Source organism: Canis lupus, chromosome 15 (assembly GCF_048164855.1).
Source record: "Canis lupus baileyi chromosome 15, mCanLup2.hap1, whole genome shotgun sequence".
In the NCBI taxonomy this organism is placed as follows: Eukaryota; Metazoa; Chordata; class Mammalia; order Carnivora; family Canidae; genus Canis; species Canis lupus.
The window spans coordinates 6,557,311-6,625,930 of record NC_132852.1 but is presented as its reverse complement, the minus strand read 5'-3'; the positions used below and the strand labels follow the sequence as shown (position 1 = coordinate 6,625,930).

Sequence of the window (68,620 nt, the reverse complement as noted above, 5' to 3'; positions counted from 1 at the left end):
ACCACATCTTCTTTATCCATTCATCTTTCGTTGGACACCGAGGCTCCTTCCACAGTTTGGCTATCGTGGCCATTGCTGCTAGAAACATCGGGGTGCAGGTGTCCCGGCGTTTCATTGCATTTGTATCTTTGGGGTAAATCCCCAACAGTGCAATTGCTGGGTCGTAGGGCAGGTCTATTTTTAACTGTTTGAGGAACCTCCACACAGTTTTCCAGAGTGGCTGCACCAGTTCACATTCCCACCAACAGTGTAAGAGGGTTCCCTTTTCTCCGCATCCTCTCCAACATTTGTTGTTTCCTGCCTTGTTAATTTTCCCCATTCTCACTGGTGTGAGGTGGTATCTCATTGTAGTTTTCATTTGTATTTCCCTGATGGCAAGTGATGCAGAGCATTTTCTCATATGCATGTTGGCCATGTCTATGTCTTCCTCTGTGAGATTTCTGTTCATGTCTTTTGCCCATTTCATGATTGGATTGTTTGTTTCTTTGGTGTTGAGTTTAATAAGTTCTTTATAGATCTTGGAAACTAGCCCTTTATCTGATATGTCATTTGCAAATATCTTCTCCCATTCTGTAGGTTGTCTTTGAGTTTTGTTGACTGTATCCTTTGCTGTGCAAAAGCTTCTTATCTTGATGAAGTCCCAATAGTTCATTTTTGCTTTTGTTTCTTTTGCCTTTGTGGATGTATCTTGCAAGAAGTTACTATGGCCGAGTTCAAAAAGGGTGTTGCCTGTGTTCTTCTCTAGGATTTTGATGGAATCTTGTCTCACATTTAGATCTTTCATCCATTTTGAGTTTATCTTTGTGTATGGTGAAAGAGAGTGGTCTAGTTTCATTCTTCTGCATGTGGATGTCCAATTTTCCCAGCACCATTTATTGAAGAGACTGTCTTTCTTCCAATGGATAGTCTTTCCTCCTTTATCGAATATTAGTTGCCCATAAAGTTCAGGGTCCACTTCTGGATTCTCTATTCTGTTCCACTGATCTATGTGTCTGTTTTTGTGCCAGTACCACACTGTCTTGATGACCACAGCTTTGTAGTACAACCTGAAATCTGGCATTGTGATGCCCCCAGATATGGTTTTCTTTTTTAAAATTCCCCTGGCTATTCGGGGTCTTTTCTGATTCCACACAAATCTTAAAATAATTTGTTCTAACTCTCTGAAGAAAGTCCATGGTATTTTGATAGGGATTGCATTAAACGTGTATATTGCCCTGGGTAACATTGACATTTTCACAATATTAATTCTGCCAATCCATGAGCATGGAATATTTTTCCATCTCTTTGTGTCTTCCTCAATTTCTTTCAGAAGTGTTCTATAGTTTTGAGGGTATAGATCCTTTACCTCTTTGGTGAGGTTTATTCCTAGGTATCTTATGCTTTTGGGTGCAATTGTAAATGGGATTGACTCCTTAATTTCTCTTTCTTCAGTCTCATTGTTAGTGTATAGAAATGCCACTGACTTCTGGGCATTGATTTTGTATCCTGCCACGCTACCGAATTGCTGTATGAGTTCTAGCAATCTTGGGGTGGAGACTTTTGGGTTTTCTATGTAGAGTATCATGTCATCGGCGAAGAGGGAGAGTTTGACTTCTTCTTTGCCAATTTGAATGCCTTTAATGTCTTTTTGTTGTCTGATTGCTGAGGCTAGGACTTCCAGTACTATGTTGAATAGCAGTGGTGAGAGTGGACATCCCTGTCTTGTTCCTGATCTTAGGGGAAAGGCTCCCAGTGCTTCCCCATTGAGAATGATATTTGCTGTGGGCTTTTCGTAGATGGCTTTTAAGATGTCGAGGAATGTTCCCTCTATCCCTACACTCTGAAGAGTTTTGATCAGGAATGGATGCTGTATTTTGTCAAATGCTTTCTCTGCATCCAATGAGAGGATCATATGGTTCTTGGTTTTTCTCTTGCTGATATGATGAATCACATTGATTGTTTTACGGGTGTTGAACCAGCCTTGTGTCCCAGGGATAAATCCTACTTGGTCATGGTGAATAATTTTCTTAATGTACTGTTGGATCCTATTGGCCAGTATCTTGTTGAGAATTTTTGCATCCATGTTCATCAGGGATATTGGTCTGTAATTCTCCTTTTTGGCGGGGTCTTTGTCTGGCTTTGGAATTAAGGTGATGCTGGCTTCATAGAACGAATTTGGAAGTACTCCATCTCTTTCTATCTTTCCAAACAGCTTTAGGAGGATAGGTATGATTTCTTCTTTAAACGTTTGATAAAATTCTCCTGGGAAGCCATCTGGCCCTGGACTCTTGTGTCTTGGGAGGTTTTTGATGACTGCTTCAATTTCCTCCCTGGTTATTGGCCTGTTCAGGTTTTCTATTTCTTCCTGTTCCAGTTTTGGTAGTTTGTGGCTTTCCAGGAATGCGTCCATTTCTTCTAGATTGCTTAATTTATTGGCGTATAGCTGTTCATAATATGTTTTTAAAATCGTTTGTATTTCCTTGGTGTTGGTAGTGATCTCTCCTTTCTCATTCATGATTTTATTAATTTGAGTCTTCTCTCTCTTCTTTTTAATAAGGCTGGCTAATGGTTTATCTATCTTATTAATTCTTTCAAAGAACCAACTCCTGGTTCTGTTGATCTGTTCCACAGTTCTTCTGGTCTCGATTTCATTGAGTTCTGCTCGAATCTTTATTAACTCCCTTCTTCTCTTGGGTGTAGGATCTATTTGCTGTTTTTTCTCTAGCTCCTTTATGTGTAAGGTTAGCTTTTGTATTTGAGTTCTTTCCAGTTTTTGAATGGATGCTTGTATTGCGATGTATTTCCCCCTTAGGACTGCTTTTGCTGCATCCCAAAGATTTTGAACGGTTGTATCTTCATTCTCATTAGTTTCCATGAATCTTTTTAATTCTTCCTTAATTTCCTGGTTGACCCTTTTATCTTTTAGCAGGATGGTCCTTAACCTCCATGTGTTTGAGGTCCTTCCAAACTTCTTGTTGTGATTTAGTTCTAATTTCAAGGCATTATGGTCCGAGAATATGCAGGGGACAATCCCAATCTTTTGGTATCGGTTCAGACCCGATTTGTGACCCAATATGTGGTCTATTCTGGAGAAAGTTCCATGTGCGCTTGAGAAGAATGTGTATTCGGTTGAGTTTGGATGTAAAGTTCTGTAGATATCTGTGAAATCCATCTGGTCCAGTGTATCATTTAAAGCTCTCGTTTCTTTGGAGATGTTTTGCTTAGAAGACCTATCGAGTATAGAAAGAGCTAGATTGAAGTCACCAAGTATAAGTGTATTATTATCTAAGTATTTCTTCACTTTGGTTAATAATTGATTTATATATTTGGCAGCTCCCACATTCGGAGCATATATATTGAGGATTGTTAAGTCCTCTTGTTGAATAGATCCTTTAAGTATGATATAGTGTCCCTCTTCATCTCTCACTACAGTCTTTGGGGTAAATTTTAGTTTATCTGATATAAGGATGGCTACCCCTGCTTTCTTTTGAGGACCATTCGAATGGTAAATGGTTCTCCAACCTTTTATTTTCAGGCTGTAGGTGTCCTTCTGTCTAAAATGAGTCTCTTGTAGACAGCAAATAGATGGGTCCTGCTTTTTTATCCAGTCAGACACCCTGCGCCTTTTGATGGGGTCATTAAGCCCGTTCACATTCAGAGTTACTATTGAGAGATATGAGTTTAGTGTCATCATGATATCTATTCAGTCTTTGTTTTTGTGGACTGTTCCACTGAACTTCTTCTTAAAGGGGAATTTTAAGAGGCCCCCTTAAAATTTCTTGCAGAGCTGGTTTGGAGGTCACATATTCTTTTAGTTGCTGCCTGTCTTGGAAGCTCTTTATCTCTCCTTCCATTTTGAATGAGAGCCTTGCTGGATAAAGTATTCTTGGTTGCATGTTCTTCTCATTTAGGACCCTGAATATATCCTGCCAGCCCTTTCTGGCCTGCCAGGTCTCTGTGGAGAGGTCTGCTGTTACCCTAATACTCCTCCCCATAAAAGTCAGGGATTTCTTGTCTCTTGCTGCTTTAAGGATCTTCTCCTTATCTTTGGAATTTGCAAGCTTCACAATTAAATGTCGAGGTGTTGAACGGTTTTTATTGATTTTAGGGGGGGATCTCTCTATTTCCTGGATCTGAATGCCTGTTTCCCTTCCCAGATTAGGAAAGTTTTCAGCTAGAATTTGTTCAAATACATATTCTGGCCCTCTGTCCCTTTCGGCGCCCTCGGGAACCCCAATTAAACGTAGGTTTTTCTTCCTCAGGCTGTCGTTTATTTCCCTTAATCTATCTTCATGGTCTTTTAATTGTTTGTCTCTTTTTTCCTCAGTTTCCCTCTTTGCTATCAACTTGTCTTCTAGGTCACTCACTCGTTCTTCCACCTCGTTAACCCTCGTCGTTAGGACTTCTAGTTTGGATTGCATCTCATTCAATTGATTTTTAATTTCTGCCTGATTAGCTCTAAATTCTGCAGTCATGAAGTCTCTTGAGTCCTTTATACTTTTTTCTAGAGCCACCAGTAGCTGTATAATAGTGCTTCTGAATTGGCTTTCTGACATTGAATTGTAATCCAGATTTTGTAACTCTGTGGGAGAGAGGACTGTTTCTGATTCTTTCTTTTGAGGTGAGGTTTTCCTTCTAGTCATTTTGCTCAGTGCAGAGTGGCCAAAAGCAAATTGTATTGGGAAAAAGAGAAAAAGAGAGGAGAGAAAGAAGGAAAGAAAAGAGAAAGAGAAAAAAAAAGGGAAGAAAAGAAAAAAAAACGAGAGAAAAAAAAAAAAGAAGAAAAAGAGAAAAAGAAAGGAGAAAAAAAAGGGGGTGGGGGAAGGAAACAAATCAAAAAGCAAAACAAAACAAAAACAAAAACAAAAAAAAAAAACAAAACAAAACAAAAAAAAGAACCACAGGGGAGTATCTTCTGATTCTGTGTACTTTAAGTCCCTTGGCTTCTCCTGGAAGTTGTCCGTCTAGCTGATCTTCTGGGGGAGGGGCCTGTTGTGCTGATTTTCAGGTGTTAGCAGTTGGGGGAGCTGCTGTGCCCCTGCCTGGTGCAGGGCTCAGTGGGGGTTGTTTACCCCGTGAGGCCGCAGGAGGAACAGCCCCAGTGGCTGGGCAGCTCTGGAAACCTGGATTCAGCTCCGGCAGGAACTCCGTCTGCAGGGCCTGGAGGCTCCGGGGCGGGGCCGCTGATGTGCTCAGCTGGGGCAGGAGCGTCCTCGCTGTCCTGGGCCCTCCCGGCCTCTGCCTGTCCCGGGGGAGGCGGGATCCTGGGCTGTGTCCCGGCGCCCTGTGCTCCGGAGCCTGCGCTGGTGGATTCGCGCTCCCGGGCCGCGCAACCCCCTCCGCGGAGCCGCCGCCCGAGCCCCTCCGAGCTGCTCCTGGAACCGCGCAGCCCCCTCCGCACGGAGCCTCTTCCTCTGCCCGAGCCCCTCCGAGCTGCTCCCGGGGCCGCGCAGCCCCCTCCGCGGAGCCGCCGCCCGAGCCCCTCCTGGCTGCTCCGGTCCCGCCGGGTCCCGCCGTGCGCTGCAGCCCTTAGGGAGCTCGGCGCACTCTCCTGGGCGCGCAGTTGCTGTTAGTGTCCCCGGGAGCCCGAGGGCATCCCCGCCCTCCTGGGTCCTGCTCCAACTCCCCGCGAGCCCCTTTCCCCCGGGAAGGTCGGTGCAGCTCCTGCTCCTCCGGGACGGGGCTCTCCTGTCCTGGGGACACTCGCCCCGGCCTCAGCCCGGCTCCTCGCGGGCCCCTCCCCCTTGGAGGCCTTTGTTTCTTTATTTCTTTTTCCCCGTCTTCCTACCTTGATAGAAGCGCGAACTCTTCTCACTGTAGCATTCCAGCTGGTCTCTCTTTAAATCTCAGGCCGAATTCATAGATTTTCAGGATAATTTGAAGGTTTTCTAGGTAGTTTGGTGGAGACAGGTGATTTGGGGACCCTACTCTTCCGCCATCTTGCTCCTCCCCCCGCTGTGTCTAATTTTGTAACCGGCACTTGACAAGGCAATGAGTCTTCCTTCCAGCCTGCTGTTAAAATATTACTTTTGCATGAAATTCCCATTGGAATGATATGCCAAGAAATATGTTTCTAAATTCTTTTTTCTGTGATGGAAAAATTACATAGTTTCAAAATATTTAGCTACTCGGAAGATGAGAAATTAATTTTTAAAGAATCCACATGATATCGAAAAACCAGAATACCATCAATGTCTTGGTGCAAGATGCTCACAGATTTTCGTATCATTGTGGTTTTGCAGACTTCTCATGCAAAATCAGATTATAAACTGTGAGGGGTGTGTGAGTGGTTTTTTTTTTTTTAATTTTCGCTTCTTAGACATGCTCTTGGGAAAACAGAAAATGTTCTAATACATGACTGATTGGCATAATCATGCCTTGGACGCTTGTGGCAAAGGCACTGCTATGACAGGGAATGAAGCTATAGCCAGATGGAAATTTAAGGATCTCCAAATTATAACAGAAGTAATTTTAATAAGATGTATTTTAAATAACAAGAGCTAGTTTGGGAGTAGAAAAGCGATAGGCATTTTTTTTCTAAGGGGGCGAAGTAACCAGCTTTCCTGGGAAACAAAAGGACATTTGTTTATCCATTCCACCCCTGTTTGTTTAAGGGCAATTTATGTATGATCTGTAGATTTTAGAGATCCCATCACTCCTGACTAATATAACTAGGAGGACTGCAGGTATAAAAGGACGAAAGTAGAACAAGTAAAATAATGCTCTTCAGGCTGCTCTCTGGATTACCTAAATCATTCATATCTGAGGCCCCTTATTACAAATGCAGAATCTTGGCCTGAACACAGATCTATAGAATGTGAATATTTCTAGGTAGGAATCCATAAAATATTCATTCTTTACGATTCTTGTGTATTATACCCGTGTACAGGGCTTGATGAAGAGTGTTGCCCCTCCCTATCTGAGGGGTGCATTTTAGTTTCATACAATAGTTACTGAGCGAATGATTTTACATAATATAATATTAATGTAATCTCTCCATGTGGCAGGAATGACTGCAAGATACAGTTCTATGTGAAGAAAAATAAATGTTGCTGGTCAAAGGAAGAGTTAGAGCATATCAGAGTTTATTTGGTGCCAGCACTGCCCTTTTAACGTTACCTGTATTGACTAAACTCTCAAAACTACTAGAAAAGACTCCTCGTTTTTCAGATGAGGAAACTGAGGCAGGGAGAGAATAAAAAAATACTTGCTCACAGTCATAAAAAAGCAGGTGGCAGAGGCAGGCTTTAAACTGAGATGGTCTGTCTGCAGACTAATCCTGAGCACCGCACTATGTTATAAAAAAAGTATGAAAAAAAAAAAGGATGGCACTTACCTTAAGGGTCTCGGACTGTGGTTTATGAGCTTTGTTGTGTCACAAAGCCCCTGAGACTCTAACACAGGCTTGGACACCCTCCCCAGAGAAGCGCGGAGACGCAAAGGTACGCACAATTTTGCCTGCAATTTTAAGTGGCTCAGACCCTTTAGAGCCCATCCAGAGATCAAGTTCATAGATCTCAGCTTAGAAATGTGTGCCCTTGGGAGCAAAGTACCTGTTTTGGTACCAGCCTTATAACACATACAATCTGTCTTATTTCTTCCTTTCTAAATTTCAGATTTGGGGCTATATTTACCAACCATTCCAAACTGATACACCGACATATATCAGGGAAATTACAGATTTCCCAAAATATTCTCTCCACAGAGTGGAAGGAACCAATTTGAAGTAAACAGGAGACAAAGGGATTTGGTTTTTTTCAAAGTCAGAAAACCACAGGTAGACCTATTCCTCCTCCTCACCTCTCTCTAAATTCTGTTGTTTCATTCTCTTCCATCTCCATCACTGTCTCAATTGCATTGCCCCTGTCTTGGCTCAGCTCTTCATTTTGTCCAGTCTGGAGACCTGCCCACTATCAGCTCTCTTTTTCGTTGGCAACAAACCCTCCCACTCATGTTCCACTCTGGCTGCTGAGCTTTATAAATGATCAAAGCACACTCCCTGCTTGTTTTTGGAAAGTTCTCCTTGGCAGTGCAGGACAGTAGGCCCTGTGGTGGCCACCACAGCCAAGAGTGTCTGGGGCCAAATTCCAGGATTGCTGTTTTGTAACCGTGTGACCTTGGACAGTTCCCTAACTCTCTGGGCATTGGTCTCCTCAGCTTTAAAATGGGTATAATTACAATACTTTCCACTTACAGATGTTGAGACGATTAAATAAATAATATTTTTAAGTACTTAAAATAGTTTCTAGTGCCTAGAAAGCATGAAATCATGGTAGCTTCTTTACAGAATATGTGCAGTCCTTAAATAAATGACCATACAGGACAAGAAACCGCAAGTGGTCCTCTCCACACACGTAGGATGCTAAAGATTGGGGAATACAAAATTTATACTAATAATTTGAGGAAAACATGCCCATGTGTTATCCAGGTCTACATACAGGACTATATTTTAAAAACAGGGCTGTCCTGGTAGTTGAAGAGAATTTAGAATTGGAAAATCTTTTTAATCCTAGGGAGAAAGCAGAGTGACACCAATTTTATCTTGCGTGTATCTCAGAATATATAAATCAAAGTACACATTTGTTAAAAACATCATGAAAATGGTTTACTTAATAACCTAACATGTATTTCAAATATGTATACTACAATTTTGTTTTCTAAGTATATAAGTGATATTTCAAACAATCAAGAATAGGGAAAGCCCTAATAGTGATGCTAACTTTAAAATTTATGGAAAATATAGGATGAAAGTAGGAAGATTCTAATATCACTATAAGTTGCAAAACAATCTTAATTTAATAATTTGAATGGTAGTTACCAGTTAATAATTAAGCTCCCAATATCCAACTTCCTTAAACATTACAATGACTTTTCTTCCCCTAATGGGGTCTACTGCAGGTGAGAACTTTGAGTAATGGAAGGCAGATGAGTCATTTCTACTGCATTCTTCCCTTCCTTCCTTCCTTCCTTCCTTCCTTCCTTCCTTCCTTCCGTCCTTCCTCCCTCCCTCCCTCCCTCCTCTTTCTCTCTCTTTCTTTCTCTCTTTCTTTCCTAAGCACAGTGTCTAATCTCTTCAATCTTGAGTAGAGTGACAAGAGGCAAGTCAAATGGAAGAAGAAATACATTAGCTTTGTATTCTCTAGGCTGGGAACATCTGATTGCAGATACAATGAGGAGTGATTTTCTTATTCTCCATGCAAATGAAAGATTGTAAGAGTGAGGAAATTGATTTTCAGAAATGTTGTTTGAAAATTTGCATCTTGGTCTATAAGAATGTCTTTCCTATTATATCTTACTGCCTCAGTCAAGGTTTCCAAGTTAATATCTTATAATATCTGTACAGCTTATCTTTAAAATCTTAATAGAACTGTTCTCTCTCATCAATTTAAGGATGATCATATTTTGTTTTTTACCTGTGTCCTAAATTCCCTATATTTTATGTGGTCTTCTTTTTTAGGGAAAATCAAAACATAACTGGAATAGAAACTTTTCCTTATGTAGACTTATGGTGGTCTATAAATGACAAATTTCAAAAACATCTCTTTACCCATTGCTACTCCATGGAGATCAAAGATCTAGCCTTTCTTATCTCATTTTCAGGGGGAAATAACACTTGGTCTTAAACTGAGCTTGATCATTTAGGAGTAGAAGTGACAATCATGGTATATTATGTTCCTCATTCCAGTTAATGGCATTTCAATATCATGATATGTGCAAATATTTCCATGACATTTTAATATTTTTTCAGATTATCCAATATGTGTATTTTGATCTAATTCTAAGCATCATTTCAAAGTTTCTTTCCTGAGAATATTACTGATTTTTAAGGGAAGACCTAAATAAAATATACAATCTCTAATGGCGTCTGGGTGGCCCAGTTGGTTAATCATCCAACTCTTGATGTCTGCTCAGGTCATGATCTTGGGGCCATGAGATCAAGCCCTGCATCAACTCCATAAATGCTGGGCCTGGAGCCTGCATAAGATTCTCTCTGTTCCCCCACCACCTTGCATGCGGATGCTCTAACATGTTCCCTCTCTCTTTCTCTCTCTCTCAAAAAAAAAAATGCACAATCTTTTTAAAGATAATAAAAATAGAATAGAACATCTCAAGTTATACTAACTATAATTTTTACTTGCTTTTATATTTTTCCTTAGTTACTCTGGAAAAATGAAAACAAAAATTAAACAAAGTCTAATAAGCAAAATGCTTCATTTCCTTAATTTTTTATATGTATCATTTTACATATACCACTGAGAAAGAAAAATCTTGCCAATTAGAGTATGACATGCCATCCATTATAAGACTCAACTTAATGTCACAGAAGTTAAAAATGTAAAAACATGTGCAGTTGATAAATTGATAGAATATTGCATTTTTAAACAATTATTAACTAATGACAGTTCCCAGATCATTTTCATGAGTTGTCTTAATGGAAATCTTGGCATTGCAAAAATACATTAAATATATTTTTAAATGTTGGAAAATAAACACATATCTATCCTATTAAATCTTATTGAATTACTTGATCTTTTTATAAATAATATACAAATAATATTGTTTAATGTCTTATAGTCACCCTCCAGTGTTATAGATAGTAATTTCACTGCCCCAAGAAAATATGCCATCCTTTGCTTATTCAATCTGTCCATCTTCCTGAACTGGGAACCACTGATTTATTTACCATAACTATAGTATTAACATTTGCAGAATGTCAGATTATTGGAATTATAGAGTTTTTTTTTTTCAGGCAGGATCCTTTCACTTAGCAGTAAGCATTTTTAATTTACCCATGTGTTTTTGTACCTTAAAGTTCTTTTTAAAATTTTTATCAAGTAATAGTCTGTTGTATAGGTATACCTCTGTTTATTCATCCATTCACCTTTGAAGGACATCTTAGTTTCTTCTAGTGTTTGGCCATTATGAATAAAGCTTCCATAAACGTTTGCAGTCAGGTTTATGTATGTGCAGAATTACTCAAGCAATTTCAAATTACTCAACCAATTTCCTAAGAGTAGTATTGCTGTATATATAGTGAGGCTATGCTTACTTAACTTTGTAAAGCTGCTAAACTGTCTTCCAAAGTGGCTGTTTCATTTTGCATTCCTACCAGCAGGAAATGAGAGTTTATGTTGCTCCACATCCTCATAAGCATTTGGTATTGTCTTTTTTTTCCTAATTTAGCCATTCAAATGTTTTAGCATATCAGTGAGGTTTTAATTTGTAATTTCCTAATTGAAAAAACTTTGAATATCTTTTCATATTACTGTTTTCCACTCATATATCTTCCTTAATGTATAATTTTAGAACATTTACTATTTATTTATTTATTTATTTATTTATTTATTTATTTATTTATTATTAGTGTTCAATTTACTAACATACAGAATAACCCCCAGTGCCCGTCACGCATTCACTCCCACCTCCCGCCCTCCTCCCCTTCTACCACCCCTAGTTCGTTTCCCAGAGTTAGCAGTCTTTACGTTCTGTCTCCCTTTTAAAAAAAAATGGCTCTTTATTTCCTTATTCCTGAGTTTGAGGAGTTCTCGATAAATTTTAGATAGAAATTTTTTTATTAGATGTGTCTTTTGCAAATCTTTTCTTCCAGCCTATGACTTACTATCTCATACTTTTGCTAGTATCATTTGAAGATCCATATTTGCAGTTTTTTATTAATCCAGTGTTTAAAATTTTTGCTTATTAATTATGCTACTATTACATCAGAAAACTCACAAAGCCAAGGTTATGAAGACTTTCTTCATTAAGTTTCACATTTTCATCAGGAAATTTTATGCTTGTGTAGTTTTTGCTGCATTCAGAACTAGTTTTTGTGTAAGTTCAGTTTCTGTGTGCATTCTTTTCCATATGGACATCTAAGTATTTCAGCCATTAATGAAAAGCCTATCATTGCTTCATTGAATTACCCTTACTACTTTAGTTGGTATTTATTTAGTTGACTGATTTTATGTTTTATTTTGGTGCTTTCTAATCTGTTCAATTATTATTTTCTTTTCCAGTGTCAAACTATCTTAATAGCTGTAGCTTATAGTAATTCTTAAATATTACGAGCCTTTCAACTTTGTCCTTGTTCAGTATTGTGTTGGCTCTACTAGATCTGTTGGCATTGGGATTGAGTTGAATCTAAAGTCCAAGTTAAGAGAATTGACACCTTAATAATAACAAGTCTTCCAAAACAAAACTATGTAATAAATCTCCATTTATTTAAATCTTCTTTGTGTTTTTTCATCAATATTTTATAGTTTCCACATACAATTCCTATGTACATTTTGTTAAATTCATTCTTGTTAAGGATTTCAGTGTTGGAATACTGTGGTAAATGGTATTTTTAGAATTTTTATTTATTTTAGGTATAGTTAATATATAGTGTTATAATATTAATTTCAGGTGTACAAGATAGTGCTTCAAAATTTTTATGTATTACTCAGTGCTCATCAAGATAAGTGTCTTTTAATCCCTTTCACCTATTTCACCCATCCTTCTGCTTATCTCCCCTCTGGTATCCATCAGTTTATTCCCTATAGCCAATGATCTGTTTTTTGGTTTGTATCCCTTTGTCTGGTCTTCATTCATCTGTTTTGTTTCTTAAATTTCATATATGAGTAAAATCATATGTATTTGTCTTTCTCTGACTACTTATTTCACTTAGCATTATACTCTCTAGCTCCGTCCATGTTGTTACAAATGGCTATTGTAGATAATGCTGTAATGAACATAGGGGTGCAGATATCTTTTTGATTTAGTGTCTTAGTACTTTTTAGGTAAATATTCAATGATGCCATTATTAGATCTGTATGGTAGTTCTATTTTAAATTTTTTGAGGAATCTCCATACTGTTTTCCAGAGTGAAAGTACTAGTTTCCATTCTCATCTACAGTTTCTCCACATCCTCACCAACATTTGTTTCTTGTGTTGTTGATTTTAACCATTCTAACAGGCATGAGGTGATATCTCACTGTAATTCGGATTTGCATTTCCCCCATGATGAGTGATATTCAGCATCTTTTCATGGGTCTGTTGTCTGTCTGTATGTCTTTGGTAAAATGTCAGTTCATGTCCTAAATATCAAATTCTAATTGCTTTTATTGGAAAGAAAATAGAATCACTCTTTGTATATTTATCCTTTATCCTTCTTCCTCTACTCACTTATGATTTTTATGAGTTCTTAATTCTTTGGGATTTAAAAAAATCAATCAAATTATTTGTGACTAGAGATAGTTTATATCTTCCTTCTCAATCTGCAAATAATCAATTTCCTTTTGTTTGTTTATTTTCTTGCACTAACTAGGATTCTTTATATATCATTGAATGGGACTATAGAGAAAACATCCTCCCTTGTTCCCAGTCTTAGTTGGAAAGGGTCCAGTTTCTCACCATTAAACATGAAGTCAGTTTTGCTTCTGTAGATTTTTTTAAATAAAGTTGGAGATATCCTCCTTTATTCTTGCTTCGCTGAGAGGTTTACATAATTAAGATTTTTACACCTTGTGAAATGTTTTTTTCCTGCATGAATTGCTATGGTCATACTATTTTTTTCTTTAGTCTTTGATGGTTTAAAGATTACATTAATAGTGTAGTACATTGATGGATTTTCACATCTTGAACTGGCTCTGTGTATCTGGAATAAATCTCCCTTGGTCATGGTGTATAATTTTTTATACATTATTAGATCTGATATGTTAATATTTAATTGAACGAATTAATTCACTTTTCTTCTATGTTCATGAGATATGTTAATGTTCCTAAAAAGGTCTTAATCTATAGTTTTTATTCCTTATAGGTATTTATCTTGTTTTGTTGTTAGGATATCACTGGCCTTGTAGAATAAGTTAGGAAGTGCTTTTACTAATCCTATTGACTTAAGTGATTGTTGATAATTGCTTTCATTTTTTTTCCTTAAATGGTTAGTTGAGTTGAACTGACTTTCTTAATAGATAAAACACTCTCAAGTTTATCTGTCTTTCTGAGACTTGTGGTAATTTGTATATTTCACAAAGTATTCCATTTACCTGAATTACCAGACTTATGGGCACAAAATTATTATTTAATGTATTCCTATGTTATTTATTTTATTTTATTTTATTATTTTATTTTATTTTATTATTTTATTTTATTTTATTTTATTATTTTATTTTATTATTTTATTTTATATTTGAGAGAGAGACAGAGTGAGAGCACATGAGAATAAGGGGGAGGCAGAAAAGAAGGAAAGAGAGAATCTTAAGCAGGCTCCACGTCCAGCATAGAGCCTGACTACAGGCTGGGTCTCACCACCTCGAGATCCTAAAATCAGAGTTGGCTCACCACCCTGCGCCAAAATCAATAGTTGGATGCTTAAGGGACTAAGTCACCCAAGTGCCGCCCTTTCTTATCTTTTTTAATCCCATGGTAGATGTAGTATTGGCTTTTATTTATGACATTTGTAATTTGCTTCTACCTACCTTCTTTCCTTCCTTCCTTCCTTCCTTCCTTCCTTCCTTCCTTCCTTCCTTCCTTCCTCCCTCCCTTCCTTCCTTCCATCTTTCCTCCCTCTCCCTCTCCTCTTCCTCCTCCTTCTCCTTCTCCTCCTCCTTCTCCTCTTTCTTTTTCCTCTCTCTTCTCTTCTCTTCTTCTCTTCTCTTCTCTTCTCTTTCTCTTCTCTTTTCTCTTCTCTTCTTTCTCTTCTCTTCTCTTCTCTTCTCCTCTCCTCTCCTCTCGTCTCCTCTCCTCTCCTCTCCTCTCCTCTCCTCTCCTCTCCTCTTCTCGTCTCTTTTTTTCTTTTTTAGCCTACCTAGAAGATTATCAATTTCATTGATCTTTTCAAAGAAGGAGGTGTTATTTTGGTTGATTTTTCCCTATTTTTTTCTTAATTTGAGTTTTATTTCTGTTCATTTCAAAATTATTGTTTCTTTTCTTCTGCTTGCTTACATTAGTCTTCTTTCTCTGGTTTCCCAAACTGACAGTTTTAGTTATTCCTGTATCTTAACATATGTGTTTTATGCTATAAATTTCTCTCTAAGCACTACTTTTTTCCTGCATTTGGCACATTTTTAATGAGTTCTATTTTCATTTAGTTAATAATTTTTTGAAATTTTTTAACATTTCTGTGACCTGTGTACTGTTAAGAATTGTGTTTTTAGAAATATTTGAGGATTTTCCAGGTGGGCTTCTATTACTAATTTCTAGTTTGACTTCATTGTTATCTAAGATATTTATTGTTTGATTTATACATTTTAAGATGTGCTAAGGTGTGGTTTATGGCCCTATGTAATCTATTTTAGTGAATATTTCATGTAAGTTTGAGAAGAAATTATATTCTACTCCTTGTGGATGGAATATTTTTAGGATATTCAATTAGGTAGGTGGATTGATATATTGTTTAGGCCAATTATATCTCTTCTGATTTTCTGCATCTTTGATTTATGAATTATAATATATTATCACTGTTTGCCCCAGATATTTTGATGCTTTGTCCTTAGATGCATATATATTTAGGATTGTTAGTTCTTGGAGAATAAACTTCTTTACTATTTCATAGTACTTCTCTTTATCACTGATAACTGATAATTTTCCTTGTTCTGATGTCTGTTTTGTCTGAAATGCATATAACTATCTGACTTTGTTTTGATTAGTTCTACCATAAATATATCTTCATCCATCATTTTACGTCTTATCAACTTCTTTATATTTAGAGGATGTTTTCTAGGTAATATATAGTTGTGTCTTTTTTATTATTTTGACTAGTTCTGTCTTTAACCACTGTATTTAGATCTTTCACATTTAAACTGATTATTAACATATTTTGATTTGTATCAACCATATTTGTATCTGTTTTCTATTCCTTCTTTTCACTTCTTTTACTGCCTTCTTATCTTCTAGTTATTTTATTATTCCATTTATGTCCTTTGTTATTATTTCGATTTACTTCCTTTAAAAACTATGCATAGTTCCCTAGAGTTTAGCTAATCTGTGTTAACCTACTAATAATATTGCTCCACTTCATGTGCAGGTAACTTATGATGGATCATTTCCAATTCTTCCCTTTTGTCCTTTATAGATACGCTGTCATTCATTTCACTTATCCCTATACTATAATCACCCAATAATACTTTAAACAGTTATATTTTAGATTGATTAAAAATAAACAAATTTTATTTTACCTTAATATTTCTTCTTTGACATTCTTTCTTATTAATATAGATCCAGGCTACTGAACTAAATAATTTTCCTTCTATCAAAATTTAAAAATTAAAAAAAAAAGATCAGCTAGTGATGAGTTCTCTGTTTTTGTTTGTCTTAAAATACCTTATATTTCTTCTTCTCTTTGAAGGATAATTCCACTGGAAATAGAATTCTAGTTTTTTTAAAGCACTTTAAATATTTCACTTTTTATTGCTTATATGGTTTTGGATAATAGTCCATTGTGATTCTTACTCCTTTTCTCTGTAGGTGAGGTATTTATCTTCTATATCTTGCTTTGAGATTTTCTCTTTCATTTAGTTTTTTATAATTTGAATAATATATACCCAAGTATAGTGTATTTTTGTTTGTTTTAACTTGCTTGATGTTCTCTGAGCTTCTAGTGTCTGTGATTTGGCGTGTATTAGAGTATCCTCAGACATTACTCATTCAAATATTTCTTCTCCATTCTTTCTTTCTTATTCTTCTGGTCTCTTAATTAAGCATATGTTACATCTTTTAAAACCATCCTATGGTTCTTAGATGATCTTTTCTGTTTTTTGTTGTTTGTTTTCTTTTTTTAATTTAGTTAATATTTTCTTTGCACTTTAGTTTGATATGTTCTTTACCTATCTCAAACTCAGAAATTCTGTACTCAGCAGTGCATATCTACTTGTAAAATCATGAAAGTCATTTTTCATTTTTGTCTATGTGTTTTTAATTTCTGACTTTTTTACTCTTTTCATAGGGTTTTTATCCCTGTTTCTATTATTTTCTACTCTAAGAATTTTAAACATATTAATCCTAGTCACTTTAAATTTTCTACCATGTAATTCCAACATCGGTGTTTTATATGAATCTGATTCTAATACTTGCTTTGTATCTTCACACTGTGTTTTTTCTTGTCTTTTTTGTATTCTTTGTAATTTTTTTTGTTGAAAGCTGAACATGTAGTTTTGGGTAATAGTAGGTGAGGTAAGTAGGACTCTCCTGTGAGGATTTTGTGTATATGATTAGGAGCCTGGCTTTGTTTGATGATTACTGTAGCTATAAATGCCAGAAACTTTGGGCTTTCCCATGTATTTTTTTCAGAGTCTCATGTCTTGCAAACTTTCACCTATAATCCACTATTATTGTATTGGGGTCTTGGAAGGGAAACCCTCTAAAATCTTATGACTAAATCTCATTTTGTGGACCTGTTTCTTTACCTTCTGAACTTCACATATGTTTCTTCTTATATAGTATTCTCTCCTTCTCCCTTTAGTAAGACAAGAAAACTATAGGAAACTGGAATTAGAGGGATACCTTTTACCCAGCTTCAATAATGCTCTGGTAAAGTCTTTTTCCTTGGATGGGAGGTCTTTGTTAATGGAGACAGCTCTGGTCATATTCACAAGGATTACTCTCCCCTTTCACTTGCCAAAGTCGTGAGAAGATCTTGCTCAAATCTTCGCTGTGGGGATCCCTGGGTGGCGCAGTGGTTTGGCGCCTGCCTTTGGCCCGGGGCGCGATCTTGGAGACTCGGGATCGAATCCCACATCGGGCTCCTGGTGCATGGAGCCTGCTTCTCCCTCTGCCTGTGTCTCTGCCTCTCTCTCTCTCTCTCTCTCTGTGTGTGTGACTATCATAAATAAATAAAAATTAAAAAAAATCATCGCTGTAATAAATAGGTGGGGATCCTCAAGATAAAACTCATGAAAGTTTGGGGGCCTTCAGGAGTATATTGCCCAGAGATTACTCCTGCTCACACAAGACCATGTTCAGCCTCCAGGAATTAAGCAAGTTACTGCATAAATGTTCTTACTAGATTGTGGGTCTGACAATTACTTCTCCAGGTAAACAGATCTTGGCTATAATTCTCTGAATTTTCTTCTCTATCTCTGGATTTAAGATTGTGCTTTTCCCTACAAGCCCAGTTTTCAGATAGGGCCAAGAGAAGTCAAGAGCTTTCAGTTTGTCCTGATTTTTCTTGTTGCAAAGACAGGAGTGACAATGTCTAAGCTCTTTACACATCAGAACTAAAACCAAAAGTTCTGAGCTTTGGGTTTTTAGTGCTAAAAAGAATAAAAAGGCATGAACATTTATCCTATATATACACAGCACATGCCAGAAGCTGGTTATATTTTGACCTTTAGTGTTTTTTCACATGCAAAAATAAAATATCTGCTTGTATGGCCAAGTAAAAATAGTGTATGCATTAGTGTGATTTGATTGACAAATACTGCCAGAAAACTGTTGCAATTTTTTAGCCATGTCTGTCAATAACTTTGAAGATATATATCAAGCGTCTTTTATTTTTAAGTGAGATCTATGATCCACATGCTCAAGGAGTTTCTTTTTTTTTAATTTTTATTTATTTATGATAGTCACACAGAGAGAGAGAGAGAGGCAGAGACACAGGCAGAGGGAGAAGCAGGCTCCATGCACCGGGATCCCGATGTGGGATTCAATCCCGGGTCTCCAGGATCGCGCCCTGGGCCAAAGGCAGGCGCCAAACCGCTGCGCCACCCAGGGATCCCCTATATCAAACGTCTTTATAGTATTATGTATTCTGTTAGGACTAGGAATAATATATAACCAATGTAAAAACAAATCTCCCACTTTTATTTTATTTTTTTTAAGATTTTATTTATTTATTCATGAGAGACAGAGAGAGAGAGAGGCAGAGACACAGGCAGAGGGAGAAGCAGGCTCCATGCAGGGAGCCCGACGTGGGACTCGATCCCGGGTCTCCAGGATCACGCCCCAGGCTACAGGTGGTGCCAAACCGCTGTGCCCCTGGGGCTGCCCAAATCTCCCACTTTTAAAGGTGTTACTGACTCATTTGAATTTTTTCTTATGCGTAATTGTGTAAAACAAGTTTCACATATTCATTTGTTAGCAAATATAGATTCATCTACTCTTTGAATACTTATGTTCATTATGTGAATTTATGGCATTAATCTCAGTTGCATTTGTTACTATTTCTTGTACCATTTTCCAATTTGGTAAATTAAATTTTCAAACGATTGAAGCATTTATGTGTTTGAGACACAAAGTACAATGCAATAGTTACAAATGTAAGAAATGTAAATAATAGCATGACAAACATGGGAAAATGAAGTAGCAGTATTATTTGATTGTAAATATATATTTTCTGAGTGCTATTTTCGGAGTATTATGATTAACTTACCTCTTCAGATTAGTGGCATGAACACATTCTTCTATAGTATTAATTTTCCTTTGTAATGACAGCACACCTGAAGAAAACCTAATGGACAACTAAGAATAATCAGGAAAAAAAAGTGTACTTTATTTACTTTTATTGGAATTAAGCAATGTTTTCCTACAAGTTCATATAACTAAGAATAAAATTCCAAAAGGAATATTAAACAGATGTGTTGGAAATATTTGAACTTTTATTTCTAAGGCAGCATAGCACAATAATAAGTCATATATTTAGATAGATAGGTAATAGATGTACCTGCACTCTCATACACATACACACAGAACAAATACAAATTGGTGGGATCCCTGAGTGGCGCAGCGGTTTGGCGCCTGCCTTTGGCCTAGGGCGCGATCCTGGAGACCCAGGATCAAATCCCACATCGGGCTCCCGGTGCATGGAACCTGCTTCTCCCTCTGCCTGTGTCTCTGCCTCTCTCTCTCTCTCTCTCTCTCTCTCTCTCTGTGACTATCATAAATAAATAAAAATTAAAAAAAAAATACAAATTGGTCTACAAATTAAAACCTCTATTTACCACAGTTTAGAAGAATAATTGCGCTAAAATTGTTTAATTCTTTACCCAGGGAATGATATTAAGTTGAAACACTAAGACATAACCACTTTTTTAGTAAGTAACTGCTTATTTAGTCATATATATTAATAAAAATTCATATTACCACACATTTTAGTGACAGACAACAATGTACAATTTGGTTCAATAATGATTTTGCAGGTAAATATGCAGACTTTTAAGCAGAAACTTGTTCTTAGCTAATTTTTAGTAATTTATTGGTTGGAAAATTTGATTTTCAAAAATCTTGACCTTGTTGGTAATAGATACTGAGAAGATTTGAGGTCATGTAGTTAGTTTTGAATATATTACACACCCATCTGCTTCTCCATCTGGCAGCAGACACAGAAGTGTTATGTACATTCTTCTCACCAACACCCCAATTGTTAGCTTCCTGCTGATAGCCTTAGTGTAAGCCTCATTGGGTAATTATTTCAGGCAGAAAACAACCAACCCACATGTTCAAGAATAATCACTAGTTCAATTAACTAACCAGAAGCAGCTGATATTTTAGTGTCCACGAGTAGAAATGATTTCAATTTCAGCAGCACTTCAATGAAAATATTTAGATAGCAGATGTGCTATTTAGTACCTTCAGTATGTGGAAAATAAAAATAAACATGACATATATAACAAAATAAGTTGATAGTAGATGACTAGGTTTTTAAAAACTTATTATTTCTCTTTAGTACTTAATTTTAAAGTAATGTAAAAGCACAAAACATATGATGTGCTAATCAACAATGTTTTTAAAATCTGCATTAAAAAGTTTCTTTATCAAGTCACTAATCTGACTAGTATCAACATACATAACTTACTTTAAATATTGTCTGTAGTTTATTAAAAATCTAAAAACATCACACATATTTATATTAGTGGGTTTAAATATAGAATTATTTTTACAAACATGGTCTAATATATGTATTTGAGTATTTCACTCTTAAAGTATTTTATGAAATATGATTTTTTGAAAATCTGAATTGGTTTGCCATTGAAATATGCATTTCTAAATAGAAAATTAAGCTGTTAATGTTGCTGAGCTTTTTGTTTTAAAAAGAAGATGTTCTTTCCCCCTATATAATTTTCTCAGGAACTCAAATAGTAGACATCTGTTCTTTTTTTTTAAGTTTTTATTTAAACTCCAGTTAGTTAATATACAGTGTAATAGTAGCTTCAGTTTACAAGATAGGGATTCAACACTTCCATACAATACCTGGTGCTCATCACAAGGACACTCTTTAATTCCCATCATCTATTTAACCTGTCTGCCCATTTTTAACCATCAGTTTGTTCTCCATAGTTAAGAAGTCAGTTTCTTGGTTTGCCTCTCTCTTTTTTTTTCTCTTTGCTCATTTCTTTTGTTTTTTAAATTCTACATATGAGTGAAATCATATAGTATTTGTCTTTCACTGACTGACATATTTTGCTTAACATAATACTCTAGCTCCATCCTCGTCCTTGCAGATGGTAAGATTTGGTTCTTTTTATATGGCTTTTTTAATGGCTGAGTAATATTCTAATACATATATATATATATGTATGTATATACACACACACGCTCTATGTATCTATATCTATATATCTATATATACCATATCTTTTATTTAAGATTTTTATTTATTTATTCATGAAAGACACAGAGAGAGAGAGTGAGAGGCAGAGACACAGGCAGAGGGAGAAGCAGGCTCCATGCAGGGAGCCTGACATGGGACTCCATCCCGGTACTCCAGGATCATGCCCTGGACCAAAGGCAGGCGCTAAACCACCAAGCCACCCAGGGATCCCCATATCTTTATTTTTAAAGATTTTATGTATTTATTCATGAGAGACACAGAGAGACAGGCAGAGACATAGGCAGAGAGAGAAGCAGCTCCATGCAGGGAGCCGGATGTGGGACTTGATCCCAGGACTCCAGGACCATGCCCTGGGCCGAAGGCAGGCGCTAAACTGCTGAGCCATCCAGGGATCCCCCACATCTTCTTTTTCCCTTATCAGTTGATGGACTCTTGGACTGCTTCCATAATTTGGCTGTTGTAGATAATGCTGCTATAAACATCAGGGTGCATGCGTATTTTGGAACTAGTATTTTTGTATTCTTTAATACCTAATAGTGCCATTGCTAGTTCATAGTCATTCTGTTTTTAAGTTTTTGAGGACACTTCCATAATATATCCATTTTTGAAGCTATTACAATTAATTAAAAATGTTTAAAAACCAATTTTGAAAAATAATTATACTGACTGGACAGTGTTATAGTAAAGTACTGAAAGTTGAGTCATCTTAATGCCTCAAAAATATTTATTTATTATTACATATATACAAAGACACATAATTGCAAATGCATCCTTTCTATCGCTCATTACATTCCCCACTGGTGACTACATAAAATATTTAATAATTAATATTTAATTAATTTCATTTAATTTACACAAACCATAATATACAAAAAAACTGGTAGTGGTGTTATATTATATAAGTTTGTATTGTTGTCTTCCATATAAGATGAGAGAACAAATAAAGTCTACAGTTAACAATGTACAAGTGTACAGTGAACTTTGAGTGCTCATCAATATGTATCCAGAATAAATTCAGAGAATGAAGAAAAATTAACCAATAAAATTAATTCCAAGTTATTGTTACAATAATTTAATTATAAGTTTTAGGTGATAGAAGTGATTTATACATATCATAAAAAACCTGGAAAATCTTGAAAAAAAGAGAATAATAACAGTCACCTCAAAATGCTATCTTTCATCTCTCTGCAATATACATATTCTGTTTCAGTTTTTAACCCCTTATTTCATTTAACATTAACTTTGGAGTATTTTCATGTTAATGAATTTCACTAATAAAAGATTTTCGGGAACTCCTTATAATCTCTAACGGTGTTATTTTATCCTGTATTTTTATTTTTGTTCATTTAAGTTTTTATTTTAATTCTTGTTAGTTAAGGCATAGTGTAATGTTGTTTTCAAGGGTAGAATTTAATGCTTTATCACACATATAACACATAATTATTTTTAAATGCCTTTGTTTTAAATATGTAATTCCAGCTGTTATATTACTGATCTAAATAATACTAAATATACATTCTGAATATCTTTAATGGTTTCTTTAAGATAGATTTCTAAATGTAGTCACCGTTCAAATGGTTTCTCATTTTTCATTTAACTCTTGCTGCACTGTGCCAAGTATCTCTGAAGAAGCACTGTGACGACACCATCTCTAGCACTGTATACAGGTGTCTTTTTCACAAAATATTCTGTGGAGTTCTTTTTTGGATTTATATGCCAATTTAAATATCTTTAAGTTTCTTAAAAAAATAGTGAGAAAGTAGAACTAATAAATGAATTGATTGAATATTGTGGGATATGCAGTACAGTGCAGTGCAATCCTTTATGAAAGGAGACTGGTGATTTCTACTAGTATTCCATCCAAAGAGGGATAGTGTTGCATCCCCTGCACAGAGACAATATAGAATCTAGAATATGAAGTGAAAGATGCCACCCTTCCTGTAGAAGAAATATGATTGATATGAGCCTAATGGTAACTGGAAGTTGAAACAATTGTCTTGCCAGCCGCAGGTCTGCAAAGAGGATTCTACTACTGTGCAGTCAAACAAAGCGTATTACCAAGTATCATCATCAGCTATGGTTATTGACATCCATCAGATGGGAACTGACCTTGCCCTAAAAATGAAAAATAATGGCAAAAAAGAGAATAGTACACATTCATTCACTTAGAAAAATTTTGCTAAAGCTTTTTAACATAGAGATAGTAGGGGCACCTGGATGGCTCAGTTAGTTAAGCGTTCTACTCTTGATTTGGCTCAAGTCATGATCTCAGGGTCATGAGATGGAGTCCCACATCACACTGGGTGTGGATCCTGCTTACAATTCTCTCTTTCTCTCTCCCTCTGCCTCTCCCTCTCAACTCCTGTGGTTGCTCTTTCTCTCTCTCTCTAAAACTAAATAAATAGAATAGAATAGAAATAATAAAAATAATGTAAACTTTTCCCAGAAATTCAGAAAAAATAATTATTTAAAACATCTTATAATAATAATAACTGAAATAAAATAATGGATAAAATTAAAAAGTAGAGTAAATCCATTGTTAAGTATATTTATTTAAAATGTTTCTAAATATAAAATATTAATAAAATAAAATTATTAATTTCTAAATGAAATCTTAATCCACCAAATCTCATCAATCTTAATCCACCAAAAAGGAAGGAGGACAGAAATTTGAATGAAGATTTATTATAATGAGAAAGGATGTAGATCTATAAACCTACATATGTAGGAGATTATGAAAATATAAGAATAGAACTTTGTTAATTATTCTGATCATTTAGAAAAAGCAAATATTTCTAGAAAAATTACAATTTATAAATTCAGATTCCTTCTAGTTGAAAAACTCTGAATAGAGCAAAACATTAATATAATACTTAGTTTACAGCTCTAAAAGTCATCTTTGGACTTATGGACTTAATAAAAGTTTGAGATGAAATCCTAGTTCTACGTCCTGCTCTTTGTAAAACTCTGATGAGGTACCTTTTCCTCAATTTCCTCATCTATAAAATGGGCACCATGATACCTATTTTATAGGATTGTCCTGAGGAACAACTGCATTGAGTATCTATGAAGCGGCACTGTTCTGTACGGTGTGGTACATATAGGAGTCTATTTCACGGTATGGTTAGATGCTTTGGTAATGAATACAATGAAAATTGAAAATGTGTTGGGTATCTTGTCAAGTAATTATCAGCAATTTCTGATCTTCCTTGGAGAAATGTCTATTTATATCCTTTGCCCATTTTTTTTAAATTGAGCTTTTTGTACTTATATTATTGACTTATTAGTGTTTTTCATATATTCAGGAAATAAGTTTCTCATTAGGTATATGATTTACAAACATTTTATCTCATTATATGGATTGCTTTTTTATTTTCATTATTATGTCCTTTGAAGAACAAGAGCATTTAACACTGAAGTCCAGTGCTTTTTGTGCCATATTGAAGTATTCTATGCTAAACTCAAGGTCAAAAGATTATCTGCATGTTTTCTTCTAAGAAGTTTTAGTTTATGTCCTGTATTTAGATTTAATCCATTTTGAGTTAGTTTTTGTATTTGGTGTAAGGTGAAGATGCAACTTCATTCTTTTGCATGTGGCCATCCAGTGTTCCAAGATCATTTGTTGAAATGACTGTTTTTTACCCTATTGGATAGTCATGGCACGGATACTTAAATTCAGCTGATCATGGATGTATGGTGTACTTCTGGATCCTGAAACCTATTTCATTGATTAATATATCTATCCTTACGCCAGTACCACACTGTTCTCACACTGTCTTGTTTCCTATTCTTTTTCAGAAAGTTTCGAAATTGAGAATTCCATCTACTTTGTTCTTTTTCAGGATACTAGGCACCCATGCAATTCCATCTGAGTGTGAGAATGTTTATCTACTTATTGGAAGGTAATAGAATCTGGAGATAATTTGGACCAGGGGTGCTATGAAACAATGTTAGATTTTTCAGTGCATAAATATATGATTTTTTCCAAATATTTAGATCTTCAATTTCCTTAAATAGTGTTTGTAGTTTTCAGAAATTGGGTTATAAGCTTCTTTTGTAAAGTTTATTCCTCAGAATTTTATTTATATATTTTTGATGCTCTTGTAAATGGGTTTATTTTTTCAAATTTTATTTTTGGATTGTTCATTGAAAGTATGTAGATATACAGTTGATTTTTGGAGATTGATCTTTTATGTGCAATGCTTACTGAACTCTTCCACCATTTCTAATAGTTTTTAGTCAGTTATTTAAGATTTTTTAGGAGGCGGGGCAAGATGGCGGAAGAGTAGGGTCCCCAGGTCACCTGTCCCCACCCACTTACCTAGATAACTTTCAAATCATCCTGAAAACCTATGAATTCGGCCTGAGATTTAAAGAGAGAACAGCTGGAATACTACAGTGAGAAGTGTTCGCGCTTCTATTAAGGTAAGAAGATGGAAAAAAAAGAAAGAGAAATAAAGTCTCCGAGAGACCTCCATCTTCATAGAAGCATTCTTTATCATAGCCAAGGGGTGGGAGCAACTCAAATGTCCATCAAAGATAAATGGATAAAGAAAATGTGGTATATACTGATTTTTATTTATTTATGAGAGACACAGAGAGAGAGAGGCAGAGACTCAGGCAGAGGGAGAAGCAGGCTCCATGCAGGGAGGCCGACGTGGGACTCGATCCCGGGACTCCAGGATCAGGCCCTGGGCCGAAGGCAGCACTAAACCGCTGAGCCACCCAGGCTGCCCTCTCTTTCTTAGTAAACAGAAATTTTACCACATTACAAACAGTATTCACAATCACTTGAACATTTTAAGTAGCTTAGTCTAGACCCCTCAAGTGACTCAGGGGTTGAGCATCCACCTTCGGATGGATAAAGAAATAAATAAATCCACCTTCTTGGATAAAGAAATAAAAATCTTTAACTAAAAACAAACAACACAAAATAATCCGCTTAGGCCTTTGCTGGAAGGTGCTGCTTGTTGCTCGACTTGTGTTCCGTGGAGTCCGTGAGGCACGATCATCCTCACATTCGAGGCTTGCCGCTTTGTGTCACCGATGTGCTCCTGCCTCTTTATCCCTCTTTCTGCTTTTTGGTTTGATCAATTATTTTTTCATGATTCTATTTTAATTGCTCCATTTTCTCCATTCGAGATTCAGCTTTCTTTCTTTTTTTATTTAATGATCTTCAATGATGTTGCTTCTCCTCTGCCAACTTCCTGGTTCTGCACATGTGTCTGCGTGTGTGTCCGTGTCTCTGTTTCTCGGTCAGTGTGCGTGGACACACCACATGATTTCAGTTCAGTCGGGGTCAGGCTGGAGAGTCAGGGCCTCCTGTCTACGTTCAGTTCTGCGACTGACGGCAGGTTTCCTAGGGCCCAGGTCAGGGCGACCCACTGGGGGCACCGCCGTCCACAGCTCACCCAGGGGAAACGAGGGAAGGGCCCGGAACGCACGACAGGAAGGGGTTCGGGATGAGGACGGCCTCACCCCTTCTAGGCCAAGACCCCGACACCTTCTGTAGGGTTTGCCTTGGATTCAGGAGCCTAGGATCGTGGGGAGCTATTGCCCATCCCTGCCCCGGGGGGACTGTCATCTTCTGGGCCTCCAGAATGAGGGTACCGGTGCCCATGTGTGTGTGTGTGTGTGTGTGTGTTTGAGGAAAATAATCCCTTTATTTAAAATACCAAAATTCCAACTACTATAAGATACCACATGTAAAAAACAAGACATAGTCTTGAGATGTAAAGGACACTGTCCCTAGAAAGTGCCTCTCTTTTTCTATTATTCTTTTTTTTTTAATTTGGCTAATGGTGTCTACTGACACATATTTGGAATGTAATCTATTTATCAGCCAGCTGTTCTGGCCCAATGTGGATTTAGGATTTTAAAACATGTGTGGCTTTAGAGCTGTATAATAAAGTATAATCTTAAAATAAAAGTATCTTTTTAAAAGACTCTTATCATCGACATCACTGGTGACAGCAATAAATAGCAGACATTGTAATAGGTAGTTTTTTGCAGTATTTTACAGGTAAACAGCCCTGCCATATAGGTAACATTAGTGTGTTAGTCCTGTGCACACAGGACCTCGTGGGCCTGGACGCATGTACACACCAAGGAAGAACGTGTGGGTGGAGGTATGTCCTGCAGGTGACACCCACCTCCAAGGTCATAGATATGAGGCCTCAGTGGCCTGGGACGTCTGGGGGAAGCACCCGCTAGGACACTCCCTATCCCACAGGCAAGATGCAGACCATCCCCGACGGGCACAACGACTTCTCCGGGGTCAAACCGGGGAAGACTGGACAGTCATGTCTGAACCCAGGTGTGTGTCCAAGCTGGGGCCCTGGGTGCACACAGTCCTTCCCTGGGGCCTGTGGACAGGGGTGTGGTTGTGTCACTGTGTGCACAGGCCATCGCCTGCAGGGAGGGGGGGCGTCGGCAGCACGAGCGCTGCCCCTGCAGCTTCCTCCAGGAGTGGGTCAGGGAGGGGGTCCCAGGAAGTGAGGTCACTGCCGAGTCACAGAGCCCAACAGAACTCGGAACCCCCGTAACCAGGCACCCGCATCCAGTGCAGCCCCAGCTCAGGCTCACTTGGCTGGAGACATCTGCTACTAGAAGATGTTCTCTTGCTGCCGGCCCACGTCTGGGGGCTCTGGCTCCCAGGAACCCCAGGGGTGCGGCTTGTTCCTATGCTGTAGGCAGTGGCTCCAGCATAGGTACCAAGGTGTCAGGGCGGTGATCAGGAGGCGCCGTCAGGTAACACAGCGCAGGCCAGGCCAGGCCCCCAGTGCCACCATCCTGGGAGCCTCATCCCCTCCTCCTCAGGTTCAGGGAACCAGGGATGTGTGGGCAGGTCCCATGCAGGCTGGGGGACGCTGCAGGGCGGCACATTCCCCGGGGATCCCTTCAGGGTCACCCTGATGTCAAGGTGGGCAGGGGGGAAACAGGGTTCCTGAGGTCCTCTACCCACCCCAGAGTCACTCCGAGGCCCTGCAGCCACATCCCTTTGCTGTTCCCAGGGGCGGTGGGTGCCGCCTGCACTGTGGGGTGTCTGGGTGGAGGCAGCTGGGGGTGCGGCCCAGCCGAGGGGGCCAGACCGGGCGCTGAGGCCTCCTGCCTGGCTGCCGGGCACTGTCTCCACAGAGCTCCACCCGGGTCGTGGGGCGCGAGCGGGAGGAAGGGGTCGTCTGCCCCACAGCCTCCAGGAGCAGGGAGGTGCCCTGCCCAGCTAATGGAGGCCAGCGCGGGCTCAGGGTGAGTGCAGGGGCTGGGCCCCCCGACACCCGGGCCCCGATGCGGCAGGAAGGACCCCAGGTCCCAGAAGCCAGCCTGCTACCCCCTGGGCCCCCCGACACTCCTGCTCCCACATGAGTCTGGATCCCCCCCTCCCCACACCTGCCCCCATGGCCCTGCCCCTGCCTGGGCCAGATGCAGAGTCCCTGCGCACAGATGTGTGGGAACATCAGAATAGAGCCCTCAGGGGAGGCCTGGTCCCCCGGGGGTTAGCACCTGCCTTCCCCCAGGCCTGATCTCCGAGGCCCGGGATCGAGCCCTGCCTGGGCTCCCTGCACGGGCTGCTTCTCCCTCTGTCTGTGTGGCTGCCTCTCTCGGTCACTCTCTCTGTGTCTCTGGAGGTCCTTGTAATGATCCAAATATTTTGAACATTTATCCTCTGAGATTGTTTCTTTATTGCATAGTTGGTCCTGTTTGTGTAAGAGACAGGCAGGGAGCTTGAGCGGGAGAGGGAGCCCCAGCTCCTCAAGCCCACGGGGCCCCAGCGCAGGGCCTGCCGGGGCGGGATCCCAGGCCTCCCGGCGGCTCCCTGCAGGCTGCACATCCCCTCTGTCCCACCTCAGGGTGCAGGGGCCGCGGCCGGGAAGGGGCATCAGATCGTCCTGACCAAGCTCACCCGGACGGAGCTGCTGGAGTACAAAGTCCAACAACTGCTGCTCGCCTTGCAGCACAGGGACGTCATCTACATCTTCAGCTTTTTAGAGGATTATCGTACATTTGCCACCACGGACGAGGTGCTGGACCTGCTGTTCACCGAGTGAGCACCTGCCCCTCCGCAGCCCAGGGCTGGGCCACCTGCTGCTGGGGAGGCTGGGGATGGTGTGAGCTTCCCGGCCTCGGGCTGCTCCCCCGCCTGGAGCAGGGTCCCCCAGGGCCTAGCGGGGTCCTGGAGGGCAGCCCCGGGGCCTGGCCTGTGGCGGGTCGGCCAGAGGGGCTGTGCCTGTGCTCAGCAGCCGTCCTCCTCCCCGTGACCAGGCCTGTGCCTCCTCCCTGCCCCCCCATCACCAGGATCCTGAGCGGCCTGTTTCCCCATTGAAAGGGAGGTTTGAGAGTCCATCGGGGGTCTGTGTCCTGGGGCAGCCAGACAGGGGAACCCCGGGACCCCCCAAGCCCACTAAGATATGGGCCATGGGCCTGGCCAGAGCCCTTTCATGCTCAAGCCTTCAGGAGGCCCCAGCAGGTGCGGGCACTTCTCCGGGAGCTGCCCGTGGCCCCACGCACAAAGCTGACTGCCCCCGGGGCACAAAGCTGACTGCCCCCGGGGCAAGGCCTAGTCGGGGTCAGAGGGTGAAGCCCCTATGATGAGAGGTCGCGTCCACAGGACGATTCATGGGATGTCCCTGCTCTCCTCTAGGTATGGGTGCATCGCAGATGCGTGGGGTAACAACGATGTGGTCCTGCAGTGCTGGAAACTGTGAGTGACTCCGGCTCCTGCAGGAGGGCCTTCCCTCTCCTGGAGGGCAGCGAAGGGGCTGTGGGGCGGTGGGGGGGCTGCCCCCTCACCCCACACATCTGCAATTCCCGTGACAGGGAAAAGGTCTAATGCCCCTTCTGGAAAAGAGCAAAGGAGAGCGGTGGATGGGGTGTGGGCTTGGTGGGAGGCACTGAGACCCCTCAGGGAGACCTTCTCCATGCTCCCCCAACCCTCTCTCTGCCCCACACCTGGAGCCCAGAGCAGAGGGGTTGGGGAGCATCGTACTCCCCAGTCTGGTGGCACCTGGACCCGGGGGAACAGCAGATGCTCAGGAGGGCCGGTGAGGGCTCCCGGACCATGCGGCCCCCGCCCCGTGGGAGAAGGGAGATTAGAGTCAGTGGAAGGACACCCCCGGGGGCCCCTCGGGAGGGAGGCAGCACAGAGACACAGGAAGGAAGGTGGCGGTCCCGGGCGGCTCCTGGCAAGGCCTGGCAGGACACAGAGCCCGAGCCCTCCTGCCTTGGAGCTTCCCAGAGCAACAGTGTGTGCAGTGAGGGCAATGACAGGCCAGACGCCCCCCGTCCCCTGATGCCTGCCGGTGGACTTAAGGGGCAGGTGGGCAGGGACCAGGCTGAGGAGGGAGCCCTGCTTCCCCAGGAGAGACGCTGATGGTCACCCCGCTGGGCCTGGGCTCCCCACACAGAGGTTGCATCCCAGCCCCTCCTCGGGGAGCAGGCCTGTGGCAGGCAGGACCACCAGGTGGCAGGGGGACGAGGAGCAGGACTGGTCTCCGACACCCTGCGCAGAAGGCCGGGTCCTGCAGGGCTTCCCCGGGACACCTGCATGTGACAGAGCCCTGTCTTCTGATGCCTGTTCCCGCCTGTCCCTCCCCAGGGCCATGTCCTTCATGATGGAAATATGGCTGAATTATTATGGGGACGACTTTCATCAGTTCCCAGAATTTCCCTCCCTTATAAAACTCCTGGAATTGTTAAGACAGCACATGCCAGGCACAGATGCGCATCTCCGGGCCCTGCGTCACCTGAGGCAATTCAGACGCCTCCATGCAGCAGAGCGAGAGGCTGGGGGTGAGGAGGACTGGGGGTGGCCGAGCTGGGGATGGGGGGGCCGCAGATCCAGCCTCCTTGCTGCTGGACCAGGAGCAGGGGGTGGGCTCACACCCCACCCCACGGGCTGCAGCCTGGGGACACCTCCCAGGGCTCTTGCCCTCACACACGTCGAGTGGCGGGAAGAGTGGCCTTGATTTGGGAGGGACGTGGACAGTCTGTCCTGGTGGTGATACTTTGTCTTCTTGGATCTACAGCTTCGGCCCGAGGAAAACACCCTGAACCCACTCTGGAGTGCACCCCAGCTCCGACCGTGGGGCCTGCTGCCCCGTGGGGCCTGGCTGCTGGGGCTGAGGGCTTGGCCTGCGATGAGCCGCCTGCTGGGGAGGCAAAGCCCCTGCAGATAGTGGTCACTGCTGCCCTGCAGGAGCCCCCTGCACCCCTGGGAGCCCTGGAAGAGGAGCAGGCACCACCCCCTGCTCTCGAGGTCGTGGATGTGCCCCAGCCACCTCCTAACTCGATGGAGCAACTGGCCTCGGGGATGGAGCAACCTGTTGAACCACCCGAGGAGCCCGCCCCAGCTCCAACTGTGGAGCCTGGGGAAGGTTCCGGGTCTGAAGGGATAGTGGCTGCTGGAGATGAGGACTTGGTCAAGGCAGAGATGCTGGCTCCTGAAGTGAAGGTGGTGCACGTGCTGGTCGAACCTATGGTTCCCTGCCCCGATGAGGAGGAGCCACCTGCTCCCATGGCCACCCCGGAAGAGTAGGCCCTGGTGCCTGCAATCGGGGTCCCCAGAGGGCCAGACCTGCAACCTGCCTCCGGAACAACCTGCTTCGATCCGTTAGCAGCCCCCTGACCACCTCGGGGGCCCGCCCCAGCTCCCACCGTGGGGCTCGTGATGGCTGCAGCCCAACAGAGGCTTGCCCTCCCCTGTTATTTCACTGTTTCTATTTTTTGAGTTTTTCTTTAACCTGTATAATAGCTTATAGAGTTTTATTGCAATAAAGGATAAGTTAACTTCACACAAAATTGACTCTGATGCTTTTAAATTACACATCGTGGTACTTTAGGTCCATTCACAGTGTCAGAGGCCCCAGAGCCCAGGGCACTGGGAGACACAGCCGAGGATCTGGGGCTCCCCCAGCACAGGCAGAGGCCGGGAGGACAAAGGACAGCCAGGTCTCTCCTGCCGCCGGGTGGCCCCGAGCTGTGCAGATCGTGCCCCTACCCCGGAGCACCCAGACCCCTGCACATTGGGAGCTGCAGTAGTTACTGTGGGAGCTGACTCCAGAGCTGGACAGCTGGCCGCCGCTACTGTGGTTGTCCCTCCTGGTGTCACCCTGTACCTGGGCCTGAGCAGGGGCCTCACAGGATAAAGAATCCCACTGAATTGTAGACCTGGTAGAGGGCTGGGCAGCTCCCCCAGGTGCACACACCTGAGAATCAGCACAGCAGGCCCCTCCCCCAGAAGACCAGCTCGAAGGTCAGAGGAAAAGCAAGTTATTGACCAAGCAGCCTGGAAAGTTCCAGGGGAAGTCAAGGGATTTACAGTATATGGAATCAGAGGATACTCCCCTTGTTTTTTCTTTTCTGTTTGTTTCTGTTGTTTCCCCACCCCCTTTTTTATTCTTTTTTATTTCTTCTTCTTTTTTTCCCCCTTTTTCTCCTTTTTCCAGTACAACATGTTGTTGGCCACTCTGCACTGAGCAAACTGACTAGAAGGAAAAACTCACCTCAATACTAAAAATCAGAAACAGTCCTCTCTCCCACAGAGTTACAAAATTTCGAATACAATTCAATGTCAGAAAGCCAATTCAGAAGCACTATTATACAACTACTGGTGGCTCTAGAAAAAAGCATAAAAGATTCAAGAGACTTCATGACTGCAGAATTTAGATGTAATCAGGTCAAAATTAAAAATCAATTAAATGAGATGCAATCAAAACTGGAGGTCCTAACGACAAGGGTTAACGAGGTAGAAGAACGAGTGAGTGACATAGAAGACAAGTTGATGGCAAGTATGGAAACTGAGTAAAAAAATAGAAAGACAATTAAAAGACCATGAGGATAGGTTAAGGGAAATAAATCACAGCCTCAGAAGGAAAAATCTACGTTTAATTGGGGTTCCTGAGGGCGCCGCAAGGGACAGAGGTCCAGAAACTGTATTTGAACAAATCATAGCTGAGAACTTCCTTAACTGGGGGAGAGTAATAGGCATTCAGATCCAGGAGATAGAGAGATCCCCCCCCTAAAATCAATAAAAATCGTCAACACCTCGACATTTAATAGTGAAGCTTTGCAAATTCCAAACATAAAGAGAAGATCCTTAAAGCAGCAAGAGATAAGAAATCACTAACTTTTATGGGGAGAAGCATTAGGACAACAGCAGACCTCTCCACAGAGTTCTGGCAGGTGAGAAAGCGTCAGCAGGATATAGTCAGGGTCCTAAATGAAAAGAACCTGCAGCCAAGAATACTTTATCCAGCAAGGCTCTCATTCAGAATAGCAGGAGAGATAAAGAGCTTCCAAGATAGGCAGAAACTGAAAGAATATGTGACCACCAAGCTGGCTCTGCCAGAAATATTAAGGGGGACCCTGTAAAAGAAAGAGGAGGTCCAAGGGAACTATCCACAAAAACAGGGACTGAATAGGTATCATGATGACACTAAATCCGTATCTTTCAATAGTAACTCTGAACGTGAATGGGCTTAATGACCCCATCAGAAGGTGCAGGGTTTCAGACTGGATAAAAAAGCAAGACCCATCTATTTGCTGTCTTCAAGAGACTCATTTTGGACAAAAGGACACCTATAGCCTGAAAATAAAAGGTTGGAGAACCATGGACCATTCAAATGGTCCTCAAAAGAAAGCAGGGGTAGCCATCCTTATATCAGAGAAATTAAAGTGTGTCCCAAAGACTGTAGTGAGAGATGAAGAGGGACACTATATCATACTAAAAGGATCTATCCAACAAGAGGACCTAACAATCATGAATATTTATGCCCCGAATGTGGAAGCCGCCAAGTATATCAGTCAATTAATAGCCAAAGTTAAGACATACTTAAATAATAAAACACTTATACTTGGTGACTGGAATATAGCACTTTCTACAATTGACAGGTCTTCTAAGCACAACATCTCCAAAGAAACAAGAGCTTTAAATGCTTCACTGGACCAGATGGATTTCACAGATATCTACAGAACTTTACATCCAAATGCAGCTGAATACACGTTCTTCTCAAGTGCACATGGAGCTTTCTCCAGAATAGACCACATACTGGGTCACACATCAGGTCTTAACGGATACTAAAAGATTGGGATTGTCCCCTGCATAGTTTCAGACCATAATGCTTTGAAACTAGAACTATATCACAAGAAGAAGTTTGGAAGAATTTCAAACGTGGAGGTTAAGGACCATCCTGCTAAAAGATGAAAGGGTCAACCAGGAAATCAGAGAAGAATTTAAAAGATTCATGGAAACTAATGAGAATCTTTGGGATGCAGCAAAAGCAGTCCTGAGGGGGAAATACATCGCAATACAAGCATCCATTGAAAAACTGGAGAGAACCCAAATACGAAAGCTAACCTTGCACTTAAAGGAGCTGGAGACAGAACAGCAAATAGATCCTACACCCCGCAGCAGAAGAGAGTTAATAAAGATTCGAGCAGAACTCAATGAAATGGAGACCAGAAGAACTGTGGAACAGATCAACAAAACCAGGAGATGGTTCTTTGAAAGAATTAATAAGATAGATAAACCATTAGCCAGCCTTATTAAAAAGAAGACAGAAAAGACTCAAATTAATAAAATCATGAATGAGAAAGGAGAGATCAGCACCAACACCAAGGAAATGCAAACAATTTTTAAAACTTATTATGAGCAGCTATATGCCAATAAATTAGGCAATCTAGAAGAAATGGACAGATTTCTGGAGAACCACAAACTACCAAAACTGGAACAGGAAGAAATAGAAAACCTGAACAGGCCGATAACCAGGGAGGAAATTGAAGCAGTCATCATAAACCTCCCAAGACACAAAAAGTCCAGGTCCAGATGGCTTCCCTGGGGAATTCTATCAAACACTTAAAGAAGAGACTGTACCTATTCTACTACAGCTGTTTAAAAGACAGAAAGAGATGGAGTACTTCCAAACTTCCTCTATGAGGCCAGCATCACCTTAATTCCAAAACCAGACAAAGACCCCACCAAAAAGGAGAATTAGAGACCAATATCCCTGAGGAACACAGATGCAAACATTCTCAACGAGATACCAGCCAATAGGATCCAACAATACATTAAGAAGATTATTCACCATGACCAAGTGGGATTTATCTCCTGGATGCAAGGCTGGTTCAACACTCGTAAAGCAATCAGTGTGATTGATCAGATCATCAAGAGAAAAAACAAGAACCGTATGATCCTTTCAATAGATGCAGAGAAAGCATTTGACAAAATATAGCATCCATTCCCGATCAAAACTCTTCAGAGTGTAGGGATAGAGGGACCATTCCTCAGCATCTTAAAAGCCGTCTATGAAAAACCCAAACAAATGTCATTCTCAATGGGGAAACACTGGGAGCCTTTCCCCTAAGATCGGGAATGAGACAGGGTTGTCCACTCTCACCATTGCTATTCAATATAGTACTAGAAGTCCTAGCTTCAGCAATCAGGCAACAAAAATAAATAAAAGGCATTCAAATTGGCAAAGAAGAAGTCAAACTCTCCCTCTTCCCAGATGACATGATACTGTACATAGAAAACCCAAAAGCCTCCACCCCAAGATTGCTAGAACTCGTACAGCAATTTGGCAGTGTGGCAGGATACAAAATCAATGCCCAAAGTCAGTGGCATTTGTATACACTAACAATAAGTCTGAAGAAAGAGAAATTAAGGAGTCAATCCCATTTACAATTGCACCCAAAAGCATAAGATATCTAGGAATCAACCTAACCAAAGGGGTAAAGGATCTATACCTGAAAAACCACAGAACACTTCTGAAAGAAATTGAGGAAGACACAAAGAGATGGAAATATATTCCATGCCCATGGATTGGAATAATTAATATTGTGAAAATGTCAATGCTACCCAGGGCAATTTACACATTCAATGCAATCCTTATTAAAACACCATGGACTTTCTTCAGAGAGTTGGAACAAATTATCTTAAGATTAGTGTGGAATCAGAAAAGACTTCGAATACCCAGGGATTTATTGAAAAAGAAAACCATAGCTGGGGGCATCACAATGCCAGATTTCAGGTTGTACTACAAAGCTGTGGTCATCAAGACAGTGTGGTCCTGGCACAAAAAAAGACACATAGATCAATGGAACAGAATAGAGAATCCAGAAGTGGGCCCTCGACTTTAAGGTCAACTAATATTCGACAAAGGAGGGAAGACTATCCACTGGAAAAAAGACAGTCTCTTCAGTAAATGGTGCTGGGAAAATTGGACATCCACATGCAGAAGAAAGAAACTAGACCACTCTCTTCCACCAGACACAAAGATAAACTCAAAATGGATGAAAGATCTAAATGTGAGACAAGATTCCATCAAAATCCTAGAGGAGAACACAGCAACACCCTTTTTGAACTTGGCCATGGCAACTTCTTGCAAGATACATCCATGAAGGCAAGGGAAAGAGAAGCAAAAATGAACTATTGGGACTTCATCAAGATAAGAAGCTTTTGCATAGCAAAGAAACAGTCAACAAAACTAAAAGACAACCTACAGAATGGGAGAAGATATTTGCAAAAGACGTATCAGATAAAGGGCTAGTTTCCAAGATCTATAAAGAACTTCTTAAACTCAACAGCAAAGAAACAAACAATCCAATCATGAAATGGGCAACAGACTTAAACAGAAATCTCACAGCGGAAGACATAGACATGGCCAACACACACATGAGAAAATGCTCTGCATCACTTGCCATCAGGGAAATACAAATCAAAACCACCATGAGATACCACCTCACACCAGTGAGAATGGGGGAAATTAACAAGACAGGAAACCACAAATTTGGAGAGGATGTGGAGAAAGGGGAACCCTCCTGCACTGTTGGTGGGAACGTGACCTGGTGCAGCCACTCTGGAAAACTGTGGAGGTTCCTCAAATAGTTAAAAATAGAACTGCCCTAAGACCCAGCAATTGCACTGCTGGGGATTTACCCCAAAGATACAGATGCAGGGAAACGCCGGGACACCTGTACCCCAATGTTTCTAGCAGCAATGTCCACAATAGCCAAACTGTGGAAGGAGGCTCAGTGTCCATTGAAAGATGAGTGGATAAAGAAGCTGTGGTCTCTGTATACAATGGAATATTCCTCAGCCATTAGAAACGACAAATACCCACCATTTGCTTCAACGTGGATGGAACTGGAGGGTATTATGCTGAGTGAAGTAAGTCAATCAGAGAAGGACAAACAGTGTGTGTTCTCATTCATTTGGGGAAAATAAATAATAGTGAAAGGGAATATAAGGGAAGGGAGAAGAAATGTGTGGGAAATATCAGAAAGGGAGACAGAACATAAAGACTCCTAATTCTGGGAAACGAACTGGGGGTGGTGGAAGGGGAGGAGGGTGGGGGTGAGTGGGTGACGGGCACTGAGGGGGACACTTGACGGGATGAGCACTGGGTGTTATTCTGTATGTTGGTAAATTGAACTCCAATAAAAATTATTTTATTAAAAAAAGAAAGAAAGAAATTAAGGGCTAATAATAAAAAGAAAAAGAAAAAAGAACAGGTAAAAGTGCATAAGTAAGCCTAAAGAAAGAAAGCTACTTATGATGACAGAGACAATAACTAAGTATATAGAAAGAAACATACAATAAGGAAATCTGCAAAGGAATAAATTATTCATTTAAAGGGTTAAATTGGAAACAAACAAAAATATCACACAATACCAGCAGAAACGCATATATTTTTCAGAGCACCATGATTTAGGAATGCCTTAGAATCTTAACCTCTTAGGCCAGACTTATTAGTATGGAGTATTTTCCATTTATCATTGTTTTTAGGTTGAACTGAATAGATTCTTGTAAGTTTTTTGGCCCTCAATTTTTAAAACATAGTTACTTTGGACTAGGGGTACATTACAAAATAAATATTTTTAAAAATTGCTTAAACACACGCACACGCACACACACAAAACATCAAAAACACAGCAGGATTAATTAAGAATAAATGAAAGGAAACATGCTAATATCAAGAATAAAAATTGGAAATTCACTTTAAGTTCTGTAGACATTTCAAAACTCAGAGTATTTTAGAGCAACTTTTATAATAATAAACTTATAATTAAATTATAGAAGTTGTTTGAAAACCAATCTTAAGTAAAAATAGTAAAAAAATGAAAACTTTGCTGTATAGTTTTTAAAAATTGAATTTTAAACTAAAATTCTATTCACATATGGCTTGTCTTATTAATTATTCATATTTAAAGAGAATATTTCACCAATTGTATGTAAGCTTTCCTGGAGAAGAAAAAGACAAAAAAAAAAAAAAAAAAAGAGGCTCACTATATTGCTACAGTGAGCCAACATCATTTTAATATTAAAATCTGACAAAACATAATATGGACATAAAATTACAGACTAACGTATTTTATTAGCAAAGAGGGAAAAAATGTTAAAACATTAGCAAACTGAATCCAGCAATATATTTAAATAATGATATGACCACGGAATGAAAGGAACAAAGAATTACTATTATAAAATCAATGGATTTAATTTATTATACAAACAGAAAAAATAAAAAATATGAACATCCTAATAGATTCAGAAAAAGCAAATGATACAGTTGGGCTCCCACCTTAAAACTTTCCAAGCCAAATCGGGGCACCAGGGTGGCTCAGTCAGTTAAGCATCTGCCTTCAGCTCAGGTCATGATCTCAGGGTCATCCTGGGAGGGACCCCTGCATGGGGCACCCTGCTCAGTGAGGCGTCTGCTTCTCCCTCTCCTTCTGCTTTTCCCCCAGCTTGTGCTGGCTCTTGCTCACTCGCTCTCTCCCTCTCTAATACGTAAAATCTTTAAAAAAATCCCAAGCCAAAGGATAGAATGAAACCTTGAAAAATCTGATAAAAATTTTTTTGGCTGAGATACTCGCTAGTTATCAAATACCCATGTGCTCTTGCATATTCCCCATCTTCCAGTGTAGTTAAGTTGACTGAGCCGCTTGTTGATACCCAGTCAAAAATCTGTGAGCAAAAGCATGGACTACCTGGAACATCAATCATCCTCCAGTTGTCTTTCTTTCAAAGAAGCAAACATTCCTTGTAAAATGAGAAAAATCACAGATGGAGAAGAACCTTTCAGAGCCATAGTCACAGAACACAAAATTCACTCTGCTTGATTTCTAGAAATGTTTATTGTAGGATACCATAGACTAGAATGAGTTGTATTTCCCACTCCCTCTGACTGTAATAAGGGTAACATTTTATAATGAAATAAAATAGCATTTCATTTTAAGAAATGGGTTAAGTCAGTTAAGTGTATGATTCCTGGTTTTGGCTCAGGTCATGATCTCATGGGTCTTGAGATGGAGCCTGGATTGAGCTCCCAGGTGAGCAGGGAATCTCCTTGAAGATTCTTTCCCTCTGTCCCACCCTCCTGACTCATACATGTATTCTCTCTCTCTCTATCTCTCTCTCAAATAAATAAGTCTTTAAACAAATAAGTAAATTAAGATGTTATTTATTTCTACAAAATTCTAAGCATTACCTTTTTTTTAATTTATTTTTTATTGGTGTTCAATTTACTAACATACAGAATAACACCCAGTGCCCGTCACCCATTCACTCCCACCCCCGCCCTCCTCCCCTTCTACCACCCCTAGTTCGTTTCCCAGAGTTCGCAGTCTTTACGTTCTGTCTCCCTTTCTGATATTTCCCACACATTTCTTCTCCCTTCCCTTATATTCCCTTTCACTATTATTTATATTCCCCAAATGAATGAGATCATATAATGTTTGTCCTTACCTTTTTAGTCAGCATAAATGAAGTTTAATGGCATAGGTAGTAAAAACAGATGCTTGGAAAAAATAGCACTAACCAGGTGTAGTCTTCAAAATGATATTCCTCTATACTAAGTATAAAATCATTTGCCATGAATGGATCTCTGTGGGTGCCTGGAGAGTTCTCTGAGTAGTCTATGTGGTCCTTACCCCTGCTATGTACAATTTAATTAAAACACTACTAGCATGATACAATTGTAATTTGCCCTCCAGTCATAATAAAGTAGTAGACTTTTTCCCTACATGTAGTAAAACCTCAAAACTAATAAAGATAATATTTGAGAAAAAATATAATGGAATTTATGTGGAATTATGTAAAAAGATGAGGGAAAACAAAACCCTGATGCTAAATAAGAAAAGCCAAGATGATGAGGAATATCAGTCATTAACAGAGAGGTAAAGTGGATGATAAATAAAAGAAAACAACAGAGGATAAACTAAGAAATATCTAAAACAAACAAACCCCAAAACAAAACAAAAAAAATAGCAACTCCAAACAAGCTCTAATATATCGATGTTAAAAAGTAAACGAGGTGGGATCCCTGGGTGGCAGCGGTTTACCGCCTGCTTTGGCCTGGGGCGTGATCCTGGAGGCCTGGGATCGAATCCCACGTCGGGCTCCCGGTGCATGGAGCCTGCTTCTCCCTCTGCCTGTGTCTCTGCCTCCCTCTCTCTCTCTCTCTCTCTCTGTGTGTGACTATCATAAATAAATAAAAATTAAAAAAAAGTAAACGAGGTTTCAAAATTCTGTATTGCTGTGAGATTTTTTAAAAATGCAGATTCCTGAACTGAAATAAAATGCAGAGGAAGAAATCATAGAATATGTATTTTTATTGTTTTATTTTTATTTTTTAAGATTTTATTTATTCATGAGAGACACAGAGAGAGAGAGGCAGAGACACAGGCAGAGGGACAAGCAGGCTCCCTGAGGGGAGCCCATGAGGGACTTGATCCCAGGACCCCAGGATCACAACCTGAATCAAAGGCAGATGTTCAACCACTGAGATACCCAGGTGCTCATAGCACATCTATTTTTAAAGATACTTTCATAACAATAATGATAAAGATTAATTAAATACTTGTGAAATGCCAGATATATAGTTAATTGTTCCAAATCATTATATTATAAAATTGTCCCAGCAACTCAATAAGATATATACTGCTGTTCCAATTTTATCAACAAGTGAAGTTATTGGGGCTAAAAGAATCACTAAGTTCACATACAATAAACAGAAGCTTCAGAATTCAATTTCTATTGAAATTGCATATTCCTGTCTGACCTGTCTGACTCCAATGCATTCGCTCTTAAATACCACATAAAATGCTTTCTGTTATAAGGCACTATGTTGATGAACATATTTTTTAGGAAAGGAGATTTCAGATTTTAGGAGACAGATACAGAGAAGCACAGATGTATTGTCTGAATATTTTACAATAATTAAGTCTTATGCTGTATTTATCAATGATCCTGATGATAAAATAAGTTATCAAAAAAGGGAGGAATTAGAACAGCGATCCCTGACCAACAGGGTTCTACAATGGGAAAATAATTAATACTTTATTATTACAATGTGTTAACCCTACCAGAAATTGTGATGTTAAAACTAAGTAAGGACATCAATTTAATACATAAGACATAAATGAGACGTCCTTCTTCCTCCAAATATACATGCTAGCATCTTATCACCTTCTGCTCTGTTCAGGAATCTGGTACAATAACCATTGTTTTCAAGCATGATTAAGAAGAGACAATGAGAGACACAGATTTGAGTATGTTCTAAGAATCACACACCAGGGGGCACTTGGGCGGCTCAGCTGATGAAGGGACTGCCTTTTGCTCAAGTCATGATCTGGGGTCTTGGGATGGAGCCCCATATGTGGCTCCCTGCTCAGCGGGGAGTCCGCTTCTTCCTCTCTCTCTGCCCCTTCTTCTGCTAGTGCTCTTCCTCTCTCTCTCTCTCTCAAATATATAAATAAATTAATTAATTAATCAATTGATTTAAAAAATGAAAAAAAAATCAGACAATTTACTTGAAAATGTAACCAAAGAGGAGAGAGAGAAACTACATCATGAGTTTCTGTCATATTTATTTATTTATGACCGTCACACACACACACACACACACACACAGAGAGAGAGAGAGAGAGAGGCAGAGACACAGGCAGAGGGAGAAGCAGGCTCCATGCACCGGGAGCCCGACCTGGGACTGGATCCCGGGTCCCCAGGATCGCACCCTGGGCCAAAGGCAGTGCCAAACAGCTGCGCCACCCAGGGATCCCGAGTTTCTGTCTTTTAACAATGATCCTTCCTGCCAGCAAAATCAAGATGTCTGATTATTTCAAATCCCGGTAGGTAGTTCTTTGTCTTGGGGACTGGGAGAGAGAGCTGGAAAATCTGAAGGGAGAAGACAGGCAAAAGAAATTTTCTGGAAATGAAAAAAAAAAAGTCTCCTTCTGTATATTGAAAAACACCCTTCACCATTTTGTCACCCTACTCTCTGTGTACACACCAAACCTGGGTGGATATAGCCAAGGACCTTCTCCAGTGTTCCACCAAGCTGCTGAGCTAGTTGGATCAAGACCGCATTGACTCGTATAAATAAACTCACTGCCTACCCCAAGCCATTGAGGCTAGTGTGTTTTAGTACTGAGAAGAGGATGGATTTTTATTTTTATTTAGGATGGACTTTTAAAAACACAACGTGATATATTACTATTAGTCTGCTTTTGCACGGCAAGACAAAGCATGGTCATGGCAAAGCAAAGAACAGCTTATCAACAATATTTATTTCTTATTCATTGTACATGAAAATTGTTGGTAGCTATGGGTTAACGGGGGGTTATTCTGCCTGTTTTTTCTTAATTCGAGGATCTAGGCCAAAAGAATGGGTTCTATCTAACCCATACTGTTCTCTTGCTTACAATGGAAGTGCAAGGGAAGGAGAAAAATGATCCATGCAAATTTGTGTTCAGATTGAAGTTTGTGGTTAGAGATGGGATGTATCTTACCTGCTCACGTCCGAATGGCTGAGCGAGTAACACGGTCAGGCCCTACATCAAGGGAGCAGAGAAGTATACTATCTTAAGAGAGGGGAGATAGAAGAACTACTTGCAAATGAAATGTAACTTCTCACAATGTCTATATTATGAAATGCTTCCTTTAGGGGGGGACACAGAACTTTGTAAACACATTCATTAATACGTCTTATACAATAGGAACCTTCATCGTAGGAAGCATAAGAAGGAATGTAAAGAAAGGTGACTTTAGGTCAGTTAAGGTCAGATTTTCTGCCAAAAGTGTGACAAATATTTGAGCTGAAACCACGATCTAAATTTTTGGTACACTAAGAATTTTGGATTTCAGAGTTTCAGATGTGCAATTGTGGAATATTTTAACATGCTTAAGGCAAACAAAATTGTGGGGCAACTTGGTCCATTCTTTTACATCAGCCATTCCATAGCTTTGTATCTAAAGTGCCTTTCTTAGAAAAGGCTAATGACTGTCACTTAATATTCAGAATGATTGAATTGTAATTGTCTTTGTCTTGTAATTGAGGATTTTGCTCCATTTTATGTGTATAATTACTGATATGTTGGTTCAATGTACTGTCTTACTATTTGCTTCCTCTAACAAGTCTCACTTGTTATATTGTCTTTCTCTTTGCCCTTGTTTTTCAACAGATGTAACTTTATGGGGAGTGGAGTATTTATTTTGCTTCTTATTTGCCTTCTTACTTTTTGAACTTGAGGAATACTGTATTTTGTAAGTCCTGGAAAACTCTCACCGTTAACTCTTTGAATATGGCTTCTGCCCTGTTCTTTTCTTTTTTTTGAACCTTAGACCATTTTACTATGCTTCATATAGTCTGTTTGTATATTCATGAGATCTTCTTTCCTGGAAGAAGGAATTTCCTCCTTTCTATGTTTCTGTAGTTCTATCTGGATATTTTCTTCAGGCCTTTCTTCCCTGTGGCTAATTCTCTCTCTCAGTAACATATACCAATAATCCTATTTCTTAGTGAATTTTTTTTCTCCAAGTGAAGTGAATGATTTAACATACACATGCGATTATATATAAATGTAATATGTGTGCTCATGCCACATGACTTTTTAAAAATTTTTATTTATAATAAGTATAATTTCTTTTACCAATGGACTGGACCCAGTAATATGTCTTCAGCCCAGTGTACTGGTCCCATCTTCACATATGGTCTGGTCCTTTGCTTTAAGGAGATTTCTTCCTCTACTTCCAATCCCTACTCACCTACTAACACAAAGGTTTGGGATACCAGCTACTACATGGCTGGAAAGGGGTGAACGAGGGCAGCTAGCTGCAGCACCATCTCCTCCTACACAACCATCACATGCTGGGGGATGCCAGGGCTCTGGTATAGCAGGCCTCTGATGTAAGCCCTAGTAGGACAGAAATATCCAGGAATTCTGCTCTGAGAACAGCACACTGCCTAAGTTGCAGTGTAGCAGCAGTGATTTATTTCATAGGGAGTTTGTTCAGACTCAATAAGCCAATGTATATAAAACCATAAGAACACTGCCTGGACCACAGGAAGCACACCATAAATGTTACTTGTTAGAACTACTTTTTAATAATTACTAATTACTAGAGAGGAATTTTTGCAAGATCATTCATGAGTTCAGTGTTCAACGCCTAAAATTAAAAAAAATATTAACGGCTATGTTATTATGCTATGTGATTACTATATATCAAAAATGATCTGCAATAAATGAGGATATTTTAGAGTCAGATAGACATTGGTTTGCTGTAACTAACTATAAACACTTTCATGAGTTAACTGTGTAGTTGTTTTATTTTCTGAAACATTGTATACAAATATCATCTTAATAAATGTCCTCTGAGGAAGATCGCCACAAATATCCCATGTAAAACCTATAATATAGTGCAGATCTGGAATAGGTACTCAATGGCTATTTCCTTTCCTGGGGTGACACTAGTCCTTCACCTTTCTACTTCCAAAATATAAACTGGCACAATGTTTGTGTGCAAAGATGTTCATCAATATAAACATATGGTAGACAGTGATAGATGGACAAATAAATAGAGGAATTCAATATCTGATAGAGTAGAGCTTATTAAATACTTCTTTGTTGATATAAAACATATATTTGGCCTTTTGCCTTCTGGTTTGCTTCTCTGCCTCTTTCAAATCTGTCTTTCAAGATCATTGAGCATCTGAGACGTACTTAATGGAGTAGTGTTTTCCTGTATGTACTCAGAATGAAGTGAGTTGACAAAGCATAATTCATGGAAAGTGTCTTTCTTTTTTTCTTTTTTTTTTTTGTCCTAGAGCAAAAGGACATTTTCTACTCCTCTGTTTCTGAAATCATGGAAATCTCTGTCAGTTACTATATATAAGTATATTTATATTTATATTTATATTTATATTTATATTTATATTTATATTTATATTTATATATATTACTTGTAGGGGCGCCTGGATGGCTCAGTCAGTTATGTGTCTGCATTTACCTCAGGTCATCATCCCAGGACCCTGGAATCCTCGTGGGATCTTCCCTGGGCAGAGACACCACCACCACCACCCCCCGCCCACCTCTGCAGTAGCAGGCTCCCTGCTCAGCGGGGAGTCTGCTTCTCCCCTCACTCCCACCTAGCCTGTACTCTCTGCCACTTTCTCTCTGTCTCTGTCTCTCTTCCTCATCTCTCTCTCTCAGATAAATTTTAAAAATCTTAAAAAAAAATCATTACCTATATGCTTTAGAATTGTAGGAAAAAATAGCCTTCTGCTTTCTTAAATGTTACAAAGTAAATATTATAAACAGTGTTTTATATGGTCCTAAAAAAATCTGAAGAAACATTCTGATTCTAAAAAACATAAGAACCAGAACATTTCTTTCTTTTTTTTTCCAAGTTTTTATTTAAATTCCGGTTAGTTAAGATATAGTGTAATACTAGTTTCAGCTGTAGAATTTAGTGATTCAACAATCACATACACCTGGTGCTCATCACCAGTGCCTTCCTTAATAACCACCACCTATTCAAACCGTCTCCCCACCCACCTCCCCTCCACTAACCCTCAGCTCCTCTTTATATTTAGGAGTGGCAAAAAAAAGGAAGGAGGGAAGGTAGGAAGGAAAGAAGGAAGGAAGGAAGGGAAAAAAAGAAAAGAAAAGAAAGAAAAGAAAAGAAAAGACAAGAAAAGAAAAGAGAAAAGAAGAAAAGAAAAGAAACGAAAAGAAAAGAAAGAAAAAAGAAAAGAAAAGAGAAAGAGAAGAAAAGAAAGAAAAGAAAAGAAAGAAAAGAAAAGAAAAGAAAAAAGAAAAGAAAAGAAAGAAAAGAAAAGAAAAGAAAAGAAAAGAAAAGAAAAGAAAAGAAAAGAAAAAGAAAGAAAAGTGGCAAACTAGGCCCAGAACATTTCTTTTGGAGGAAAGATATTCAAGATCCTGGTTGAGCTTCTTTATTTGTCAGGAAAAAAAAGAAGAAGGAGAAGGGGAAGGAGTAGAAACAACTGAAAAAAAAACTAATCTAAAATCGATTAACTTTTAATACACAATAAAATGATAGCAACTGGTTTGTGAAAGCAAACCTTTCCCTACTCATTATTCTGGTTCTTCCAGGATTTAAGAGAGCTTCCATATGTAAATAATTCACTTATGGTTACAGCATCCACTCTTCAGCAGTTATGGAGCTCTGTTCTAACCCGACCATACACTAACCAATTATTTTAAAATGTTAGCAGTTAGACTGTTGTTAGCACATCTTATTCTCGAGAAAAGAGGAGGAGAGTTAGTCTGTACCAATGAGAAATCATGACATCAGTTTATTTTTTTTAATTTATTTTTTATTGGTGTTCAATTTACTAACATACAGAATAACCCCCAGTGCCTGTCACCCATTCACTCCCACCCCCCGCCCTCCTCCCCTTCCATCACCCCTAGTTCGTTTCCCAGAGTTAGCAGTCTTTACGTTCTGTCTCCCTTTCTGATATTTCCCACACATTTCTTCTCCCTTCCCTTATATTCCCTTTCACTATTATTTATATTCCCCAAATGAATGAGAACATATAATGTTTGTCCTTCTCCGACTGACTTACTTCACTCAGCATCATACCCTCCAGTTCCATCCACGTTGAAGCAAATGGTGGGTATTTGTCATTTCTAATAGCATCAGTTTAGAGTTAGGCAGCCTATTTCTTGTACATCAGCAAAGTTAAAACACCATTATGTCAACCCTTTTTCCACATGTGCCCTGGATAAGTTTTCTTTCTTTCTTTCTTGAATGAAGTTATTAGTTTAATTTTTAAATTTATTGAATCACTTTCCTAGTCACATCTGAGGCAGGTGAGCCAGGATGATTCTCAGTGGGGGGCTAAATCAAAGAGGTTATTGCTCAGAAGATTATCATGACCAGTCAAGGCAGTTTTAGCTTCAAGTACATTTTACAGGTCATTGGTTCCCACCTAAAGTAATCTCTCTAAAGTTCAGTCTGGGTACGAAAAAGAGAGAGATACAAAAGTATCTCTTTCCATTTATAACCAGGACTTAATTGATCTCAGCAGATTTCCTAATTGCAGAGTTTACCTCACGTAGGTCATCTGTTTCCTCATCTGTAGAATCTTGCTGTCATAATCAGCACTTTGGGTATTATACCAAGGCAGCAGAAATCCCTTTCTCTGTGTGTTATAGGATGAAGAATTATTATAGCTTGTTCCTAAAATAACGCTTTTGGCTTTGAGTGCAAAGCCACCAAGGAAGCGTATCAGTTTTAAGAATTGAATGCACTCTGAACAGAAAGAAAGCACAGTATCTTATTACTTGAATACTATTTATGTTTGCTCATACATTTAAAACTTGTTTGTTATCTCTTTTGGAATAAATGCTCTTTATCACTCTGTAGAATGGTTTCACCATGAATCTACAGATATCTTAGGTTAATTTAAGTGGGATGGTGAAGGGTCTAATAAAATCAATGTCAGAGTATTGTTTTTTTTTTTTAATTTTTTATTTATTTATGATAGTCACACACAGAGAGAGAGAGAGAGAGGCAGAGACATAGGAGGGGGAGAAGCAGGCTCCAGGCACCGGGAGCCCAATGTGGGACTCGATCCCGGGTCTCCAGGATCGCGCCCTGGGCCAAAGGCAGGTGCCAAACCGCTGCACCACCCAGGGATCCCAATGTCAGAGTATTGTATTGAGTAAAGTGTCTCATATTTTTTTCTATTTTTCTCTGCTAAGTATTTAATAACTATATTACATTAAAATAAGGTAAAATATGATTCACTTATCCTAACTAGACTATTAGCTAATAATAATTATTATTGTTATTGATCCCGTAGCCTGATTTCTTTTAGCAGTTATCAAATACCTGAAAAGAATCTTGTCTCTCCACATTTTTCCTAATGTATCTGTGTACAGGGTTATTTCTAAATGTTTAGCTCACACCCCCCCACACACACACAGGGTCATCCGCATCCTGTGACCATGCTGTCCCTAGGAAGAACCTCTTCACGACTGCCCATTGTAGATGGAGAGTCCCACATAAATACAGCAAGAAAATGTGTTTGGGGTTCTAAAGAGTTGTCTGCTTACCTTAACATGTTTACCTTTTGGAAACTGTACTGTATAGGCTATTGATGAGATTCCTGGGAAGTTGTAATGAACTCAGAATTGAGGCCAGCGCTTGCTTCTTCCCCTTTTCCCAAACAAAATCCTCCCCCACACAAGTGATGATGATGTGCTCAGTGTAGCTCACGGATGGGCCCTAAGAACCCCGCTGCATACTGTGATTGGATGCATATTCTCTTAGCTCCTCCACGGATGCCAGCCCTGCCTAGGTGTCATGAAGCTTCCCAGAACGCACAGTCATTCACTGTAGATCTCTTACTGAAATGTGTATTTTATTTAATGCAAGTATATTTTGGAACAGATTTGTAATTTGTACAATTTAATGCTTTAGTTATTTTTTTCTATTCTCATTTACTTTGTATTTTCATTGTATAGAGCAGACAGATGTTGGGTCAAGCAACTATTGAAGAGAAATACAAAGAAAATATGAAAGACTCATTCTTTTATTTTTTAAAAAAATTTTTAAATATTTTATTTATTTATTCATGAGAGACGCAGAGAGAAAGAGGCAGAGACATAGGCAGAGGGAGAATCAGGTTCCATGCAGGGAGCCCGATGTGGGACTTGATCCCGGGACTCCAGGATTATGACCTGGGTGGAAGGCAGGCACTAAACCGCTGAGCCACCCAGGTGTCCCTGAAAGACCCATTTAAAAAAAAATAAATGTGAGCTAAAGAATTAGTTCACATTTGAAGTATGACATTGTATTTATTTGCAAATTCTTTTTATATTCTGATTGCTTTTAGAAATTATTAATTCCAGTCCAAACTGAAATTGGACTCTGTTTTCCCACATTTCAGTCACTTTCATTATCATTAAATGCAAGCACTTCAGGTTATTGTTTCACGCCATCTACTGAAGTTTTAATAATAAGGTCAAATTTTTGTTATGCAAGCATAAAGAGGTATTTTACTTTGGTTCCACCACTGGTTGTATATTGAGTTTTCCTGAAAATGATGTTTAATCGATAGGAAATAATTAACTACTGCAGTTATACAAGATTCCCAAATCTCTTAAATATTTCTATATTATGTATTGTCTTATAATCACATGAGAATAAATTGTCTGTAGAATGACTCCTCAAGCAGAACTAGTACCACTAGCTTAATACTACTCTGATGAATATATAGATGGAAGAAATCCTGCCTCTCCTATGATACAACTACTAGAGATACCAGGTGCAAGTATGCTAGTATCTGCACACAAATGTCCACATATGTCCACAAGTTGTATAAAAGTCAGATTGTTTAATAAAAATTAAGATGTTAAGCTGGTAGCATTGCATTTAAAAAAATGGCTATAGCCAATTGATATATAAATGTGTCAGTCTGTACTATCTCAACTGAAGAAATGGAAACTCTACTCAAAGTAGCTTAAAACAAAAAACCAAAAACCAGCAACAAAAACTACTTTGTGTTTGTGTTAATATCAATGATGGTTCATACAGGGGATCAAGTGGTGCTCTCTTACCATTGTTTCATATTAAGCAAATTACTATTAAGTACCAAAAGCATTGCCTTTTTCATACAAACTTTATTCTCAAATAGACTACTTTCTGGAAATCTAAATAATAGCCCTAGCACCCCTACGATTGCATCTTGTCATTTTACTAAAATCTACACAGTAAGATTTTCATATGAACTCAAACTCTAATTCTCCTTGAGCAATGAGCCCATTCACAGGTCAATCCTCTGGGGCTTGGGCTTGACTAAATAGCCCTGGGATATATGCTGATTCCCAGAGGTGGAACATAGGGTCCATTCCACTCAAATTATATGAATAGGAGAAAGGGAAATGTGTTCCCCAAAGAGAAGGTTTTAGAACCATGATAAGAATGCAGAAATAGAGGATTTGACTACATTTTACAGTCCAGCTGTTCAACATGCATTCTTAATCTGGTAACTCAATTTTTAAAGTGCCAGTTACTAATACCATGCATCTATTCCAAAAACTGAAAGCAGTCATGTCCTATATGCAGTCTTATCACATTACTGCATCCTGGTCCAAGTCAGCAGTAGAACACCCTTAAAGACATTTAGGTTTCTTTTTACCAGCAGTTTTAAAATCCTACAAGACAGTGATCAATGCCAGAAAGATTGCAACCTGGAAGAAGAGGAGAGGGAGTTCTATCATTTAGCAGCATATCAGTGATTTGATTAGTTTCCATAGCTTTCTGTTCCATCTCGGAATGTGGCTATCAATTCAAAACTCTAACTTGAGAAGCAAAGGCAGATTTAATCTGTTAGTCTTTCAAGATGCATGCAAAGTGGTGGTTCTTTAATGGACACAACAGAGAGTTTCATTATCCGGATTTTGTCCTACTTCTCCCCTAATTCTCTATTTAAAATCCTCAAGATTGACTTTTAATATTCTTCTGCTGTTGGTCTGGTGCAGAATTCACCCCTTTATAAAAATGGTATTTCTTTCATTCAACTTTCAGATGGGCTATCTTTTCAGCCCATTCTTTCTTACAGGGCATTACTGTAGGCTGCAAAAATAACAAGTGTTCTTAAATATCGCCAGATATTTCTATAAAATCTAAATACCCAACCCATTTGAATACTTGATCTAATCTTAAGATGAAACTAAAATTGAGCTGCAGTTTTGCTACTCAGTGAGAATTGCAAACTTCCCAGCCAAAGATCCGGAGGTTCACCCTGCCTCACACTCAAGCTTCAGCAAGTCAATTCCACATTTTCGGTCCTCTCATTTGCAACAAAATCCTTTAAGGAACCATGTCTTTATTGATGGCATTTTAGTAGTGAATTATTAAAACTGTGATTCAAACATATTTAAACAAAAGAATGGACTAGTTGACTTAGATGAAAAGATAAAGCTAAGGATAGCTTTAGGCAAAACGGTACCAAAAGTTTAGCAATGTCATGTCTCTGCCTTGTGGCTGTGATTTTTTTTTTTTTGAGTTGTCTCCAGGTTTCAGTTGTTCCTCCTCAAGTCCCAAGATTAAGATTGGCTGTCACAGTAATGTGCTTCTTATTTTCTTTAGAGGAACAGGCTCTCTTAATGAGACTGGTTTTGTACCCATCCTTCTAGAAGGAAGGAAACTACTAAAGTCCACCCAAATCATTACAGACTATGAATATGGAAGGTGTGTTGGATTTGGATGATTGGTACTCAGTATCCACATCTACTTACTTCTAAATGTGTTCTCTTTCTGCAGAGACCATAAGGCTACATCCTATGTTTCATAAGTTGTCTTTCCAAGTGTTTGGAAGCAAATGTTATTTTATCAGTTTAGAAAGGAGGAAGTCAGGCAGAGATGATCTCCATGTTACCTTTTTTTTTTTTTTTTTTTTTTTTGCCCTGAGACTCAAGAGCAGGAACACATAAATAGCAGGAGCAACAGTTTGGGTCGCAGAATTTAATGTTTCAGTGTCTACTGTCAAGACAGTATTATTAGCTGTCAAGATGCAGTGAGGATGGTAGTGCTGCCAAATCATTCTGATCCATGAGATTTTACTAGAGCTAGTCTGAGGACTCAACTACCTGATTTGAGTGTCCAAACTTTCCGACATTTTTTATAATTTGTATTTAAAATGAATCTTATTTTTGTAAATAATTTGAAGCTTACAGAAACATTGGGAAGAGAATATAGAGCACCATACACTCCCCATCCAGTTCTCCCATTGATACCATCTTTAAAAAGTACAGAACTTTTGTTGCAATATTTAATACTGATATATTATCAACTTAAACTCAAGTCCGTTCTTCTCTCAGATACCCTGCCTTTTTCAATTTTTATTTTTATTATTATTTTTTTATCTTTCTGTTGTTGCTATTCTAGGATTCTATCCAGGACACTACATTACATTTAGGCTTCATATCTCCTTAGCCTTGTCTAGCCTATGAAATTTTTTCAGACTTTCCTTGTTTTTGATTACTTTTAACAGGTTTTGAGGAGAGTTAGATATTCAGTAAAATGGCCCTCAATTGAAATTTGTATGATGTTTTTAATGATTAATTACACTGTGGTAATATGTTTTTGGAATAAGATTGAAGGCACCAAGTCCTGGGGCACCTGGGTGGCTCAGCAGTTGAGGGCCTGCCTTTGGCTCAGGTCATGATCCCAGGGTCCTGGGATGAGTCCCACCTCAGACTCCATGCATGGAGCCTGCTTCTCTCTCTGCCTGTGTCTCTGCCTCACTCTCTGTGTTCCTCATGAATAAATAAATAAAACAGAAATATATCAAGTCCCATCTTTATCTGCTTACATTATGGGTACATATTATCAGCATGGCTTACTACTGTTGGTGTTGACCTTGATGGTCTTGCTGAGATAGCATTTATTAGGCTTTTTCATAGTACAGTTCCTCTCTACTCTCCTTCCGTATACTATACTCTTTGGAAAGAAACTACTATGTATATCCCACAGTAAAAGACTGGGAAATTATGCTCCATTGCATTGAAGAATCTATGTAAATTATTTGGAATTCTTTTGCATGGGAGATATCTCTTCTTCCTCGATGAATTAGTTATTCAATTATTTATATACCACTATGGGCTTATGGATCTTATTTTATACTTTGAGTTATAAGTGCAAACTGTGTATTTTATTTATGCAAATTGTTTCAGTTTTGACCTTTGGAGGTCTTTCATTTGGCTACTGTGGCCTTTGACATTCCCCATTAATGTGGGGCTTTAGGCTTTTGTTTGTTTTCATCACTTCTTTACTTTCTGGAACCACAATCGCTCCCAGCTTGTTTATGTGTTTTCTGCTGAATCCTAGAATCAGTCATCTCTAAGAAGCACTGTTTTCTTCTATTGGAGAATGGTTTTTGAAACCAATATTTGATTACTAGATGTGCTCCTTGCTGCTGCAATCGGTCTTGGTGTTTCTCAGTCTCAGCTGAGAGATAAAAGAAAATAATTGTGTCTACTAACTGTAGCATATCAATGAATATTTCTATATGTGACCATTTTAATCTGTACTAAGCTAAACACTTGTTAATATTGATACCCCTAATTCTAATACTTTAACACTTGGGTCTAATTCTAGCCTCTTCCACTTGCTTATCAGTGAGCTCTTACTCTTCCAACAGTGAAAGAATGCATTTCTGTTATACACCATCCCTTTAGTTATTCAGTTCCATTATACTTGTATAGAACTATCAGAAATGTTAGCCTTGAAATTATTAGCATGAAAATTATCTGAAATTAATATAGCTATAGCAGTTTTATTGATATTGACATAATATACATTCTTCATCCCTTTAGTGTTTTCCAGTAGTGAATATTTAAAGTTGTTTCATTGTAGACAACATCTATTCAGGCCTTGTGATTTTTATTCACACTGATGATCTCAGTATTTTACTTGGTATAGTGAGGTCACTGACATTTAGAAAGATTATTTATAATGTGGGATGAACATATACAACATTTTTTAAAAAAATTTATTCATTTATTCATGAGACAGAGAGAGAGAGAGGCAGAGACACAGGCAGAGGGAGAAGCAGGCTCCAGGCGGGGAGCCCAACATGGGACTCGATCCCTGGTCTCCAGGATCACACCCCGGGCCAAAGGAAGCACTAAATCGCTGAGCCACCGGGGCTGCCCCATATACAACATTTTTAATGGTTTCCTATTTATTGAATTTCTTTGTTGGCTTTGTTCCCATTTTGCTGACTTCATTTAATTGAACATTTTATATGATTCCATTTTACTCATCTCAACACATTAAGTATAATAATTCAAAATTTTTAAATAGTGATCTTATAAATTGCAATCACTTTTGTGATTTTAATACAACGTGAAATCCAAGTGCCTTATAACAGAGTAACCCCAATTTCTACTCTACTCCCTTTTGACATAATTGTCATTCATTTCATTTATTCATACACCATGAATATCAAACACCATTATGTTAATACAATTATGTTAAAAAACATCTTTTAGAAGTTTTAGAAAATGAAGAAGAGATATATGCAATTTTATTTATATTTATTTTCTTTATTTTTCACTTATTCATATGCTATAAACATCAAATATCATGTTAATATCATTATGTTAAAAACATCTTGTAGAAAAATGAAGAAGATAAATATATGAAATTTTATTTATATCTATTTTATATTATGTATACAATAATTTTACATTGATTTTTATTTATGTGAAATCTCAAAGTGGTAACAATCAAATGTTGGTTCTCAACTACCTAAGACAATTTGGGCCAGAACTATAACTACTGTGTTTTGATTCAGAGAAGCCTTGGGCAGTGATAGCTTGATGTGTACCCTCAAAGGCCTATTTGTAAGATAGAAATAAGGAAAAAAATTTTAAAAACTTCCAGGTCTGAAAAGAGAAATCTGACTTCAGTCACCATAATGGAGAGATAGAGAGTCACTTCTTTACTGAATTCTCAACTTTGAAAATTTACCGAATCAGGACACTGCATAAAAGGAAGAGTCTGCAAACAAATGGGATGCTTAGATGCTGCCATAAGCAAAATTACTATGAATTTTCCTCTTGACATTCAATAAATGGATCTATACTAATATGGCAAGGAAATGATTTTCTGGGGACAAATAAGCAAAGATTTTCAGGGATTACATGACATTGTGTATGGGCTAATATTAACTATGACCCAAAACATGACAGTGGTTCAATGGTGAGAATGTGAAATGATAGTTGATAAATTGTGTTCTCAACTAATTCTGTAAACCAGAGGTTGTAGTAAGAATACACTCTGTGGGAAATTTTCTAATTCTTGAATGTATAGCTACATTAAAACTTCCTGGTAACTAGAAGAATTGCACATTTGCTCTCTGACCTTTGGAATGAAGTATATTATAGTATCATGCATCAAGTGTAAATGTCTGTGAATGAACTTTCACCAAAACAGTAAACCAAAATCAACACTGTATTTTTAAAAGAATTTTAGAAAAAAATTTTAAATTAAAAAAATGATGCAGGGTGGTCTTTTCTACCTTGTTCTCATTTTCAGACATGATTGGCCTGTGCACAAATAATTCAGGACATAATAGATGATGGTACATCATGACAAACCTGATAAAATACTTTAAAATCTGGAACTCTAAATGCAATTGGATTTCCATATGCTGGAGCAAATTAGCATAGATTCTTGCAGTTGATTTATTTTGGAGGAGGAAGAAACTTTTATTTTTGCCTGTATCAGAGAGAGAGAGAGAATAATAAAAACAGCCTTTCTTGGCAGAGAGAACAGGGCATGTTCAATGACTTTTCAGTGTCATATTTTTGGACCATCTCAGCACTCTAGATCTTGAAACAATTTCGTCTTCTGAGACCATGACCTCCTATTGGGATACTTCATAGATCTCACCATGCTGATGGATTTTACAACCAGGAGTTAGGTGTTATAGGCAAGAAAACAAAATGGATCTTGGATGTACGTAGGAGATACATCTTATAAAATTACAGGGTTGTACAATATTGGTGAAATTTTAGGGAACCAAGTGGTTGTATGATTTTGCCAACAAATTGAAAATCAAAATGATAACATCTTCCACATTCTATCACTAAGAAAGAAGTGAGATCCCAACATGCTTCAGTAAGACAATTACAAAGCCTAATTCCAGTAGTGAAAACTCGATTTTAGAGGAAAAAAATATCCTGCATATAATTGTTCTCTTCAGTCCTATTACCAAGTAAAAAATCTCTTTCCAAAATTTTAGTTAAACTCAAAGCAAGAGAAGTTTCATCAGCATTTTCAGTTTGCACCCATGCTACTTATTTCCTGACAGATACAAGAGCAATAGAATTTTCGCTGCAAAATGTGTTAAGATTTGTAAGCTAATCTGAACATGATCCCCAGTAATTTAGAGCAAAGTCTTGCCATTTTTTGACAAATAACTATTTTCTTTATGAGAAACAGTTGTTTCCTTCCTACCAGACCCTGGAAGAAAATGAATAGTAGAAACTGGGGCAGCAAGTGATTTTGCCCATCATGGACTAGGTAACAATTGATACATAAAGCCATAAAACTGTAGTGCACTGAAGCGCTGCATATGAAGTCAAAGTGGTGTCAATGAGATTCAGTTTGTGATAACCCTGGAGGAATAACTGAGTTACACAGGTACATGGCTCACACTCCAGTGCACCTGCTCCTGCCACACTTGTTTCTTTAAATCCCTGAAAACCACTCCAGGTAATCTCACAGGGAGTTTTCATGTAAAATACAGTAAAGAAGCTACCATGCAAACCTGATTTACAAGTGGTTGCAGACAATATATAGGTACCACAGGAAATCCAAGGGCTAACATTACAACTCCACATGGGATAGATTCTGTCTTGAAGGCAAATCTTCCCAATGGACAGACTATCCTGCTTCACTTGACCTGAAAACAAGACTCTTCAGACATATGGAGCTACGTTGGTTCTTTGATAGTGACCATTTGGTTAACAGTCAGAAATTTGGAAGGATAAGATTTAGAAATATGGTAACAGATGGCATGGGCAAACTATGTGTAAGTTGATTTTCCAAATGGACCAGACTCTGAGAATTATTTGTTACATATGAATTCTAATCAAACAGCAATATAAGGAACTCAATAATCAAGTGGATAAAAAAAAGACCCATTTTGTGAGTGCTAGACCTTTTCTTCCAGTCACACCAGCACTTGTCAATAGATTCCTGAACTACATGGCTGCTGTAACACGGTTGAAGATTAGATATTATGCAAAAAAATGGACTTTCCAATACAAGGTGTATCTAACTCTTTTTTTATAAATTTATTTTTTATTGGTGTTCAATTTGCCAACATATAGAATAACACCCAGTGCTCATCCTGTCAAGTGCCTACCTCAGTGCCCATCACCCAGTCACACCCAACCCCCACTCACCTCCCCTTCCACCACCCCTAGTTCGTTTCCCAGAGTTAGGAGTTTTTCATGTTCTGTCTCCCTTTCTGATATTTCCCACTCATTTTTTTCTTCTTGCACCTTTATTCCCTTTCACTATTTTTTATATTCCACAAATGAATGAGACCATATAATGTTTGTCCTTCTCCGATTGACTTACTTCACTCAGCATAATACCCTCCAGTTCCATCCACGTTGAAGCAAATGGTGGGTATTTGTCTTTTCTAATGGCTGAGGAATATTCCATTGTATACATAAACCACATCTTCTTTATCCATTCATCTTTCGATGGACACCGAGGCTCCTTCCACAGTTTGGCTATTGTGGACATTGCTGCTATGAACATCTAACTTCTTTTAATGCTATACCCACATTGCCAGCAACAGAGCTGAAGCTGATTGGGCAATACAATACCATTTTTTTAAACGTATATTCATCAAAGATCTCATGCCAGTTTAATTACATTAAATCTCTTTAATTAGATAGGGGACAGTGATTTGTTCTTACGGAAATAGTCCCTTATTCCGTGTTTACATTTGCCTCTCCTGTCTACGTACTGTGTGTGTGTGTGTGTGTGTGTGTGTGTGTCTATGTACTTTTGCCAGAAATGTAACCTTAGGACTGATAAAATTCCATATGCACTTCTATAATATCCCACATGATACTGTTTATGAGCAAGGGTGTCATGCTATATTAAGTGACTTGTTGCAGTGGCTAACTGCTGTTTCATTGCAACCCATCATCCTGAAATAATTGGTCTTATGGAATAATGGGGAAAAAACTATTGAAGATGCGATTATGGCACCTATTAGAAGATATCGCGGTGTTGGGTCCTGTTCCACAGGATGAAGAATATGCTCTGAAGCAATATACATGTCTGTGTCTCCCATGGCTCCATTTTACTGGTAACCAAGGTTGAGATGTGTGAAGAACACATGTCTCTAATATAGCTAATTATACCCATACAAAATTATTGTCTTCCCTCCTCTATAAATTTGGATTTCACTAGTTTGGAGTTCTTAATATCCAAAGAATAAATTATTCTATTAGGGGATCTAATAATGTTTCAATTAAACTGGAAGTTTAAAATCCCACTTGGCTATTATTTTACTTCTCATTCCCTGGAAATAACACTCAAAACTTTAGCTACTTAGTAGTCACTGACCTTTATTAACAAAAGAAAGAGAGTTACTTCTATGAAATGGATACAGAGGAAGATGAAATAAATAGACCAACATGAAATCCTGTGTAGGAAAATTTAACAACGGTTTGTGGAGTCCCTAGGAATGAAGGTTTGGATCACCCCATTGGTTTTAGATTACCAATCAATTCAAGTATTGACCAAGAGCAAAGGGAAACATAAAATAGGTAGTGGAGAAAAATCTGCATTAACCATGATGTAATGCCTTGTTAAGAGAGGTAGCTACCCCTATTTTCGTTCTAGCTCTGTGTTATGTGTATTTATTTTTCTTACTTTTCATCTTTATAGGAGGTAAACTGGTGATGATTGTCTTTATAATTTATTCTTTGGATTACAGAAAAATTGACCTGTGATTGGGACTGGAAGAGAAGAAATGCTACCCGAAGTTTGATATGATGACAGAGGTATTAGAGGCTCATCATGCTGGCACTAAGTTGTGTAAGGTAGGAGCATATTCTGTTGTTCTTATTTTATTTTGTTATTTGAAAGTGTAGATGAATTATGTGTGTGTAGAGGTTGAATTGCCAAAAGGAGAGTTCCCAAAGAATATGATAGATAAGTTTGATGGGAAGGTCATATTAATTTCATATTCTTGTTGAACTTTTGTGTGCAGAAGTGACAGGAGAGCTGAAAGACTGTGTCACTAGACACCCTTATAGCTAGATTTTTGAAATGCAAATAAAAGTCTCCCATTGTATGTACTAGAATGAGATTTGTAGGATGAATGTGAGGTGGAAGGCATTGTTCTTCTCTGTTTTTTGGTTTGGCTTGTTGTTGTTGTATTGTTTGGTTTTCTGAAAGAAAAGAGAAAGAAGTCCTGAACCTCAAAGGACAACAAAGCAACTGTGATGGTTTTATTGGGCACTCATTGTTGAGTTGCCAGCTTTGTTTGACAGGTATTGTGGTTGATGCGACATTCTGATCCCTGGATCACAACTATGGTGTCTATGTTTGGACTCATTTGTATTAGTAGGGTCCTGCTGACTCCAGATCCTCTCACCCTTCCAGTGATTTTACAAGCACTTGTTTTCCTTTATAAAATTCATTTCTGGTTATATATCTCTAGTGGTTTCATTTTCCTGCATAGAACCCTAAATGAAAAACAAATGTTTTTCTTCATAGGAAAGTTGGGCTTTTTTAACCAGAAAAAAAGAAAAAAAAAAAAAAAGAGGAATGGATATGGGGCAAGAAAGACAGTTCAAGTCACGAATAAAATATTTCTATTATTGTAGTGCCTACATGCATTATATTGTCTTATTCATGAGAAATACTATTATTTAAATTTGTCAGCAGCTTCTCTGAGTAGGCAAAACAGAAAGTTACTTCAGAATCTCCTTCTGTATGTTCTAGTTAACTAATAACTAGCTACTTTGAGTAATTAGTAGGGAGTTATTGACTTAGGTAAATGTGAATGTGGTTCTTTACATTGCTTAGAATGCTAATCTTTTCCTGGGGAATGGGTGGATAAACCCACATACAAAACAAAGAATCCTTTGGGTAGAAAATATGTTCTATTCTGACCCTTCCAGTTGAAACTTTAACTGCATTTGAGTTTCTAGATGGATTAAAATAGTGCAGCTTAAAAGGAGGAATGCCAATTTGCCTCAAAGTAAGGATGGAGGAAGGTAGGACTGGTGATGCATGCTTGAAACCTGCACCTCAGTGGTCAATTATAGAGAAAGGCCACTGGCTGGCAAGGAATGCCAGGTAGACTGCACATCTGGCAAGTTGACTTTTGACCATTTTAAATTTAAATACTAGAATAGATCTGTGTTTACTTGTTCTTCCATTGGAATTAAGTAGGTCATCAGGAGTCAGGATGCCCTCAAGGTACTGAAGATCCCAGTTATCTGTATTTGGAGAATGATTTCACCACTGAGACTAACAGTAATAACAGTGATATCAACATGTGTAATATAGTCCTTCTAACTTTTTTGTGACTCCTGGGTTTCATTCAATCCTAGGAAGGATGTAGGATGGTCCTCTTTTAACTCCATGTGAGAGATGAAGAAATGGAGGCAAGAGGTAATGACTCACTTGCCCGGGGCCATAGATAATTAGTGACAGAATTAGGCAGAGCCACCAGATTTCCTGATTAGCATCTCATTGATCTCTCTACTGGCCCATTTAGTTAAGAACTCAGAATATTTCATCTGACAGCTCTGACAATCCTTATTTTGCCACTTAGTCATTGCTTGACCTTGGGCAAAATGTTTAATTTCTCTGAACCTCAAAGTCTTCCAAGGCTATATGAATGAATGAAGTTAATTGTCCATTCTTCCTTGAATAGAATCCATTAGCTTCTTGTCCAGACAGTCTCTTCATCATCTCAATACACATTCCAAGCATCCTACTTCTAAGCAAACCTTCCTGCTGCAAGTCTTGCTTCGAATATGCTCTCTTTTTATTACTTCCAGTAGTGCAACCTCTGTCCATTTGTCATCTCATTCAAAAAGTATTTATTAGGCACCAACTGTATGTCATGTGTATTACTAGAGACATTTGATGCATTAGGAGGCATAACCAGGTACCCATCCTGCTTTCACAGAATTGATAATCCAGACAGGGAAAAAGAGTTAGAGTATATGCTTGTAGTATCCAAAGCACCGGTGGTAGCTGTTGGGCGACTACTTCAGAACACCAGTCTTTTTTCCCTTATTCAACAGTGTAATTGATATAAAGTAAAGCTATTTTTTCCTGTATAGAATTATTATACTATTCACATGTCCAGAATAAACAACTGGCACTAAAGGGGTAATTTTCAACCAGGTAATGATTACTTTGTAGAATAAGGGATTTGTATTATATCGTTTTTAGTTGATGATCAGAGTATTCCTTTTATTAGAGGCAATGGAACTATAAGTAACAAGGCTGGTTTTTTTTTTAATGGTAAAAAAGAAAGTTAAAAGCAAGCAAGCAAAATATAATGTAATTCAAAACTTAAAAATGAACAAATTGGGTCTACATTTTCATGAGTATTTAAAATATTCATAATAATTCATCTCTTCCAATAATTATATGATTCCTAATGGTTTTTTGCAAATCATTGCTAAGCACATCACCAACAGATTTATATCTCGTGCCTTGCTGTCATTTCAAATTTAATTTTTATTGCACAGGATTGTTTGAAATTAATAAAAATAATTGCAACAGTGTTTTCATTTTAATTTCAGTTATATACTCAAAGGGCATATAAGTCTCAAACTTATGTCTAGCGATTGAAATTTATAAATGAATAAAATAGTCACCAGAGTTGTCTGTATTTAGTGATGTCAGCTACTTACTCTATTGACTTCTTAACCATAAATTTGATTTCATCTTCACTTAAGCACAATTCTATCCTAAAATGTTAAGTATATTTTGAAAAGGCAAATTTTTCAGGTTCTAAGAACTAATTAAGAAGTGTTTGAATTGACTGTTTCATCTCTCTCAGTAAATCTGAAAGTAGCCAAAAAGAAAAATAAAAAGTCATCCACTGATTTAACTCTGTACCGACTGCAATGTGGAGTGAGCCAGATTGTTTTTGTTCATTCTATACCCTATAATCAGCAGACTAGATTTTCCTCATAAGAGATGAACAGAAAAGTTTGACTTTGCCCAATATATGAGATAAATTAAAAGTAATCTATAATGCCACATATTGGATACACTCAGTAAGTGTCCATTGATTTTTCCTTCGGTATTTATATTGCTGCATTCAGGGAGAAACCGTGATCAAGTTGTCAGCAGTACATGTGAATAAAGACAGGACACCTGCCTCCCTTCAGTACTACCTCTTTACCTATTTTACCTCGAGTTTGGATAAACCAAAGTTACTTCTAGAATAATGAAGATTTTCATACCTTAGATGATCTGAGACTTTTCTTAAAAATCTATAAAGCAAATCTAACCATTTCAAATTTAAATAATTATTACAAATACTTACCATTAGGTAAATTAATTACTCTATTGGTAGGGTCCTCAGTTTCCCCATTTCAGTGGACTCTCATCTTCACCAGAATTCTCAAACCTTACCCCCAGATGTGAGCACTGTTGGAAATCATTACACAGCTCAGAAATTGGTGCCACTGTGAATTTATGTTTGCCAGCTTCAACTGAGCCCTTTATGTTGTTTCTGTTACTTTTATTTCCCTAGCCTCCACAGTGTCTGTTCCAAAATATTCTTCACCCTTCTCAAAACCATGGATTTTCACTCTTTGATGACAATCCTGCCACCTCTTCTTGGAGGAAATGAATCATCATTTGGGAGTTCCCTGGATTTACAAAAGTATGATTGCTGTACACGTGGATCTCCTGTTACAAAGGACATACTGCCTTTTATACCATTTTTTCCCATTCTAAATATTCTTTTATTTCCCTTCAAGGATCTCTTCCTGAACTGTCTCTTCTGTTTCTCTGATTCCTCCCTCTACCATCTCTCTGGTCCTTAGATGTATAATTGTAATAGACATATTTGGTAGTTGGTGCAAACTCCGAAGGGGGGATTCTTGGCCTCCAGGGTAAGGTATATCATAGTGAGGATGGCCAAGTGGAAGCCTCTGAATCTATACTCCTCCTCCAGACAAGGTATTAAGTCAAGAAAAATATGCCATTCTGGGAAGAGGAACAGACTAATATTGTAATTGATGTTCCTAAAGGTTGTAAGGATGATGGTTCCCATCATATCTGTATTTAATTCACTGCATGGCACCTGGAGGAACTACATAGATCTTCAAAGATGATAGTAGACCACTGCAGCTGCTGCGTCAGATGTGGCATCTCTGCTCGAGCTGATTACCTCAAACTCAGGTACCTGGTGAATGATGATAGCTTTGGTGAATGTGTTCTTTTATATTCTGACCAGGAAGGAAAATCTGAAACAGTTCACATTCACCAAGCATGAATAAATGTGCACATTTATAGTTCTTGGCTGGGGCTATATGAATTCTCCCATTCTCTGTCATAATATAGTCCAAAGAGATATGGACCATCTGGACATCCTACACGGCATCATATTAATGCACCATAGCAAAGACATCATGCACATTGGACCAGATGATCAAGAAGAATCTATCACATTAGATGCATTGCTAAGAACACGCACTCCAGAGGGTGAAAGAGATATCTTAGGACATTTCAGAAGTGCAGTGGTTAGGAGAGTGAACATGCCATCTAGAGCAAAGGAAAAAGAATCTTACTACATCTTGCATTTCTGAACGTGAAGAAGGAAGTATAATGCCTCCTACACTTCAGCAGATGCTGGAAGCTGTATATCCTATGCCTAGAAATACTCTTCTGACCCAAGTACCAGAAACAAAAGCCTACTGACTTTTGCTGTGGAGCATAAGATCCTGCAGATCTAGGCTGATGTGCAAACACAATATGTGCACAGCCTGCACATATTGCTGATGTGCAATAGCACTTGCGCCATTTTACTCAGAAAACACTTTGGGCTTAGAGGAATCAGTGGTGGGGCAAGGAGTAGTATGGAATGTAAAACAAGCCTCAAGAGAGAACACAGGTTCCTAGTGGTCTGGAGCAAGATGATGACCTCTGCAAGGGCAGGTCACATAGCTTTTGCAAATAGCACCTGGTACTGTGCCAGGCCACTGTAGAGGCAGTGTCTGACCACAGGGCACCAGTTCATCGGGTCCCCAGAAGTACTTGTCACGAGTGAGAACTGCAAACTATCTTCGTACAGACATTCCATTCAAACCTATGTGCTGAGAGACCGACCAAACCATAGCAAGACTCTTTGCCCCCTGAGGATGCATCTCTGGGAAAACTCTGCTCCCTTCTGAATTCTTGTCTGGATAAGAAATTAAGGATGTCAAAAGAATTTAGTGTTTGTTCTAGCCAACACCTGACAACAGACCCCAGACCTTATTTTCTTAGAGCTTTTACTAAAAAGGGCTTACAATTGTGAACTCCTTCTCTGCTCGCTGAGATGTATATGTATGTCTTACGATGCAGCAGTATCTTTCTCTAGGACCTAAAATGTAATCAGGGAGGAGAGGGCCTCTGTATGCCAGTCTCTGTGGGAAGATAGAATCCTAACTTCCAGGGTGGCCATGAAATAGACACACCCCTGGCCTAATCCCATGTATACTGACCAACCCTTTGAAAGTTTTCCTTTGAATCTCTCGTCCCCCTCTATCCTTCATCCTCTCTTTATCCTGCCTGGTAATCTTAGCACAAATCAGAATAGAGCTCAGGGTTTTTTCTCTTACTGTCAGTAGTTACAGAATCAAATGTTTTCACCACTTAAGGTCTGACATATCTTTGACATGAATCTGTCAAACCTACCTTTCTATGAAGTAAGGTAGGCTGGCCAGTAGGGGCACCTGGGTGGCTCAGCGGTTGAGCATCTGCCTTTGGGTCAGGTCACGATCCTGGGGTCCTGGGATCGAGTCCCACATCGGGTTCCCTGCAGGGAGTCTGCTTCTCCCTCTGCCTGTGTCTCTGCCTCTCTCTGCATCTCTCATGAATAAATGGATAAAATCTTTAAAAAAAGAACTGGGCCATATCACATAAAAGGAAAGATTTACATTCAGGATCAAGCATAAGCATAATCAGAAGACCCTTGAAAACTGCATGACTATCTTTTAAACCCTCATGTTAGCCACCAGATTTTGGCCAGTGCCTCTTCCACAGCTTATACCTGAGACCATCGGAGGGAGGGGGGCTCTCTTATATCCCTTGTCATCTTAGCATGTAGCTATAAGTAGAAAATGGATGTGTTTGCACCACAGCCAAGCAAGGATGATGAGGGAAAATCCTCCTATCAGAGCTTCATGCCAGGCACATGGTTATCCAATTTGTATAAATAGAAAAGCCTCATAGGATTAGGATATTCATGGACTCCTGGAGATTTGCAAACAAACAGGCTTTCTGGTCAGAGGTCTTCTAGAAGGAGTAACATTGGACGATCTGGGACAAAGTGATTTGGGTGTAAAGGCAGATTTTAAATGGAATGGAATGGGCAAGGATGACAATCTTTACATCACATGTTAATGTCCAGGAAAGAGCATCCATTATAGAAATGGTCCTAAGCAACAATTAGGTAAAATGACTCAGCCCGCTGTCAGTTGGCCTCCATTTCAGCAACCCCAACACTGTACAGACGTCATAAGCACACGAACGAAAGGGCCGTGGTAGCAAAGATAGAGACTGAACATGTCTCCTACAGGGTGTGCTTTTCAGACTGGATATAAGGCTGAATGTCCAGCCTACCAGAAACAGAGACCAGGGCTGAGCCCCAAGCCCCGTGTTTGGCTGAATCCGTCTGTGAGACATTCAATCACACTGTGGGTGGCAAGTTGACTACCTTGATTCCTTCCACCGTAGAAGGGCCAGAAATTCATTTCCATAGGGGTAAATACACACTCTGGGTAGAGGTTTTTGTTTTTCCTGCCATGAGGCTGTAGCCACCACCACTATCTGAAAGTTGACCAAGCGTTTGATATACTCAACAGAGTCTCCATGTAACATTTTATCAGACCTAGAGAAATATCTTAAAACAACAAATGATATGTGGGTATGGGGCCATGGCCCTGAGGTTACAAGCCTAACAGAGCTTTGGAATGCCTGCTAAAAGAACAACTAAAGCATGGCCTTGAAGGAGATACTTTATGAGGTTGCACATCGTACAAAAGATTTGATAGGTACTTGAAATACTAGATTTCGGGTGGTGTTCCGTCCTCCATAGGAAAAATAGGTGGACTTAGGAAGCAAAGGGAAGCCAAGAGCGGCTCTGTTTACCGTCAGTCTCTTCACATGCTAGGGGAGTTTATACTGAATCATCTCCACAATCCTGGCCTCTGCATAGTGAGATGAATCAGTTTCAGAAGAGACTCGCTGTCCTCCAGGGGACGTCGCATGAGACCCCATTCATACTGTAAACCATAGCTGCTTCCTGGGTACTGGGTCCAGAACCAGAAGGCAAGACAGTGAGTCACCACCTTTGTAGGCACAGGACTGCTGTCACATAATTATAGCAGGAGAGAATATATGGGAGTCTATGTGAGCAACACTTGGTACTCCTTTATCTATTTTTTTTTAATTAGGACATTTTTTTAGAGCAGTTTAAGGTTCGCATCAAAATTGAAGGGATGGTAGAGAGATTTCCCACTTATTCCCTGGCCCCACATAAGCCCAGCTTCTCCCATTATTAACATTTGGGACATTTGTGACAAGTCATGAACCGACATGAATACATTATAATCATCGGAAGTTTATAGTTTATATTACAGTTTGCTGTAAGCATTGGACATTCTGTGGGTTTGGAGAAATATGTAATGAAGTGAATCCATCATAATGGTATCATATAGAATATTTTCATGGCTCTAAAAATCCTTTTTAATCCATTGATATCCACTTAAACATCTCTCCGGGCCCCGCACCTCCTGGCAATACCTGATCTCTTTTTATCCCTCAATAACTTTGCCTTTTCCAGAGTTTCATAGAGGTGGAATCATACAGTATGTAGAGTTTTCATATTGATTTTTTTTCACTTACTGATAGGCATAGAAGGTCCTCCATGTCTTCGCATCCCTTAAGCATATTTCTTTTTAGCCTTGAAAAAGTAGTCCATTCTCTGGATATACCACAGTTTTTTTTTTGTTTTGTTTTGTTTTTATACCACAGTTTTTTATCCACTTACCAATTGAAGGATGTCTTGGTTGCTTCCAAGTTTTGGGAGTTATGAATAAAGCTGCTATAAATATTGTGTGGACAAAAGTTTTCTATTTTGGGGAGTGAAACTACTTTTCATTCCCAAAGAGACTACATCATTCTTCACATCCAGCAGCAATGAGTAAGAGTTGCTGTTGCTTCACATCCTTGTCAGCATTTGGTGGTGAGGTTAGTTTTCCAGGTTTTGGCCATTCTAACGGGTGGATAGTGGTATCTTATTGTTGTTTTACTTTGTGTTTTATAATGACATTTTTCCTGCTTCAGCTCCCTGGGTGGGTGTTATGGTATCTGATTAATTAATTATGGATCTTATTAATATGGGGAAATCCTCAGTCATTATTTCAAACATATGCTCTTCCTTTCTCTCTTCTCCTGATATTCCTATTAAAAGTATGTTATAGGGCAACCCCCGTGGCGCAGTGGTTTAGCGCCGCCTGCAGCCCAGGGCGTGATCCTGGAGACCCTGGATCGAGTCCCACATCAGGCTCTCTGCATGAAGCCTGCTTCTCCCTCTGCCTGTGTCTCTGCCTCTCTCTCTGTGTCTCTATGAATAAATAAATAAAATCTTTAAAAAAAATAAATAAAAGTATGTTATATATTTTCTAGTTTCCAGGGTCCTTCAATGCCCTATCCTGCTTTTTCCTCAGTCTTTGGTTACTTTATTTTTGGTTTTCAGGCATTCTAACAATATATCTTCTAGCTCAGAGATCCCATCATCAACCATCTCCAGTCAATTATTAATACCATCAGAGGCAGTCTTCATTTAAGTTACAATGTTTGTGAACTCTAGCATTTTCTACTGTTTTGCTCTTTCTTAGGATTTCTGTGTCTCTCCTTACATTGCTTAACTGTTCCTGATGCCATCTACTGTAGCCATTAGAGCCCTGAGCATGTTTATCACAGCTCTTTTAAATTCTCACTCTGATCATTTCAACATCCCTGCCATGTCTGCTTCTAACGCTTGTTTAGTCTCTTCAAACTGTGTTGTATGA

The 68,620-nt window shown here is 39.1% G+C and overlaps 1 protein-coding gene across 1 annotated transcript; it reads left to right on the top strand.

The window, feature by feature from the left end:
- Positions 1–28,054: 28,054 nt before the first annotated feature.
- On the top strand, positions 28,055–32,276 carry LOC140605449 (ral guanine nucleotide dissociation stimulator-like). Its single transcript, XM_072777689.1, has 6 exons — positions 28,055–28,255; positions 28,643–28,753; positions 29,356–29,549; positions 30,147–30,206; positions 31,101–31,294; positions 31,531–32,276. The coding sequence occupies exons 1-6, from the start codon at positions 28,118–28,120 to the stop codon at positions 32,037–32,039; spliced, it is 1,206 nt and encodes a 401-aa protein (XP_072633790.1). The 5' UTR covers positions 28,055–28,117; the 3' UTR covers positions 32,040–32,276.
- The last annotated feature ends 36,344 nt before the right edge of the window (positions 32,277–68,620 follow it).

Excerpts from the sequence above, each read along its gene's own strand:
- LOC140605449 (XM_072777689.1), top strand. The coding sequence starts at position 28,118 with ATGTTCTCTTGCTGCCGGCCCACGTCTGGGGGCTCTGGCTCCCAGGAA. Across the intron at positions 28,754-29,355 it reads GAGGCCAGCGCGGGCTCAGG|GGTGCAGGGGCCGCGGCCGG; the intron begins GTGAGTGCAGGG and ends GTCCCACCTCAG. Across the intron at positions 31,295-31,530 it reads AGCAGAGCGAGAGGCTGGGG|CTTCGGCCCGAGGAAAACAC; the intron begins GTGAGGAGGACT and ends TTGGATCTACAG.